The 72,089-nt window shown below is 32.7% G+C and overlaps 1 protein-coding gene and 1 long non-coding RNA gene across 3 annotated transcripts; both read left to right on the top strand.

The window, feature by feature from the left end:
* Positions 1-30,552: 30,552 nt before the first annotated feature.
* Positions 30,553-55,927, top strand: LOC114296109 (hydroxyproline O-arabinosyltransferase 3). Of its 2 annotated transcripts, none has more exons than XM_028240402.2 (9): positions 30,553-30,744; positions 32,275-32,920; positions 34,159-34,226; positions 34,306-34,507; positions 34,691-34,788; positions 34,891-34,960; positions 35,090-35,161; positions 35,304-35,417; positions 55,553-55,927. In XM_028240402.2, exons 2-9 carry the CDS (start codon positions 32,495-32,497, stop codon positions 55,613-55,615), a joined length of 1,113 nt encoding a protein of 370 aa, XP_028096203.2. In that variant the 5' UTR covers positions 30,553-30,744; positions 32,275-32,494; the 3' UTR covers positions 55,616-55,927. The 2 variants fall into 2 exon arrangements, with proteins under 2 accessions (XP_028096203.2, XP_082771659.1); XM_082915533.1 differs by lacking the exon at positions 30,553-30,744 and adding an exon at positions 30,987-31,091.
* Positions 55,928-56,072: 145 nt separating this feature from the next.
* On the top strand, positions 56,073-56,705 carry LOC145820318 (uncharacterized). The gene is made up of 2 exons (XR_014361593.1): positions 56,073-56,375; positions 56,465-56,705. It is a non-coding gene; the product is annotated as an uncharacterized LOC145820318 (long non-coding RNA).
* Positions 56,706-72,089: the final 15,384 nt, after the last annotated feature.

The following is a 72,089-nucleotide window of genomic DNA, read 5'->3' as shown; positions in this document are numbered from 1 at the left end:
TTACGGATTAATTGAAACACAGAGATCTCTGATGTTAGACCTGAGTAGTCTACATTGAATTACCTATTATAGATTATTGATTGACCTGTTGTGGTCTTATTAGATTGACCCTAGTGGTCCTATTGGCTTTGGCATATTGTTATATTGTTACTCCATTGGATGTACCACGTATAATGGCTTGATTAATTATTGTTAATGCAAATGATTGATATGATTAGATATATGAATTGTTTTGGAAATTAGAGGATATGTTTTTATGAGATGATAGACTTTGTTATAGCAAATGTATTGACATGAATGTAAAATATGATTCGTTTTGGAATTGTAAAACATGTTTTTATATTATGTTGGATTTCATTCACTAACCTCTTTATTATAGTATTACTCACTGTGCTCTAGCTCACCCCTCTCCCTTATATATATGTAGGTGAGCAACTGGAAGATCAGCATTAGAGATTGTCTTGAAGTCTATCCTTTTTGTCAAGCCACCTAAGATGTGCCTCTGTGATGAGGCTTTAGCTTTTTCTTTTGTCAAGCTCGCCAAGGTTTTTATTTTGTCAAGTCTTATATGTGTGATCTTGGGTTATATACGATCTGCCTTTGTCTGTATATATATATATATATATATGTATTAAAGTGTGTTATGAATATTTTAAATATTTCACTTTATCATGTATGCACAGCTCAATGGATCATGTGCTCCTTTTTCTCTCTCTTCTAACAAATATATATATATATATATTAATATATTTGGATATTAATCGAGATATGCATCAGGAGGACACTTGGCCAAAATTTAATGGCCACCATATCTACTACCCAAGTAATCCAATGGTGAGAATTTAAATGTGCACAACAACTCCTACAAAAGAGGCGTGAGTTGGCCAAGCATGGACAAGTGGCATCTATCCAAGACCCCCACCCACCATCCAAAGACTGAGATTTGAAGCAGGATTTGGTCAACCCTATCCTTGAGGGACAAACCAACAAATTATTGAGAAGAAAGAGAAAGTTAGGACATATGTCACTCTAGAGGGCTCTCTAGCAAACAACTTTCAAAATTTTATGGAGATTCTCTAGAGGTTGTTGCAGATTTTCAAGAGGCATACATGATTTTCAAGAGGCTCGAGCATCTATAAATACAAGAAATGAAGATGGAACCAACCTTAACCAATCAATCATTCAACTCAACATAATACAAAGCACCAGTGCTTTTTATCCTTAGTTTAGCCCTAGTTCAACTTAGGAGTTGACTTGAAGGCATCTTTGCCATAGTTTTAGCCTTAAATCACCACATCCGTGACAAATTAGTTGTTTTTTGGCCTTCATTGCCATTGTTTTGAAATTTAGATTGTGTTTACATCCATTTTGTAACTCAATTTCATGTTTTCAAACTTGTTATTGCACTTTGATAATGTTCAATCCATTTGAATTTACAAAAGCAAGCATTTTGGTGTTCATTTTCTTATATTTATCTCTCTTCTTGATTTTGCAAAATCTATGGAGATTTTAAGTCCTCTTAATTGAGGTAAAACAAAAACCAAGAGGTTTTTACCTTTTGGAATCCAACACAATCCCCTGTTTTAAAAGTTCAATTTTTTCAAAAATATTTCCACAACTTAGGCATTGTTACCTTGGCATGCCAGCACCCAAATCCTTCAAGTGTTGTTTGTTTAGCGGGATTAGAGGATGTGATAAGATTAGAGGGTGGGATAGGATCTCGTTTGTTTTTAGAGGTAGAATGGAGCGGATTCATAGTGAGGGGATTAAGTAAAATTGTGTTTGTTTTAATGATAGTTGTTAGTGTAGGAATTGTTAAATTATTTTTATATAAAATAATAAAACAAATAAAACAATATAAAAAATTAAACATTAATATTTTTTTTAAAAAATTCCAATATATAAAAAAAAAAAATTCTAATCCTCTCACTATTTTTCTAATACCATCTCCATCTCCTCCATCTCAATCCCCCTTCCAACCTCCATCTATATCACATCCTCCATCCTAATCCCCTCCCCAACTCTACAAACAAACACAACACTAAATAACCCCACCTCCATCCTAATCCCCTCCCATCTATTTAACCCCAAAACAAACGAGGCCTTACATCCGTTGTTTGGTTTTTCAATTTTGCTCTAGACTATTAGTCCCAAATGTGTTGGACTATTATGTCCTATGGGGGGGTGGGACACAAATTGAGGGATAAGGGGGGATATGGGATTAGGTGGTGAAATGACCATTTTCACCCTCTACTATTTAATTATGTATTATATTTAGTAAAATTCAATCAAATTTAAATGTCTTAATTTAAAAATAAAATAATTTTATTTAATTTTTATTGATATTTTATTTATTTAATTTTTTAAAATAATTTTTTATAGATATTTTATTGATGTTTTATTTTAAAATTTTGTTTATATTTTATTTAATTTCATTATTTAAATTTTAATAGATGTTTTATTTAATTTCATTATTTAATTATTATTATTTTTTTAAATAAATTTATTTAAAATTTTAATTAAAAAATAACATATATTTTATTGATATTTTATTTATTTATTTAATTTTAAACAAATAAATTTATTTCATTGTGTAAAAAATAAAATAAAATAAATTTTTATTTAATCTAGTTAAAAATAATTAAAATATTAAAGATATGTTTAATATTGCTATAACTTTGTAAATAATTGAAAAGGGTAAAATAGTCATTTGAACTTTTATCCTTCTCTATAATATCCCAAATAAATATAGAATTCATATCTTATCTAACTAAATAGTCATTTTCTGATATCTAATTCTATTACTAAACAAATAGGGGATACATATCCTATCCAACCAAATAGTCTCATGACTATAAATCTCAGGATTCCGATCTAATAAATTTCAATCTTCCTTTATCCAGTCCGTCTAAACAAACACACCCTCCATATTTTGGTCAAAACTTATAATTTAGTTAAAACATATAATTTTTGAATTTTTTGCACAAAGAGTGTCCAACATACTTTTTGTTTAGTTAGACCTTAATAATTAAGGATTACTGATCGATCACTGCAGCATCATCTTGGAACGGGTTAAGGTCGTGACACCTTCCCCATGCTTTGACTTGTGAAGGCATGCTTATACATGCCAACACTCAACTACCCTAGAGCCTTGGGTAGCTGTAGGATAGTAAAGGCAACCAATGAAGTTGCACGCAATTAAAACAAAAACTTTGCACCTGTTTTTGTTTTATTTTATTTCGAAATCAGCCTATATAAAGCACCACAACTCCTCCCATGCACACATAAAACACATGGCTGGTAAGGAGGAAGAAAGGAAGGGAACATGTAGGATAAAATTTTAAATTTTTTTATATTTTTAGTTTTAATAATTTTGATATATTATTTTATTAAAATTCTTGTAATCTAGTATAAATATTTTAAAATTATTAAGTTTCTTAATTTGTTTTGATATTGTTTTTCTAATTTCTTAGATTTCTTGTTTTCTAAGAATTAGATTAGTTTATTGTTTCTTAATTTAAGTTTTCTTGGTGTCCAAAAATACTTGGTCTCCAAAATTTACATTATTATAAATAGTTATGTATGGTTCATGGCAAAGACAACTTTTATTCAATTTTTTTTCAATAATATTAAGATATTTTCTCTTTCTTGTAAATTCACGATTCTATTTTAAGAGTCCATTTTGTTTACTAAAACGATATCTAGTTCTCATGTATTCCGCTGCATCAGCACTTTGCAGTTTTTTTTTTTTTTGGAAAGCTTTTGAGGTAGAATAATCTATCTCTACTCATTCTTAGTATTTATATATTTGATTTATGTCTAGATTAGTTAATGTTTTGAGGTATGAGAAAAATGAGCCGAAATAAAAAAAAAAATAACACCTTGTATGTTCACCAAGTAATTTGAAACAAGGATACATTGCATTTTAGCATCTATTTCTTCTTCGCATAGTTCTAAAGGTGTGTTGGCTACTGATTTTAGTTTCTAGACGTGTTAGATTAAATCTTTACATCCTCAACCATCTCGCATGTCGATAGAAGTATGATGACCTTTTTACTTAAACAATAGATTTCCAGCATTGTTTCAAGTCATTTTCAACTTGTAAAAGCTCTAATAAATTTGAGAAAGCTTCTTTTTTAAAATCTGGATATACTGGAGCTCTATTACTATCTATATAACATATATGAAGTTTTATAAAATCTTCAGAAAATAAATTATAACCGAAACAGCCATTTTTCCTAGCTGCCGCATGCAACAGATTCTGTCCTGTTTTATTAGAAAAAATTATTTTTCATAGTTACAGGGGGTTTTGGCCTCTGATTTCTTCTACAAAAATGTTCTTAACTCATTTATCTAACAAATGGTTTTAATCCCATCACTGTTTGGTATGGTTTGATTCCCTTTATTATTTTTAATTATAACATGAACTACCTGAACTGGAATTTATCAAAAAACTGCTCGAAACATGTTTAAGTGTTGAGTCTCGTTCCTGTGTCACACTAATTCATCATGAACACTTAACCACAATTGCTGGAAGTTATTTAAGAACTATTTCAGATGTATTTTGAGTAATGATTTTCGATGTGCGCGTGTTTCAATCTGTCGTTATTTGCTCGCCGTTATTTCCTCATAAAATTGCGAATACTTCCATTTTATATTTCATTGAAATTTCATGAATGTATGCACTATTAGGATGTGACTAATCAGGGTTGAACCGGTGGTATGCTGTATGCATAAGACATAAGACGAAGGATATGAAAGTGGCGTGTATATCATCGAATGTTCAGGGTGCACCTAGTGATGATATTGTGTGAGCTGGATGTCGAACCCTAACATGGCATGATAGGTAATCCTGGCTCCTTAACAGATTTACTTATGGTATAAGGGTGACAGTGAAGGTCTCACACATGAAGAGTATCCCTATAAGGTCGTTCCCTTGTAGAAGACCAACGATGATATAGCTTGATTATGTAATTCAAGGCGTAGGCATTCTTGGTATTTACTGATATGTTCTAATGTACCAAGGGGGAGCCCAAATAGCTCTGGGCCAATGTTTGTCATTGGGTAAGAATGGCATTCCATGGGAAACTGCTAGAATTAACTTAGGTGACTGAACACTAGAAGAACTAAAACTTACAAATTGTTATTGTCTTGATTTTTACTTCCTCTATTTATCGTTACCATGATCATCATTATGTTACTGTTGTTCATTCTAAATTTTTATAGCTATATTACTTGTATTTATGAAGTGCATGTATTATATTGGGGTGGGTAGCGTTGGGGTAGATTGTTATATTGGGCCTCACAGCTCATGGCCTTCTTTGTATTACCCTTGCGTTTTATACCAGGTACCGAGCTGAATGAAAAAGGAACTAGTGAGGATTATACAAGTGATGACTTGACTAGCAAGTCATGGTTGACCTGGAGCCATTTGAAGTCATTACTAGTTTTTTCCTTAGTTTTCAACTTCTTTCCATGAATTTAGTATGAACAAGTGTTGTAACCAGATCATTTTGATGTTTGAAATCTATTCTACGATGTATTATTTAATCCTGAATGATGATCTTTAATTATGTTCGCAGACTTATTTTCATATGAAGGCTTAATGAGAGATGGTATTATAATTTGTGGTTTATCCTTAAGCTCTTACTACTATTGGCTTATATCTTAATAATGCCCTTGAGAAATTGGAGTGTCACAACTTGGTATCAGAGCTCTAGGTTAGAATACCTAGGATAGTGAGAAGAGGTTTAACCTCAATTGATGTGTAGTGTCATAGGCTTATGTAATTTACAATTATAGTAACCATCTCACCATCATCATCTCCATCATCGCTCTCCCCTTCCTTATTCTCTTTGTTATCACCCTTATTGAAACCAAATGGAGGGGTCACCTCTCTCACTGACGTAGGAGGTGGTGGAAGAACTGCCTGGGCCCGTACAGAATGTCAGGTTCAGGGTATTAGAACAGTGAACAGTAAACAGAAACTACAGAAGGATGAAAAGAGCACAATGGCAACAAATAGAGCGAAATTAAGAGGTGCATAATTGAACAGTAAGTGTATGGGACAAAAAAGAATATCAAAGCACAAGCAGTGATCAAAGAATGAGAGACTTAGAATTTGATGTTGGAGACCATGTTTTTGTCAAAGTCACTCCAATGAAAGGACACACAAGGTTTGGGAAGAAAAGGAAATTGTCACCCCTGTACATAGGGCCATTTCAGATTTTAGAAAGATTGGGTCCGGTTGTCTGTCAGATTGTTTTACCACCGGGCATGGAGCAAGTTCACAATGTTTTCCACGTATCAATATTACGAAGCTACCTTTGGGACCCTTCTCATGTTATTGACCATCATCAGATTGTGCTAGATAATGATATGGTTTATGAGGAGAAACCTTAGATATGGTTTATGCGGAGAGCTTGCTAGAGTGAGAGGAAGGAAGAGCTAGGGTTTTGGAAGAGAATCGAAGGGCAAACCTTAGACTTGAGTTAAGGTATGATAATCTACTTATAATCTTTGTCTCTAACACATCTTTGGCATGAAATCAAGAAGGAATTGGAAATTTTGAGCTAGGATTTTGAGTTGTGTAAGGGTTTGGAATAAAATCAAGAAATCTCTTCATTTTTGTTTGGTTTGAGTTCAGTCTTGTGATTAATCCATGAAATAAACTCTAGATGGTTCATACAAACAAGATTTGTTGGAAGATCATTTATGGATATATGTATTTCGAACTTGTATATGCAAATCATGAATTTGTAAAAAGATGACCGCTTTTCAAAACCTATAAGTGCTTCTTGTAAGTATCCATTTTCAATAAATTGAGTTGTTTAAAGAACATTACATTTCAAAATAAGAATGAGGTGGTCCTACGTACCAACATTTCAAAACCCTTGAAGTATTACCCATAGCACTTTGTCCTAAGATGTTTAGAAAACATTGCTCTTCAGAACAAGGCTGCTCCATACACCGAATTCTCCAATCTTATGAGGTGCTACCCAAAGCACTACTTCCCAACTATGAGGTGTATCTATCACACCACTTTTGTGAATCTATCACACTACTTGTTGCATCTATCACATGCCTTACCATTTTATATATCTATTGCATTCACCTTTTTCACACGAAGTGTGATTTGGTTGGTTTTCGCCCTTTTTGCATTAAATGCGTTTAGGCTTGTTGGTTACAACTTCACCCTTTTCACATGAAGTGTTATTTGGCTTGTTTTCGCATTAAATGCATTTAGACTTGTTAGCCACAACTTCAACCTTTTCACACGAACTGTGATTTAGCTTGTTTCTACCATTTTCGCATTAAATGTGTTTAGGCTTGTTGGCTACAACTTCACCATTTTTCATACGAAGTATGATTTGGCTTGTCTTTGCCTTTTTCACATGAAGTGTAATTTGGTTTGTTTTCACCGTTTTTCGCATTAAATGCGTTTAGGCTTGTTGGCTACAACTTCACCATTTTCACACAAAGTGTGATTTTGCTTGTTTTCACCCTTTTCACATTAAATGCGTTTAGGCTTGTTGGTTGGCTACAACTTCACCCTTTTCACACAAAGTGTGATTTGTCTTGTTTTCACCTTTTACACACGATGTGTGTTTTGGTTTGCACCTACCCTTTTTACATGAAGTGTGATTTAGCTTGTTTTTATCTTTTACACACGATGTATGTTTAGGCTTGTATTTACCCTTTTCGCATTAAATGCATTTAAGCTTGTTAGCTTACTATTATGTCTGGACCTGCAAACAAATCCTTGAGAACTCACCACGAGTTGGTGTCCTTCTTAAAGGCCCTCTGACATAAAAGTTAGTTATCTCAAAGTAGAATTTAGAAATAGAGGAATGTAGAGAGTTGAAGATATGTATCTGGAGTGCATGTGCTTTTAGCATATATGTATAGAGAAACCTGAGTGTAAAGTAGGAGCATGTCTCTAAAGTACTTTGCTCCTTTCATGGGTTGCCATGTAGCATACCTCCCTTGGGGCATGCGCGATAGTACCTGTTTCGCAGGTTCAATCACGTCAAGTCGATTCAGATTATTACAACTTTGTTGTCACTTCACACATTCTCGCATGAAATGTGTCCATGCTTTCAATCATTTCAACACTTGTTCACCTCCTCAACGTGTGAACACACAGAGAGGTTACATTCTTTACATTCGCATCTGTTTCAGCATATTTCATATCATCTACATGAGGTTTGCCTTGCATATTGCCATTTTCATATGCTTATCATCATTGTATTACATGTCATCAACTTGCATACAATTTCAAAATCCCTGGCAATGTGGTACATGCAAGCCCAACTTTCAAACACCCGTCTCGCAAAGCTTGTAAGCCCAACTTTCAATTGATTTTCGAGCATTAGCATTCACCCCTAAACTACGCTAGTTTAATTCCTTGTAAAGGGACACGTAGGCAACCCTCGGGTTCAACCAACTGCATTTTTGCATGCCTTAATTAGCCCTCATCTCATGGCCTCGTCAAAGGCTCATCTTTAGGCTTTGACATTCACTTACGTCATGAAATGACAGACCAAGCTCTGTCAAAGAGGGGTAACTGTAGACACCCCATTTTTGATCGACCTTAAGACGCGGGTGCTCTATAAAAAGCTCCCAATAATGAAATCAGAGATCGTTCCAAGCAATAAGTCAGGGATGGAGAGTGACAAACCTTCTCCACACCCGTTTTGGCCAAAAGATTTTCTAGACCTTTAAACCTATTTTTGAAAATGTTTTTAAGGTAATTGGCACTTTTTCATTCATTTTGGCCATTCTTAGCATTGTGTTTTTCAAAAAGTGTTTGATCCAGTTTTCAAGAAAGGGAGCTTAAAAAGCTATAATGAATGAGAAGACACGGGAAACCTTCTAAGAAACTCATCCAGATAAGACCAAGTTAACTAGACAACTTGTCAAAACATACGCCGGACAACTTCTATCCGGTGGCACGCGTAAGACTCTAGCAGCACGCGACCAGACCATTTGTACTTCGCTGAACAGCTTTCTGAGGAAAAACACAAGACAACTCCCTACCTACTGGACAAGTTTTATCCGGCGTAATGTTTTTGACATCAGCCAAAATAGGTTTCTTGTGAGGTGTCCCAGGGATCTTAGAATATGCCATTTGAATTCTAGGAGATCCAAAGGCATATATTCCAAACCTCCCAAGTTATAAAGCCTCCTCTCTTTGGAGAATTAATGGTTCCAAAAATTCTAATTCCTAAGAGGTTCCCTAAATTCTAGATAGTTACTCTCTAAATTAACTAGTTAATTAGGTAATCAATTGATTAATTTAGGTGAGATTTGGACATTGGAATTCATGCACTTGGACTATCCTCTTCATCCCCCTTGCTTGGAGACTTGGAGCTAGAGATCCCAACTAGCCAGAGTGAGCTTGGATTAGAGTTTGTAACCAGCTTGGGCCTTATCTTTACTAGTTTAAGAGGTAATCCTTACTTCCATTCTTGCGTTTCTTTCAAAACTTCTATCTTCCTACTTTTCTTTTTGGATTTTCTGGAGATCTTGAGATCATTTGTTGAGTTGTTGATAGTATAGTTGAATTCTCTATAGTTAGTGGAGGCCTATATAGAGATTTTGGCCAAGCCCGAATTATTTTTTTCTGATTCATTATGGGTTAGAAACCCAGGAACAATTTTCTCTATGAGAAGTGACCGATTCTTTCCTCCCGAACCCATCTTACATGGATTTGAGTAATTCATACTCATTTCCATGAGTAGGAGAAAGAGAACTCCTCTATTCTCATCGGAATCTCCATTTTTCTATTATTTTGATTGATTTTTGTTGATATCGAAGCCCAGATAGAGTTTCTTCCATGAGAATAGACTGAATCTCCTTTCTCATCACTATTTCATGCATCTCGGTAGTTCATGCCCCTTTTCACGTATCAGAGAGCAAGATTTCCTCTGTCTTTGTTGGAGCTTTCTTTTATTGGTTTATAGATTATTGATGATGCAGAAGCCCAGGCACAACTTCCTCCTCGAGGATAGCTCGAATCTCCCCTCTCATTACTATATTTCATGAATTTGGATAGTTTATACCCATTTTTATGTGTTAGAGGGTGAGAATCTTTCTATACATGACAAAGTTTCCTTTATTTTATTGCATCCTCTTAGCTCTCATTCATTATATTTGTCGTGTGCGTTGGAATGGGTTTTTGTTCTCCCTACCCTTACTCTTTCTTTTATCCACTATATCTTGTTTTACTTAGATATAATTCTAGTTTCGGGACATTCACATGGTTAGTCTTGGATCATGCATTCGAGTTCGAACCATTATATTTTGGTAGTTACTTGGTGTGTAGCTCTTAATGATTCGTATGCCATCTTGTTAGTGTTCGAGCTCCTAGGACTCATTTTGTATGAGTTTTGCATTCTATAGATTTTTTACATCTAGGATCATGCATACTTCTAATTAATTATTTTTTGTCGCACTTGGCTGGAGTACCCGGTGAGTGTTCTTTTATTTTTTGTCACATATCATCTAGTCTTATATCTAGGATCATGCATTGAGCAAATAATCCAACAAATCTCCATCTTCGTGACATGTCCAGCTGCAATGAGCCAATCAACCAATAATCTCCACCTTGGCAAGATTTCCAACAACAACATTGAAACAAAGGCAGAACTGAAACAAACAAAACTTTACCTAGGTGAGATTCCCAATATTCCAAATCGAACTTAATAAATTATGCTGTACCAAACCAAAATACAAGTGCTGAAATCGAATCAGGCTAAGCAAAATAAAATAGCAATATCAAACAAGTGCTACATCTAAACAAATTGCAGAACAAAACAAGCTAGCTCTTCTATTTTTTTTCAATTCCAAACCAAAATAAGAGCGCTCAAATTGAATCAAGCTAAGAAAAATGAAATAGCATAATCAGACAAGTGCTTAAGACCTATCTTTCACACAGATGGTAGATTTAATTTAAAGGATTGGGTGAAGTTAAATGAATATGTGAAATTAAATAAGAAAAAAAATCTCATAAATAGGTGTGGGGACATAATTCTTGAGTTGTCCATGTGGTTTGGTGGTTAGCTTAGATGCCATGTGGATAACGAATATTGGTTGAGGTGTAATCTGGGTCACACTAGAATTCGAGATATTTGAGGAGGGACTTGAGTCCTAGATGATGATAGACTCCTTGCTTGGAGAAGTTAGGATTCATGTGAGGAAGTTTATCTCACTTCAACTAGAAAAGAAGAGTCCGGGATTAATGTTATCCTCGTTAAGGATAAGAGTCTTATTAAAGTAAGACTTCTAGGAGGAGAAAGACATATGTTATTATATAAATAGAGGCACCCTCGTGAGATGGTACGTTTTTACTTTAGAGTTGTTTGCTTGAGTTATTATCTTTGAGAGATATTGTTACTTACTTGATCGTTGGATTGCCCTCCCAGTTGGCAGCAACCAGTTTAGGTGTTCTGTTCATTGTTGTAGGTTGTGGACTTCATCTAGTGCATGTGCTCTTTAGCTTTGTTCCCTGAATCTGGGAGGAAGATTCTATTTGGTTGTATAATCAGATTTTAACACATACAAAAGGAATTAGTATTGGTCAATCATTTGATTAGGTGAAAAAGGTGCTCATACTGATGGCATTCTCTTTTTGTACCTAAACTGTTGAATTTTTTGTTATAGTGTTTAGTGGCCTAAATTAACGTAGAGTTAGGGTTTCCTAGTTTCACCTAAAAATTAGGTGGTGGCTCCAATCTTTTGTGAATTGATCTATGTTTGGCAATTTGTGGACTAAATCAGTTTGTGGGATAAAATACAATATATTGTCAATTTAAACCTCGATGACTCCTAGAATTCTTTAAGCATCACACTTAAGGTTTGATTGCATCACACAATCTATAAAAAAGCTTCAAAACTTTTGAATTTTTCTAAAATATTAACTCTATTAAATTAGAAGCACTACACAACTTTGTATAAATTTTAGAGACTTCTTTAACCAACTAGGGCTATAAAATAAGAAACTACTACACTTTTGACTTCCAAAACCAATCTAAGATCGAATAAGAAACATAAACAAAAACTAATTAAGTAACTTGATTCACAAGATAACCTATGGGCAAGCTACCCAACTCATATCTAGAAATTTTGCAAATTACAAAAATACCCTTAGCCTTAAAATTGGCACAACAACTTTATTAACTTAAAAAAAAGATAAATAAGACTCTTCAAAGACTAGAAACATAATTATAGATGGTCCCAATTGATCTCAATTGAGCCTCCGTTTGGGAAGTGGGTTGGCTTTTTGGCTTTTTTGGCTATTTTAGTCTGGGGTTAAAAAGCCTGGTTTGTGAAGAGTTTTTTGATTTTTTTGACTTTTTGGCTGTTTGGTAAGGTGTCTTCCTGTTCATTTACCAAAGTGCCCTTGTTGTTGTTGTTGTTTTTTTTTTTTTTTTTTTTTTTTTTGATTTTGGGTTTGGATTTGGCATATTTTGCTCAAATTTTTTTATTTTTTTATTTTGGGTTTTATTTTGGCGTATTTTGGTAAAATATTTCTTTTTTTATTTTTTTTATTTTGGGTTTGGATTTGCCGTATTTTGCTTTATTTTTTTATTTTTTTTAAAATTTATGTTTTTGTCATTTTTATTTTTTTATACATTAATTAGTTCTTGTTTTTTAATTTACGTTTTTTGTCTTATTTATTTTTATTGGTATACAATAACATTTTTTTATTTATGTGTTTAATTTATTTGTAAATTACGTGGCAAATGGTAATTTATGTTTTTATGTTTTTTTTTATATATTTTTGAATGAGGCGTATTTTTCTCGTTATTTTTTTTTAATTTACGTTTTTGTCATTTTTTAATTCGTACACATTAATTTGTTTTTATATTTCAAAAATGAGTTTTCATGTGTTTTATTTATTTGTAAATTACATGGCAAATGGTAATTTCTGGTTTTTTTTTTTTTATCTTTTTGGATGAGGTGTATTTTTGTCGCTCGTTTTTTTTTTCAATTTACGTTTTTGTAATTTTTTAATTCGTACTAAATATTTTTGAATGAGGCGTATTTTATTTAAAATAATTTATGTATTTTAAGTTTTTTTTTGCAAATGGTTTTTTCATGTGTTTTTTATTTTTATTTTTATTTTATTTTCATTTTCTGTGAAATGATAAAAAGTGAGGTTTATTTTATTGTCCTGTGTAATTTAAATAATTTAATTTTAATTTAATTTTAATTTATTTTAATTTTAATTTTAATTTTAATTTTATTTTTATTTTTATTTTAATTGTAATTTTATTTTAAATATTTAAATAATGTAAAGAATCTAAAAAATTTAATAAGCAAAAATTTAAAATAAATATTCAAAAAATTTAAAGCGTAAAAATTTAAATAATTTAAATATTCAAAAAATTATTTTAACAAAAAAATTTAAATAATTTAAATATTCAAAAAATTTAAATAATTTAAAATATTAATATTTTAAATTTAAAAACAACTCTACACTCAAATCGTAACCAAACACATAAAATAAAACTCAATTAATAAATTATTTTTAAAACTCATAACCAAACACATAACTTGAAACTCCATACTACTTTTAGAAGTCTACATTGAAATCATAACCAAATACATAACAAAAAAATAAAAATATTTAAAACTTTTTTTTTTTTGGATGAGCCGTATTTTTGTCATTCTTTTTTTAAAATTCTTCCCTACACACTAATTTATACAATTTGTTAATACATATTTTTTCATAAAAAATCAAAAAGTTAACCCAAATATTCATATTTTTTTTTCAATTTTGTAGTCAAAAAAGATAAAAAATATACTTATTTAGGACACCCTAAACAATCTCTTAGTATAATATTTTATTTTATTGAATTAAAAAATTTATTTTTATTCTTTTATGATTATTTTAGGGGGAAAAAAAACCCAAAATCCTTCCATGTCAAAAAATAGTGACAGTGGGTCAGTACCCCAAAAGTCACGCTGAGGGAACAATGCCAAGAATAGCTTCTTCTCTTTTCAGGGTATTTTGGTAAATTTACCCCACAAAGGATCGAACCCAACACATTGATTTCTGTTTTGTCTAGACGTGGCTAAATAAGCCTAATTTGTCTGGACGTGACTAAAATAGCTTCAATTTTGCTTCCCAAACGGTGCCTGAGTTTGGCTTGCAATCAAACAATTTCCAAACACGAATGCTTCCTTAGTTTTGGTTTTCCTTACTCTTATTGTGAACTGCATTCCCATCCACGGACAAAATGACTAGCATAGTGTGGCGGACATCATGCTTGGGTTAGAGTAGGAGTCATTGAACGACTTAGACAATCCCTTGTCGCCATCAAGGGGGTGGCCTAAGGCCTTACTGCTCACGCGACTCTCATACTCGTGGAAAGAGAAAAGTTGGCAAGGCTTGAAGATGCAAAACCCCTACAAAAGGAGAATGAGTGAGTCGTCTAGTGAGGTATGGTGTTTCATTTTAGAGAAATACAGATACACAAATATTTGAGTTCTAACTTGACCGTTTGAATGCTAATTTGGCAACAACGTTGCCTGCATTTGATGGTCTATTTATTTTGCGAGAGAGAGCCCACAATCAGGTTCTATTGCTTGGGAAAGGAGCATAAAACCTAACCTACCATGATTATAAAGAAACCTTAAGGGTATGTTTGATTGGGGTGGATTAGAGTATGGGATTGGAATTATTAATCCGTGAGTCCAATTATCTAATATTTGTTTTAACATTTTGGTTTAGTATTATTAATCCAATAAATAATTAATCCAACAAATTTGTGGGATTATTATTAATAGGGTAGGGGTGGGATTATTAATCCAATGGATATTAATCCAATTAGATAGTGAATACCACACCAATTTAATAAGATTATTAATACTTCACTATTAATCTTATGAATCAAACATGATCTAAATGTATAGATAGAATCGTAAAAAGAATCTTATGAACATTAGGAGGTGTTTATGAAAAATAAACTTTAGTAGTTATGCAATACAACTAATCAAAGCACTGTTTATTGTGTAGTACAACCAATCAAAGCGCTATTTGTTTTGACAATTTCTTTTAATTGCTTTTTGCAGTTACCAATCTATTTTTTTATTTTATAAAATTTTAAAAAACCATTGTACAACAATAAATTCACTAATTTGTAAATGATTTAATTCATATGTTATGCAGATATTGATTAGAACAACTTTTGTACGACCTAATAAAAAAATATATAATTTCATTAAAAAAAATAGTTCTAAAATTTCTTGATGTGTTCTGTTTTTAGTTTTACAACTCAAAACATTTATTTTTGTTTCGATTTATTTGGTTGGGTTTTTAACAGTGGTGGAATTAAGAAATTAAGTTAGAAGTGGCACTTATTAATTATAATTTTTTGTTTAAAAAAAAATTCATGGACAACATTAAGATAATAATAATTTTATGAGATAAATTTAAATATAAAAAATTACATATTCATTATTAATAAAAACAAATCAAAATTCTATAATAGTGTGGAATAGCTTAGTGTGGGATGATGATGTAAGTTTGCAATTTTAGCACAAAAATTATGGATCAAAATTCTTATTTTTAAAAAATAAAAACACATAATTCATAGCACAAATTATTATAAAATCTATTTAATTTTTATTTGACAGAAAAATATTAAAGAGATGACATTGTTTATAAATGATGTGTTTTGAATGTAAATTATTAAACAGTCTTAGAGTACCGTATGCCGTTGCCTATGCAATGCTCAAAGCATAAAAAATCATAAATTACACTAAGTAGTATGTTAATTACTCAAAAATAATAAGTTTATTATATCCAACCTATAATCGTTTTTGCTACACTATTAATTTAAACTACTATATAAATAATACTACATAGTATTTCTAAAGTATCAAATAATTATTTGTTATAAATAAAATAATAAATCTTTAACCAAAAATTATATTAAGAAAAAAAAGAAGAAAATATTTTATACATGGTAATAATAATAAAATAAAATAAAATTTCAAAACTGACGGGCACGTGACGCCTTACCTGCTGTCCCTCCGCCCCTGATTTTTAGCTTTGACTTTGAATGAATATTTTTTTTTTGGATTCATATTGAATGAATATGATGGCCTGTTTGATTGGGGATATGAAGATTGAGATTGGATATTAAATTTGGTGGGGTCTATATATTTTATATTTGTAATTTTTTTTTGAAAGAGATATAATATCTGGTGGGATTGTATATCCTCCAAAAGTGGAGAATATACAATACCACTCCCATTATATCATATCCCCTTGGTTGGGATATGATGTAAAAAGTCCAATTTACCTTTTTGTCTATCTAACATAATATAATTTAATATATATTTTTAGAATTTAATATAATATAATTATTGAATTTAATTTAATATTATTGAATTTAATATAATATAAATATTATTGAATTTAATATAATATAATATAATATTATTTAATTTAATTTAATTTAATTTAATTTAATACAAATTTTGAATTTAATATAATATAATATTATTGAATTTAATTTAATTTAATATAATATTATTGAATTTAATTTAATTTAATATAACATAATTATTGAATTTAATTTAATTTAATATAATTTAATATAAAATTTTGAATTTAATATAATAAATTTTGAATTTAATATAATATAATTATTGAATTTAATTTAATATAAATATTATTGAATTTAATTTAATATAACATAATTATTGAATTTAATTTAATATAAATATTATTGAATTTAATTTAATTTAATATAATATTATTTAATTTAATACAAATTTTGAATTTAATATAATATAATATTATTGAATTTAATTTAATTTAATATTATTGAATTGAATTGAATTGAATTTAATATTATTGAATTTAATTTAATTTAATATAATATAATTTAATATAAATTTTGAATTTAATATAATATAATATTATTTAATTTAATTTAATATAATATAATATTATGAGGGCAATCTTGAAAATTACTTGTTATATCCCACAATATATTTTGTAAAACAAACATGCATAACATATATCCAATCTTATATATACTATCCAATACCTATATCCTATTCATTATATATCCTGATTAAATCTCACATCATATTATATCCTCCATTTTATATCCAGTGAAACAAACGGGGCCTTAAGGTTGGGCTTGGGGTGGGGGTGAGTGGAGGCCATTTCCCTAAATAAGCCAAATTATCAATTCAATTCCCAAACTAAGCTTAGTTTTGAAAGAATTCCCAAAATAGGCTAAAACGTGGTTCACAACCACGCTTTCAACGTTTGTCCCGTGAAAATGGCAAAATTGTAAAAGCATGGTTATAAACCACACTTTTAATTAAGAAAGCGTTGTTCCTAATCACGCTTTTAAATAAAAAATTTTTTTCCAAAAAACGTGGTTTCTAACCACGCTTTTAAAAAAATCTTTTTTTTCAAAAAACATAATTTCTAACCACGTTTTTAAACAAAACTGTGTTGTAAAAAAAGCGAGATTAGAAACCACGCTTTCAACACTCACAATCCACGCACTCACTCATAGCCACACCACACACTCTCTCTCCCTCTCTCTAACACATTACTCACACACGGCTCACACTCACACACAACTCACATCAAAATAAATATAAATAAATAAATAATGTTTAAAAATAAATAAATTTTAAGAATTAAACCCTAAATCCTAAAATAAAAAAAAAAATTATCCTTAAACAGTAAAGTAACGTTTGATAACGTTTACGTTTTTAATTTATGTTTACAAAAATAATTGAAAAAAATTTAATTGGAAAACAATTTAATTGAAAAAAATATTAATATCTGGAAAAAAATATATTTCAAATAATTTTTTGTGCGACGGATTGCAAGGGCGGTTCTGCCCAAAAAGTTCAAAGCTCCATCGTTTCACTCTCTATGATGGAAAATCATACCCCACCGATCACATCTGTCACTACAAGCAAGCCATGACATTGCATGCAGACAACGAGGCCCTCATGTGCCGAATATTTCCCAGCAGTTTGGGACCATTGGCTGTCAGGTGGTATTATAAACTGGAGCCGGCTTTGATCAAAAGCTTCCATCAATTACAGAAATCCTTCAGGGCCAGATTCATCACCAACGAGGTCCAGCCGAAACAAGCCGATTCTCTCTAGGCAATGCAGATCTAGCCAGGAGAAACACTAAGAGCGTATTCGGCGCGCTATTGGGAGTGTTTTAATCTTGTCGATGACGCCCATCACCGCCTTCAAAATGGGTTTTCTAGACCTTTAAACCTATTTTTGAAAATGTTTTTAAGGTAATTGGCACTTTTTCATTCATTTTGGCCATTCTTAGCATTGTGTTTTTCAAAAAGTGTTTGATCCAGTTTTCAAGAAAGGGAGCTTGAAAAGCTATAATGAATGAGAAGACACGGGAAACCTTCCAAGAAACTTATCCAGATAAGACCAAGTTAACTAGACAACTTGTCAAAACACACGCCGGACAACTTCTATCCGGTGGCACGCGTAAGACTCTAGCAGCACGCGACCAGACCATTTGTACTTCGCCGAACAGCTTTCTGAAGAAAAACGCAAGACAACTCCCTACCTACTGGACAAGTTTTATCCGGCGTAATGTTTTTGACATCAGCCAAAATAGGTTTCTTGTGAGGTGTCCCAGGGATCTTAGAATATGCCATTTGAATTCTAGAAGATCCAAAGGCATATATTCCAAACCTCCCAAGTTATAAAGCCTCATCTCTTTGGAGAATTAATGGTTCCAAAAATTCTAATTCCTAAGAGGTTCCCTAAATTCTAGATAGTTACTCTCTAAATTAACTAGTTAATTAGGTAATCAATTGATTAATTTAGGTGAGATTTGGACATTGGAATTCATGCACTTGGACTATCCTCTTCATCCCCCTTGCTTGGAGACTTGGAGCTAGAGATCCCAACTAGCCAGAGTGAGCTTGGATTAGAATTTGTAACCAGCTTGGGCCTTATCTTTACTAGTTTAAGAGGTAATCCTTACTTCCATTCTTGCGTTTCTTTCAAAACTTCTATCTTCCTACTTTTCTTTTTGGATTTTCTGGAGATCTTGAGATCATTTGTTGAGTTGTTGATAGTATAGTTGAATTCTCTATAGTTAGTGGAGGCCTATATAGAGATTTTGGCCAAGCCCGAATTATTTTTTTCTGATTCATTATGGGTTAGAAACCCAGGCACAATTTTCTCTATGAGAAGTGACCGATTCTTTCCTCCCGAACCCATCTTACATGGATTTGAGTAATTCATACTCATTTCCATGAGTAGGAGAAAGAGAACTCCTCTCTTCTCATCAGAATCTCCATTTTTCTATTATTTTGATTGATTTTTGTTGATATCGAAGCCCAGATAGAGTTTCTTCCATGAGAATAGACTGAATCTCCTTTTTCATCACTATTTCATGCATCTGGGTAGTTCATGCCCCTTTTCATGTATCAGAGAGCAAGATTTCCTCTGTCCTCGTTGGAGCTTTCTTTTATTGGTTTTATAGATTATTGATGATGCAGAAGCCCAGGCACAACTTCCTCCTCGAGGATAGCTCGAATCTCCCCTCTTATTACTATATTTCATGAATTTGGATAGTTTATACTCATTTTTATGTGTTAGAGGGTGAGAATCTTTCTATACATGACAGAGTTTCCTTTATTTTATTGCATCCTCTTAGCTCTCATTCATTATATTTGTCGTGTGCGTTGAAATGTGTTTTTTTTCTCCTTACCCTTACTCTTTCTTTTATCCACTATATCTTGTTTTACTTAGATATAATTCTAGTTTCGGGACATTCACATGGTTAGTCTTGGATCATGCATTCGAGTTCGAACCATTATATTTTGGTAGTTACTTGGTGTGCAGTTCTTGATGATTCGTATGCCATCTTGTTAGTGTTTGAGGTCCTAGGACTCATTTTGTATGAATTTTGCATTCTATAGATTTTTTACATCTAGGATCATGCATACTTCTAATTAATTATTTTTTGTCGCACTTGGCTGGAGTACCCGGTGAGTGTTCTTTTATTTTTTGTCACATATCATCTAGTCTCATATCTAGGATCATGCATTGAACAAATAATCCAACAAATCTCCATCTTCGTGACATGTCCGGCTGTAATGAGCCAATCAACCAATAATCTCCATCTTGGCAAGATTTCCAACAACAACTTTGAAACAAAGGCAGAACTGAAACAAACAAAACTTTACCTAGGTAAGATTCCCAATATTCCAAATCGAACTTAATAAATTATGCTGTACCAAACCAAAATACAAGTGCTGAAATCGAATCAGGCTAAGCAAAATAAAATAGCAATGTCAAACAAGTGCTACATCTAAACAAATTGCAGAACAAAACAAGCTAGCTCTTCTATTTTTTTTTCAATTCCAAACCAAAATAAGAGCGCTCAAATTGAATCAAGCTAAGAAAAATGAAATAGCACAATCAGACAAGTGCTTAAGACCTATCTCTCACACAGATGGTAGATTTAATTTAAAGGATTGGGTGAAGTTAAATGAATATGTGAAATTAAATAAGAAAAAAAATCTCATAAGTAAGTAAGGGGACATAATTCTTGAGTTGTCCATGTGGTTTGGTGGTTAGCTTAGATGCCATGTGGATAACAAATATTGGTTGAGGTGTAATCTGGGTCACACTAGAATTCGAGATATTTGAGAAAGGACTTGAGTCCTAGATGATGATAGACTCCTTGTTTGGAGAAGTTAGGATTCATGTGAGGAGGTTTATCTCACTTCAACTAGAAAAGAAGAGTCCGGGATTAATGTTATCCTCGTTAAGGATAAGAGTCTTATTAAAGTAAGGCTTCTAGAAGGAGAAGGACATATGTTATTCTATAAATAAAGGCACCCTCGTGAGATGGTACGTTTTTACTTGAGAGTTGTTTGCTTGAGTTATTATCTTTGAGAGATATTGTTACTTACTTGATCGTTGGATTGCCCTCCCAGTTGGCAGCAACTAGTTTAGGTGTTCTGTTCATTGTTGTAGGTTGTGGACTTCATCTAGTGCATGTGCTTTTTAGCTTTGTTCCCTGAATCTAGGAGGAAGATTCTATTTGGTTGTGTAATCAGATTTTAACACATACAAAAGGAATTAGTATTGGTCAATCATTTGATTAGGTGAAAGAGGTGCTCATATTGATGGCATTCTCTTTTTGTACCTAAATTGTTGAATTTTTTGTTATAGTGTTTAGTGGCCTAAATTAACAGAGTTAGGGTTTCCTAGTTTCACCTAAAAATTAGGTGGTGGCACCAATCTTTTGTGAATCGATCTATGTTTGACAATTAGTGGACTACATCAGTTTGTGGGATAAAATAGAATATATTGTCAATTTAAACCTCGATGACTCCTAGAATTCTTTAAGCATCACACTTAAGGTTTGATTGCATCACACAATCTATAAAAAAGCTTCAAAACTTTTGAATTTTTCTAAAATATTAACTCTATTAAATTAGAAGCACTACACAACTTTATATAAATTTTAGAGACTTTTTTAACCAACTAGGGCTATAAAATAGGAAACTACTACACTTTTGACTTCCAAAACCAATCTAAGATTGAATAAGAAACATAAACAAAAACTAATTAAGTAACTTGATTCACAAGACAACCTATGGGCAAGCTACCCAACTCATATCTAGAAATTCTACAAATTACAAAAATACCCTTAGCCTTAAAATTGGCACAACAACTTTATTAACTTAAAATAAAGATAAATAAGACTCTTCAAAAACTAGAAACATAATTATAGATGGTCCCAATTAATCTCAATTGAGTTTGGCTTGCAATCAAACAATTTCCAAACACGAATGCTTCCTTAATTTTGGTTTTCCTTACTCTTATTGTGAACTGCATCCCTATCCAAGGACAAAATGACTAGCATAGTGTGGCGGACATCATGCTTGGGTTAGAGTAGGAGTCATTGAACGACTTAGACAATCCTTTGTCGCCATCAAGGGGGTGGCCTAAGGCCTTACTGCTCACGCGACTCTCATACTCGTGGAAAGAGAAAAGTTGGCAAGGCTTGAAGATGCAAAACCCCTACAAAAGGAGAATGAGTGAGTCGTCTAGTGAGGTATGGTGTTTCATTTTAGAGAAATACAGATACACAAATATTTGAGTTCTAATTTGACCGTTTGAATGCTAATTTGGCTAATTTGGCAACAACGTTGCCTGCATTTGATGGTCTATTTATTTTGCAAGAGAGAGCCCACAATCAGGTTCTATTGCTTGGGAAAGGAGCATAAAACCTAACCTACCATGATTATAAAGAAACCTTAAATGTATAGATAGAATCATAAAAAGAAACCTATGAACATTAGGAGGTGTTTATGAAAAATAAACTTTATTAGTAGTTATGCAACACAACTAATCAAAGCACTGTTTATTGTGTAGTACAACCAATCAAAGCGCTATTTGGTTTGACAATTTCTTTTAATTGCTTTTTGCAGTTACCAATCTATTTTTTTATTTTATAAAATTTTTAAAAACCATTGTACAACAATAAATTCACTAATTTGTAAATGATTTAATTCATATGTTATGTAGATATTGATTAGAACAACTTTTGTACGACCTGATAAAAAAATATATAATTTCATTAAAAAAAATAGTTCTAAAATTTCTTGATGTGTTCTGTTTTTAGTTTTACAACTCAAAACATTTATTTTTGTTTCGATTTATTTGGTTGGGTTTTTAATAGTGGTGGAGTTAAGAAATTAAGTTAGAAGTGGCACTTATTAATTATAATTTTTTGTTTAAAAAAAAATCATGGACAACATTAAGATAATAATAATTTTATGAGATAAATTTAAACATAAAAAATTACATATTCATTATTAATAAAAATAAATCAAAATTCTATAATAGTGTGGAATAGCTTGGTGTGGGATGATGATATAAGTTTGTAATTTTAGCACAAAAATTATGGATCAAAATTCTTATTTTTAAAAAATAAAAACACATAATTCATAGCACAAATTATTATAGAATCTATTTAATTTTTATTTGACAGAAAAATATTAAAGAAATGACATTGTTTATAAATGATGTGTTTCGAATGTAAATTATTAAACAGTCTTAGAGTACCGTATGGCGTTGCCTACGTAATGTTTAAAGCATAAAAAATCATAAATCACACTAAGTGGTATGTCAATTACTCAAAAATAATGAGTTTATTATATCCAACCTATAATCGTTTTTGCTACACTATTAATTTAAATTACTATATAAATAATACTACACAGTATTTCTAAAGTATCAAATAACTATTTATTATAAATAATATAATAAATCTTTAACCAAAAATTATATTAAGAAAAAAAAGAAGAAAATATTTTATACATGGCAATAATAATAAAATAAAATAAAATTTCAAAATTGACGGGCACGTAACGCCTTACCTGTTGTCCCTCCGCCCCTGATTTTTAGTTTTGACTTTGAATGAATTTTTTTTTTTTTGATTCATATTGAATGAACATTAGACCCCGTTTGATTGGGGATATGAAGATTGTGATTGGATATTAAGGTCAAGTTTGAAAAGATTAAATAAGTGTATTTTTTGACTTTTCTGAGGAGATGTTGATTGATGTGACCCAAAAAAGATAAAAAGATGAAATAAGTGCACTTTTTTAGTTTAGCCAAACTTGGCCTAAATCTGGTGGGGTCTACATATTTCATGTTTGTAATTTTTTTTTGAAGGAGATATAATATCCGGTAGGATTGTATATCCCCCAAAAGTGGAGGATATACAATACCCCCATTATATCATATCCCCTTGGTTGGGATATGATGTAAAAAGTTCAATTTATCCTTTTGTCTATCTAACATAATATAATTTAATATATATTTTTAGAATTTAATATAATATAATATAATATTATTTAATTTAATTTAATTTAATTTAATACAAATTTTTAATTTAATATAATATAATATTATTGAATTTAATTTAATATAATATAATTTAATATAATATAATTTAATATAAATTTTGAATTTAATATAATATAATTATTGAATTTAATTTAATATAAATATTATTGAATTTAATTTAATATAATATAATATTATTTAATTTAATTTAATTTAATATAATATAATTATTGAATTTAATTTAATATAAATATTATTGAATTTAATTTAATTTAATATAATATTATTGAATTTAATTTAATTTAATATAATATAATTTAATATAAATTTTGAATTTAATATAATATAATATTATTTAATGTAATTTAATTTAATATAATATAATATTATGAGGGCAATCTTGGAAATTACTTGTTATATCCCACAATATATTTTGTAAAACAAACATGCATAACATATATTCAATCTTATATATCAAGTCAACAAATATGACTTGGGGATATACTATCCAATACCTATATCCTATTCATTATATATCCTAATTAAATCACACATCATATTATATCCTCCATTTTATATCCAGTGAAACAAACGGGGCCTTAAGGTTGGGCTTGGGGTGGGGGAGAGTGGGGGCCATTTTCCTAAATAAGCCAAATTATTAATTCAATTACCAAACTAAGCTTAGTTTTGAAAGAATTCCCAAAATAGGCTAAAACGTGGTTCACAACCACGCATTCAACGTTTGTCCCGTGAAAATGACGAAATCGTAAAAGCGTGGTTACAAACCACGCTTTTAATTAAGAAAGCGTTGTTCCTAATCACGCTTTTAAATAAATTTTTTTTTCAAAAAACGTGATTTCTAACCATGCTTTTAAAAAAATCTTTTTTTTTCAAAAAATATAATTTCTAACCACGTTTTTAAACAAAACTGTGTTGTAAATAAAACGTGATTAGAAACCACGCTTTCAACACTCACAACCCACGCACTCACTCACAGCCACACCACACACTCTCTCTCCCTCTCTCTGACACATCACTCACACACGACTCACTCACACACAACTCACATCAAAATAAATATAAATAAATTTTAAGAAGTAAATAAATATAAATAAATAAATAATGTTTAAAAATAAATAAATTTTACGAATTAAATCCTAAATCCTAAAATAAATAAATAAAAATTTATCCCTAAACAGTAAAGTAACGTTTGATAACGTTTACGTTTTTAGTTTATATTTACAAAAATAATTGAAAAAAATTTAATTGGAAAACAATTTAATTGAAAAAAAATATTAATATCTGGAAAAAAATATATTTCAAATAATTTTTTTTCTAATATTTGAAATATATTTTTTTCCAATTACATTATTTGAAAAAAAAATTATTGTTTGAAAATAAATTATTTGAAATATATTTTTTTTCAAATATTATTTTTTGTTCAAATAATTTTTTTTTCAAATAAAATTTTTTTCAATTATTTTTTTAATTAATTTTTTTTTCAAATATTTTTTTTTCAATTAATTTTTTTTTCAAATATATAATTTTTTTTTCAATTAAAATTTGGCCTAATTTTCAAATAATAATTTTTTTCCAAATAATTTAATTGGAAAAAAATATATTTCAAATAATTGAAAAAAAAATAATTGAAAAAAAAATTATTTGAAATATATTTTTTTTCAAATATTATTTTTTTCCAATTATTTTTTTAATTAATTTTTTTTCAATTATTTTTTTTCAATTATAATATGTGTGATATTATTGTCATAAATAATAAATATAAATATTACAAGTTTGAACAAACATATTTTTTAGTTTATGTTTTTAAATTTTTTAAAATATTTTGTTCAAATTAAACGCATTTGTAATTTATGTTTTTCTAAAAATAAACAAAAATCAGTTTATAAAATTTTTGTAAACATAAACTAAAAACGTAAACGTTATCAAACGTTACTTTACTGTTTAGGGATAAAATTTATTTATTTTTATTTTAAGATTTAGGGTTTAATTCTTAAAATTTATTTATTTTTAAATATTATTTATTTATTTATATTTATTTAATTCTTAAAATTTATTTATATTTATTTTGATATGAGTTGTGTGTGAGTGAGAGTGTGAGTTGTGTGTGGGTGATGTGTCAGAGAGAGGGAGAGAGAGTGTGTGGTGTGGCTGTGAGTGAGTACGTGGGTTGTGAGTGTTGAAAGCGTGGTTTATAACTACGCTTTCTTTATAACACAGTTTTGTTTAAAAGCGTGGTTAGAAATTATATTTTTTGAATTTTTTTTTTTAAAAGCGTGGTTAGAAATTATGTTTTTTGAAAAAAAAATTTTTTGTTTAAAAACGTGATTAGAAACAACGCTTTCTTAATTAAAAGCGTGATTTGTAAGCACACTTTTACAATTTCGCAATTTTCATGGGACAAACGTTGAAAGCGTGGTTGTGCACTACGTTTTAGCGTATTTTAAAAATTCTTTCAAAACTAAACTTTTAGGGTTGGTTTGGCATCTACTATATAATCTATCTTTTTATTTTTTTATCTTTTTTCCATCACATCACCTCTCTATTTTTCTATATCTTTTTATAAAAAGACAAAAAATATATTTTTTTAAAATACTCCAAACCAACTCTTAATTTGGGAATTGAATTCATAATTTGACTTATTTAGGGAAATGGCCCGGAGAGTGGGCACAAGAAACATTATAGGCCACAGCTGTGCTCTTAAAATCTGGTCCAAGACCGGCTCTTGACTTGAAGATCCTCCATCACTCTTTTTTTTTGGCCTTTATTTATTTATTTTGTAAGGTTCCGTTTGTTTAAAGAAACGTAGGATCAAAAATGAAAATGATAAAAAATGGAGGGAAAGAAAAGAAAAAAAAGAAAAAGAATTAAAAGACAAAAGAATTAATTATTTAAAAGTCTTATTTATAAATATTATGATAGTTCAAGTTTTATTTAAAAAATCTTAAACCAATAAGTTCTATTTTGTAAAACTGGGAATATTATCAGTTTTTCTCAATTTTTAAACCTAAGAAAATTATCAATTTTGCATAGTAGTATTCTATATAATTGTTTCACTAATTGATAAAAAAACAAAGCATAACGTTTTTGCCCTTGTATTTATTGGTTTGATTCAACTATCCAATAAAAACCGAGAACATTATCAATTTTTTTCATTTTTAAAATGTTTTTTTTATTTAAGTTTTGCACATTAATGTTCCATCATCATGATCCTTTATAAATTCAAAATTTTTAGTTTTGCACAAAAAAATGGTTCAATTTTAAAAAAAAAAAATTCAAAATTTTTTTTTAAAGCTTTTTCAATTTGAAAGTTAATATTTTAAAGTTTTGAAAATCAAAATAAATGTCAAATTATCGTGTTCTTTTATTGAATAATCATAAATGATGAACAATTATTATTTGAGGGATAATTCTAACTATTAAAAATTTAATGGGACTTGAAGGTCCAAAAAATCTTAGTTAAAATTTAATGGAATATAAATTTATAAATTAAGATTTGTGTGTAAATATCTCCAAAAAAAAAAATGAACATTTATTTTCTTGCATGCAAACATAGATGAAATTTTTTATAAAAACAATGATGGTAAAAAATATAGAGGGCTGCTATTAGCACCTACATATTTACTTTGGATCCCATTCTTTCAATTTTTTTTTTTTTAATTCTAATTTTGTTCAAAGATAAAATTCTATTTCTATCCTCATCCTTAACCCTTTAACCTTAATTTTCTAAACTCTAACCCTAACCCTAACCCTAACCCTAACCCTAATTCCATCACCACCGACAACCACTATTCACCCCAACGTTGGTCGTCCACCTTCTTGTCACCTCAAACCACCACCAACATCGCAGCACTATTTTCTTATTCTTTCCACCACTACGCCGTTGCAACCACCGCCCACCATTTACCCTTGCTGCCATACTGTTGAAACCCTAATCATAGATTTCGCGCGCCCTTCTCTCAACTCACCATCACTGGCAGAAAGTGAGAGAGAGAGAGAGAGAGAGAGAGACAGAGAAAGAGAGAGTCACAATGAAGAGAGATCGCGAGTTCAACTCTAGCCACAAGTCGATCAATTGAATCCAAAAGCTATTTCTTCTTCTTTTCCATCGTCCTCGTCTCTATAGCCATCTATCTACATAAAAGACTTCGCAGACAATCTCCTCATAGATAACGATTCTCAAAACCCTAATTTCCAATCTCAACCCACTTTATTCGAATCCTCCGAAGAAATCCTCATCAGGGTTCTGAGCACAATCATCCATCTCATCAACAAAGAACAGAGCGTCGAGCTTACTTGCAGCAAGCTCACAATTGTTCATCTCCTACAAGGCGGAAACGCCGTCACCGTTCTCGCGCCACATCGACGATGAAATTCAATAACCATTAGCAAAAGACGAAGCTGCGATCAAACTCGACAAATTGCACTATTTCTTCACTTTGTGTGTTCCTTCTAAGGCTACGTTTGACGATGAAGAAGACAACGATGAAGTAAAAATAGAGTCTGAGAATTTATTGAATTATGGAGTAACAATCGTGTCGAAAGGGCAAGGTAAAGAAGACAAAAAAGAGGAAGAAAAATGGTAGGAGATGGGCTACCGGAGACAACAGAAGTGGTACTGGAGACAACAGAAGTGGTACCAGAGGTGGTGTTAGGAGTGGGGGCTAGGGTTTGGGTTTGAGTTTGGAGTTAGGGTATAGTTAGTATTAAGGTGGGTTCAAAGAGAAAATGGTAGGGACTCATTTTGCTTACTTGGGGTTCAAAGAATTAGAGGGTCCAAAGTAAAGATGTAGGTGCTAATAACGACCCTCAATATATAATCATTGCATAAAAAGAAATTGTGAAGAGAAACATGGACAAAAAGAAAAGGTATGTGGGAAAAAATAAATTCCTCTGTATATTTTGCAAGAAATTATTAGTTTAACTAATAAACTAATTTGAGTTATACAAAAAATTTTAGGTTTCGTTTAGCAAGCGAGTTGGGACTACTTTAGTCTAGTGAAAAATAAAATATTTTGAAAAGTCAATAAAATAAAATATTTCATTCAAATCATAATCATTTAATTTTTTCTTACAAAACTAAAAAAAGTCAAAAGTTATTTTCAAACAAAATTTTTTACTCAACCTAAAATAAATCGAAAAGTAAAAAAATCAAGTAAAAAAAGTTCCTTTCAAATGAAGGCTTAGTTTTCTTTAACTCTCTATCTAAGGCCAAACAAAATTCTTTTTGGTCTAGTTAAAATAATTAAAATATAAAAAATTCAGGCAAAAAAATTCTTTCCAAATGTAAACTTAGGCTCTATTTAGTTTAGATTTCAAAACATAATTTCACCACTGATTTGAGTGTGGTGTTTGGTTATAATTTTTAAATCATAATTCTACACCTATTTCTCAAAACTCATTTCAAACTATAATCATTATTTTTCAAAAACTTATTTCAAACTATAATCATTATTTTTCAAAACTCATAACCAAACACACAATTCAAAACTCTTTTCAAAACTCAAAAACAACTTAATTTTTATTTTTTATTTTATTTTATAGGAATATTTTTAATATTTTAATTTTCATAAAAATATTTAAATATTTTGATATTTTAATTGTAAATATTTTTTAGGAATATTTTTAATAGTTTGATTTTCGAAATATTTTTAATATTTTAATTTTCTAAATATTTTTAATATTTTAATATTTTTAATGTTTATACAAGCCTAAAAAATGAATTGACAGAAAAATTAATTGACATAAAATAATTGACATAGAAGTTATTTGAAAAAAAAATTACTTAAAAACAATTAATTGAAAAAAAAAATTATTTTTTTATTTGAGTATTTTAAAATAGTTTGGTTATGACTGTTGATAAAAAATACGGATATGGAGTTATGAGTTGTGTATTTGATTATCAATTATATGCTGAATTAAGTTTTGAAAACTATTTTGAAAACTCATCACCAAATAAATTTTCTTATTTTACACGTCACATCAAACATTCAAAACTCAATTCTATATACAATTCAAAACTTAATTCGACACTCTATTAAAAAATCATAACCAAACAAATTTTCTATACTTAAATTATAATTCCACAACTCATAAACTCAAAACACGACTCATACTCTTAAATTATATTTATAAAATTCTACCAAACGCAAATTTAGATTCCTTTAACCCTCTATCCAAGCAAACCCATTTATTTATTTATTTATTTTTCTTCTTACTCACTTATCTGTGTTATCTATGTAACGAAAGTTTAATATTTAAATAAAAAAAAAACTTTAATATTTAAATCCAAAATCGAGCGTTGAATATATATATATATATATATATTTTTTGTTATAAGAAAATTCTCCCACTCTTCTACAGGTCTAAGGCAGCGTCCCTTGGGGAGATGATCAGGGTGTCCTGTTGTCCGTTCCGAATAAGTGACTATAACTTGAAAGCTTGTCCCGACCTCCTAAGACAAGCTCCTCGTAAGACAAACTTCGCTTAAGGCAGGACTCGCACAGCAAGAAAGAATTAACCCACACCGAGTAACTGATAAATTATCGTTAAGGTCAACCTCCTAACCAAATGTGCTACGCCTACGAGATTGAGCCTGAGAAGAGTTGAACGCAGGACAGGACCTAGAAGCGTTGAATATCTCTCGCTCTCTAAACGCATTTCTGCATATTACATCCAGATTGTACGGCGACTTCAATTCCGCTAAAAGCTTTTTTAACCGTCACGTCATCTATATTTATTTCTTCGTCTGTTCTTACTTTGACTTTCTCTCTCTCTCTCTCTCTCTCATTTCTGGGCACCCAGGATTTGGTGATTGAGGTATGTACGCATTGAAAAATCCCAAGTTCATCGACTCCAAATTCATTATTTACAGTGAAATCCAGAATTGATTGTTATCTGTATTTCCTTTGAAATTCTTTAAATTGTTGAGTAATTAGCAGTCCTTCTGGACAATCGTCTTTATGAATTTATGTATGAATACTTTGTTCATGTTTGTCGATCTAGTTTGAAACCACACTGCCTTATTTCGATCTACTGCATCACATTGACTTTCTGTATGCTTTATGCTTTAATCTGAAGTATCGTTTGGCTTTCTGTATTCTTTCTGGAAGTTTTGGTGTCTGAAAATAGTGTCTACGATTGTCGATATGTCATTCTTCGCACCGGTGAATTGTTAAAAGTGTTTGGTTTGGTTTTTCAGAATACACTTTTCATATTTTATTGATTTTTTTTAGTATTTTATGTAAATTTTTTTTTTAATTTTTAGATGGACCTGACATAAAAATACTTAAAAGTATAACATTTGTAAAAAAAAATATTTAAAAATTTACTAAATACTAAAATACAAAAGAAAAAAACCAAAAATTCAATATATTTTCGTATTCTTGTATATTTATTGATTTTTAAAATATTTACTTTTTAGATTCATCAAAGTAAGGTACATTTAAAAAAGTAAAAAATTATTTAAAATTTTAAAAATATTTATTAAAAACAAAAAAAAATACGAAAAATAAAAAACTTAATTTCTAAAAAATTGAATCCAGAAAATTGAAATCAAACACAGGTTCTATGAGTTCAATTGATTTCAAGAGTTGTTTTGGTTATATATATGGAAAATGATATACATTTTAGACCCATTTTTTAGATGATGATTGGTTGATAATTAGAGAATATTCAATTATCAACCAATCATATTTAATTACCATTTCTAGTTGAGAATATAATTCCCTTTCGTATTGACTAATTTGAACCTCCTTTATGTTGATTTATTTTCCTTCTTTTATACATGTTTCTTGCTAGAACATGCATTTTAGTGGTATATCCCTTGAAAAACATTTGCTTGTTGCACTGTACAAATTATGTTTAGTATCACTTCTTTATGTTTTCGCCAAGTGAATCGGAGGAGTTTGGTTGTGTTTTCCATCAGAAACAAAACAGTGAATAGTTGGAAAATACTCTCAATTTTCATATCGTTTGTTCATTTTTGCAGAAAAAACAAATTTTGAAAATTTGAAAACAACTTTTTAATGTTTATTAATAAGCATTCAGATTTTTTTGGGGGGGGAACAATTTGCCAAATGAGTTTCCTGTGTTTCCCTGAAAAATGAAAACAAATAGCAGAAAACAAAAGCAAAACCAAATAGGCAGTTCTGCAGATTTAATTCATTCACTGAATTTAAGGGGTCACTTGATTTTTCTTACCTGAATTACAGGAAACTATATGCTATTCTAGTTTTAATGATTCATTTGAATATTTTTACCTGAATCACGGATATCTATTATGTAGTTTTAGATATAATTTATCTGAATTACGTTGACCTTGTCGCTTGTTTTTTGTTTTCTATGCAGGTGTTTTAAGAGCTTGAATTCTTGCCATTTTCTCCTAAAAAACTATTTCAAAGATATATCAAACAAATTCAGTGTCTACAATTGCTGCAAGAATTTGCTTGTACTGGTGGATTGGAGGAGTTTAATGGGTTTCGTATGTTTTGGTTTAGTAACTTTCTTGAATAGAAGAATTAATTTGTTTTGATTTTGGAAGAATTTGAATTCTCTGCAATAACCTATAATGATTGGGAGGAAGAACATGGGACGGGCATCACCAGTGTTTCTGATTCTTTTGGCCCTTGGCTCTTTTATTGCAACATATAATTTGCTAACTGTGATAATTGACAATAGAACAGCTGATTCAGGGAAATGGGTCCATGATGATTCAGACAGTCAATCATTGTCTGATCCTATTATTGAAATGCCTGCGAATGTGAAGAGACCAAAGAACTCTAAGCTGCCTTTCCACGTTGCCTTAACTGCAACTGATGCTCCCTATAGCAAATGGCAGTGTCGCATTATGTACTACTGGTATAAGAAGAAGAAGGACTTGCCTGAATCAGAGATGGGAGGATTCACTCGGATTCTCCATTCAGGAAGTCCTGACAACCTAATGGATGAGATTCCTACTTTCGTAGTTGACCCTCTGCCAGCGGGTCTGGATCGGGTTAGTGATCTTCTATTGTCTCCTTTTTTTTCATTTTCTTATAATTCTAGTTTTCTTCTATAGTGATACATTTGTTAGTTAGAAAGTCTTTGGCTAGCTTCTGGCAAAGGCCTTCAGTAATGTAATATATAATTGCTTTGTTTGTCATTATTGAGCCATCTTGAAAATTCACAACTTCTCCCATTTTGTCAAATTGGGGTTGAAGAAGCATTAGGCTTTATGACTAATTAAGAGTTCAGGAATTGATTTGGCAACATTTAGATAGAATTCGTGAATGAATGAATGGGGAATATCTATACAGTCACAATGCAAAGGATGTTGAAAAGAAATCATTTTTTATTTGTATATATTTATTTATTTATTACTTTTGGTGGGAGCTGCATTTTACATCTATCTATATTATCTATATCTATATCTAAAGTGAACACCCCTTATGGTGTCTTGAAGCCTTAGTTTCTTATGTTGCCACGTGTCCACTTTTTTATTTAAAAAAAAAAAATTAGATAGATGTGAGGAGGGGACTTGAACCTTGGACTTTTGTCAAATGAAGAAGACTTTTGCCACTTAACTAGCACACAATATATAATAAATATTTTATTTATTTGAATTGCACACGCATCACTTGTACCAACCGCTAGTATTTTATGGATGCATTGAACAGCGTGTCTGCAACTTGAGAACTCTATAGCTGACTGGATTTTGGGTTTTCTTAGACAGTTAAACAATGTGTCATCTAATTGAAGCTCTTCAAAGGGGTGGAAAATTTTGCTGTTTTGGCTCCTAGATATTTCAATTTAGGCAAGAAAAATAATTGGGGTAATCATGCATATTTTAACTCTTCAAATAATTTCTTAATGAATATGTGGATGGTTTTGTCTTTCTATCTGATTCCTTTGATCTATTTTCCTTTCCTAGGACTCAAATCAGTTGTTGAAATTTCATGTGATTCTGTTAAGGTTTTTCTTAAACTTCTAGGAACTCTTATGAACTAATTTCCTGATCGACTAAAGTTTAACTGCAAGTCACAGATTTACATCTTGGTTCCAGCTAGGCTGCTTATTTGCTTCCATAATGATCAGCAAAGATGTAGTTGAACATTTTTCCCACTTCATTTTCTCCCTCCCCTTTATGATCAAATATGCAGCTGTTATTAATGCCAGTCAGATTTTTAAAGCTATTTAATTAATTTATTATTTTAATTTTTTTTTTTCTAATATGTTTTTCAAATGCTGTATCAGGGTTATATTGTTTTAAATAGACCATGGGCCTTTGTACAATGGCTGGAAAAAGCTACTATTGAAGAAGAGTGAGTGTCCTTTTATTAATGATTGAGTTACATTTTACATTCGGTAAACTCTAAATCTGTTTGTTTGCTACTGCCATAGATACATATTGATGGCAGAGCCTGATCACATATTTGTAAATCCACTTCCGAATTTGGCACATGGGGGGCTTCCTGCTGGCTTTCCTTTTTTCTACATCAAGCCCAAAGAACATGAGAAGATTGTAAGGAAGTTTTTTGCCAAGGAGAATGGCCCTGTAACAAATATTGATCCAATAGGCAATTCCCCTGTTATTATCAAGAAGGTAAAATCCATTCTCACTATTTACCTCCTAATAATTGGTTTGACTCAGTTTCCTATCACATGACAGTAACTTCTGAAATACATCTTAATTCATGTTAAGTCTTAAACTATTTTGAGTTTACGGTTGCTTGTTGATTTTGGCTTCTATTGTTATTCTTTTTGTGTCTTTTTCATAAATGTCCAGGATACTCTGGAGAAGATTGCACCGACATGGATGAATATTTCTTTGAGAATGAAAGATGACCCAGAGACAGATAAAACATTTGGATGGGTGCTAGAAATGTGAGTAGAATAGAGAAAATAAGTCACTTATATTGCAGTTGAGTCAAAATTTAGGAATGATGAATTTTTTTTTACATTTATATCTTCCTTTTTTGAACTAAGGTATGCTTATGCTGTGGCCTCGGCTTTGCATGGTGTGCAGCATATACTTCGAAAAGACTTTATGATACAGGTTTTGAACCCTGCACTGTTAATCTCTTCTTAGGTTTTTCAATTGTAGTGGATTGATGAATCACAGATACCAAATTATTATGTGCACATCAAAGCTTTCTTAAAAGTTCTTGCTATGTTGATTTTTCAGCCACCATGGGATTTGGAAACTGGGAAAAATTTTATCATCCATTACACTTATGGATGTGACTACAACATGACGGTAAAGTTTATTATTCCATTAATATTCATTTAGTTATGGAAATGTCTAGCTACTTTCTTTCTATTGTTTATTTATCTTTTGGACAGGCTTGTAGCCCATTTTATGTGGTAAACTTGAACTAAAAAAATCCTTTAGTGCACAGGGCGAGCTTACATATGGAAAAATTGGAGAGTGGAGATTTGACAAGAGATCATATCTCCGTGGACCTCCGCCAAGAAATCTCCCTTTGCCCCCTCCAGGGGTTCCTGAAAGTGTGGTATGTGTACAGCAATGGCCCCATATAAGGATTTGTCATTTGGAAAGGCATTTTTAGTATGAGTGCAGTTTTTTGTCTTATTACACTTTTTGTGGGCTTAGCTCACAAGATATAAATTCCATTGAGCATCTGAATTCTTTACATCTTCTACGCAAATATGCTTTTGTCTTTTTGACATGGTTTGCCAGTATTAACTGTACTTATGGTTTCTTATGTTACATTTTGTGTGTGTTCCTCATTTTTGTCCTCCCAATTCCATTGAGAAGTTTGTTGTCACGAGTCTTTTAAATGTTAATTATGTTGAAAACAATGAAGAAAATTTACTCTCTCCTGGACTTGTGTTTGCTGGAATGTGCCATGTATATTTCCAACTTTTTACTCTTTCGTGTTGCCCCTACAGAGTTTGACAGTGAGGCTTAAATAATTTGGTAGATTAGAATATATAATTTAAAATTCATAATAAAAGTCAATGAAGAGGAAGAAGTGATACTTATAGCGTGGATGCTTCTGGTATGTACAGGAGTGGTAAGCAGCCCCCTGCCCATGCACAGATCTTGTACAACGAGTGTAGTATAGCTTATAGAGATTGATTAATTGAAAGTCAGGATATAATGGGGTAGTCTAAATGCAAAACCATCTTTCAGCTTATTCAAAGTACCTTTTTAAAATGACTAGTTTTTCAATTCATTTTGGGAGGCGTTATATACAAAATATACTTGAATTAACAAGGCAGACCACAAACCTCCTCCTGGAAGGAGAGTGATAGCACCTTTTTTGAGTGGGAGAGTACCTAAAAAAAGATGCATCGAAGAGCTCTAGGGTCCAATTTGCTTCTCTCAAAATTTGGAATTTGAACATAAAAAACACAACTAAACACATGAGGAACAAGAAAGGAAGAAGATGAGGTACAGACATAGGTAATACCTCAACAGGTGACTTGAAATTCAAAACTCTGGAAATGATGCGGTAAGAAGAGCATCACCTCAATATGCTTTGGGAAGATTCTTGAAAAATAATTAGGCCCTAGCAAACTTTAGAAGGTGGCAGTTCTTTCTCTCGACCACACCATAATGTTGAGGTGTACCACCACAAGAAGTTTGGTGTGCAATGCTATAATCACACAGATAAGGTCGAGGTCTACTTTTGATATTATCTGAGTGAAAAACCTTAATAGATTTATCAAATTGTGCCTGAACCATTTGATGAAAGTTCTTAAAATAAGGAAAGAAAAAAAAAATCACTCTTTTGCTTCAATAGATATAGATGTATGGTGTTTGAGAATGGTCATGTATGAAAGCAACAAATCAAAGATAACCAGGTAAAGAAGCAGCATGAGCATCCTAAACGTTAGTGTGTTAGAGTAGATTCCCAATAGAATGGAGACACAAAGAAGAGGGAGAGAGAGAGAGAAGAGAACACTCAGTATGCAGCTAATGATAGAGACCCATTTAGAATTAGGGTTCTTCACTTAGAAACTTGTATTTATATTAGGAAGATCCGAACTACATGAATACCCCTCAGTCTAAAATAAAACATTACACTCAACATAACCTATAACGCCCTGATATTTTAACTCATTTTATAATTTCCAATCCTTAATTAATTTCCCAATTTCATGATATAGACATGATTTAATGAAATTCAAATGAAGCATATTAATTCATAATACCAAAATACATCTCTTTCTCATTGAACTTCCCAAAAGTGTTACATCATGTTCTTTCCAAAAATATAAACAAGAATACATTAGTAGTTCAAAGAGCTAGAGAAATACAAATTAAAAATGCCCTAATGGCTTACAACTTTCAAGACACTTTGATTACACAAAAGGTGGAACTTTATGCCAAACATAGAAGCTCAGTAGCTGTAGCACATATATCATCAAAACGAGTTTTCGTGCTCCATCCAAAAAATCTCCACAAGTCCTCATTGGGGTGGAGGTACATCACCAGGTTCTGTAATGTTTGTTATGGTATGAATGAGCAAGAATGCCCAGTAGAAATACATTTAACAGAGTATATAAATGTTTGATATAAATATGATCATACCAATGCAATGTCATGCCAAAATCTACCTCTTTCTATTTTGAAAACATGATGCTCAATGTATGTTGTTAAAATCAAATTTCAACATTAACAACGGAGCAGTAAATACGCACTAGAATCCCAAGTAAGAGCCATGATACATATATATAGATTTTTTTATTATCTTAAAATAGTCTCACATTTACCGGCCTCGGCACGAAAGGGCAGTTAGGCACTTAAAAACAACAATTTTTTCACATTTACCGACCTCAGCACGGAAGGGCAATTAGACACCTTGAAATCATTTTAGACACCTTGAAATCATTTTCCCACATTTATCGGGCCACAACACATGATAGGGCAATTGGCGCCTTGACTCCCCGCTCGGGTACCAATACAATGCACAACTCATTTCCCAAAACCGACTCTACAACTTGGATTACTAAGCTATTTACCCTCTTTCAAGGTTCAACATTTCCAAAATGGTAAGTTGTTCCAATTTAAAAAAATAAACAAAAAACAAAACAATGCAAATGTGGATGTAATGCATGAGTTTGCAAATGTTTCAATTTGCCTAAGGTTCAATTTAATACTATAGCATTAAACAACGTAATCCATAGACACAAGAATCTCCATCTGATGTAGGACGAGTAAGGATTACTTTCCTACAAGTAGTGAGCCGGGGTTAAGTATACTAGCAGCAACAACAGTAGACCTGTAGGGTTAGATTTGGTGGGATTTTATGACTGCAGAAGTATTTAAAAATTAGGAGTTTAAGGGTTTTTAAAAGGGTAGGATTTTGGGAATGAAAACACAAGTGTTTAGGGGTAGTTAGGTAATTGGGTGGTTGTTCTAAACACTGTAAATAGTGACGTGCATAGTAACCATGCTGGATAGAAGAAGAAGAAGAAGAAGAAGAAGAGAGAGAGAGAGAGAGAGAGAGAGAGAGAGGTGCTTCACCCTCGCAAGGGATAGGCCAATCACACAAACACAATCTCAAATTTTTATAATATTAACTCTGCTATCGAATCATTGAGATTACATATATATTTATAGGCTAAAGACTTTCCTAATTCTATAAGGACTATTTCTCCAAATTTAGAAATAGAAACTAAAACTATTTAGCAACTACTAATACCAACTATGACGTCCAATTTTATTTCAATCATAATAGGAAACTTTAATGACATCTAATTCTACTTCAATATCAAAATAGGAAACTTGGACTTTTGACCACTAAGATTATTTTAGACATAATAAAACCCATTTATAATAATCATTTAATAACTTGATCCAAAATAAAACCATAGGTGACCCCTACAACCCATGTCTAACAATCATTGGAATTACCATTATACCCTTAATTACTAAAACCTACTATAATGACGTGAAGACTCAAAATCATTCCAAATATTTAATTCTTGATGTCCTAAATGTGCTTCATATGAAATTCCAGATTTGCTTTTTTTCTTTTTTCGATGATCTTCATCATTCTCCCTTCCATTCAAAAAAACTCGACCTCGAGTTTTATAATGTTGAAGTATAAGGATTATGAACTCTTGCACCTGCAAACATTCAACTTAATTGTTTGGAACGAGCGATGAGAATATCAAAAAGTTCAATGTTGTCATCACTTCATTGACCACATCGAATTTTTTAGGAATGATAAACTCAATGTGAATATCATTTTTCTTGTAAAGAGTAGAAAGTTTAGTTGCATTCTCATCATTCTCTTTTTCTTCCTTGGCTTTTGAACATTGATCATGATGATCTTTCATGCTTTCTTTAGTACGCAAATTAATTTTTGCCTTCCTTTCTTTAATATCCTCAATATTAGCAGCATGTTCATCTTGTTTTTTCATAGTTTCTTCAAAATCTTTAACACTATCATCCTTTGCTCTTGGATATTAGTCTTCTCTAAAACAGCAGCCAACAATCTTTTCATGGAAGCTTTCAATCCATTCAAAGTTGTTTTGATAGTATGCACATCACTCTTTATTATTGCAACATCCTTCTTGGTAGCTTCATAATCTTTTGAGAAGGCTTCGAACTTGGAATTCAATTCCGCATTTGTCACCATGGTATTTAATAAAACAACTTTGTCAAAAGAAAAAAAAAAAAAAAAAGGAAAAGCCAAAAACGGTGGAGAATAAAAGTAGGATCTTGAAGCTCTGATACCAAACTAATGTAGGATGAGTAGGGATTACTTTCCTACAAGCAGTGAGCCGAGGTTAAGTATACTGGCAGCAGCAACAGTAGACTTATAGGGCTAGATTTGGTGGGATTGTAGGAGTGCAGGAGTATTTAAAAAATAGGAGTTTAAGGGTTTGTAAAAGGGTAGGGTTTTGGGAATGAAAACACAAATGTTTAGGGGCAGTTAGATAGTTGGGTGGTTGTTTTAAACACTATGACTAGTGACGTGAACAGTAACCTTGCTGGATAGAAGGAGAGAGAGAGAGAAGTGCTTCACCCTCGCAAGGGATAGGTCAATCACACAAACACAATCTCAAATTTTTATAATATCAACTCTACTATAGAATCATTGAGATTACATATATATTTATAGGCTAAAGACTCTCTTAATTCTATAAGGACTATTTCTCCAAATTTAGAAACTAAAAATATTTAGCAATTACTAATATTCTAGACCAATTATGACTTCAAATTCTATTTCAATCATAATAGGAAACTTTAATGACTTCTAATTCTACTTTAATATCAAAATAGGAAACTTGGACTTTTGATTACTAAGATTATTTTAGACATAATAAAACCCATATATAATAACCCATTTAATAACTTGCCCAAAATAAAATCCATAGGTGACCCTTACAACCCATGTTTAACAATCATTGGAATTACTATTATACCTTTAATTACTAAAACCTACTATAATGACATGAAGACTCAAAATTATTCCAAATATTTAATTCTTGATGCCCTAAATGTGCTTCATGGGAAATTCCAGATTTGTTCTTTTTCTTCTTTCCATGAACTTCATCACCATCTCTAGGTTCAACAATTTCCATAACTATCAACTATTGTAACCACATCTCAAGATTTATACCAAATCAACTATTGCTTGTGTATCAAGCTCAAATTGACTTCAATTTCATGATAGAACATCAATTTGTTACAAAACCCTTTTTAAAATCAACATTTCAATTCTAGGGTTTCAAAGAAATTGGGGTTTTCCTCATTTCCTCCACAAAATGTTCAATTCATCAACCAACATTTATCAACATGCCAAAACATTTCAAATATTTGAGTGAAAATCCCATTTTTAAACATTTACCTCTGTTAATCAAAATCTCAAACTCATACATCATTATAACTAAGAAAATACCACATATTCATATCAAAATATAGATATACAAGGTTAAAAGTATTCCTACCTCAAGGATGAGAGTGAATGGGTGAAGACCCAAACTTTGACGGTGACGAAAACTTGATCTAATCAGCCCAAGATGTTGCTCTTGACTTGCTCTAACTTTTACCCTCAAAACTGTAGATTTTGAGTAAAAATAGATGAAATCCAAGCTTGAAGAGCTTGGTGGCTCAACAATGGTGGAGAGAGAGAGAGAGAGATCTGATCAAAAAGGTGACTTAAACACGCAGATCTCGAACAGATCGCTCCAGTGCTCATTCTTGAGTTCGGACAGTGAGAACAAATTGAATGGACTGCTCGAGCGCTCATTCTTGAGCTTGAGCGGTAAATTCATGCTCCCAGTATCTCAGGCTTGGAGTTCCATAACTGAATGGTTCACAAGACCACTCGAGCGCTCATTTCCGCGCTCAAGCAAACTAAGCAAATTCAGCTCAGGTGCTAATTTGTCAAATGGACATTACTCTCTCGTCTGAACTCCCTTTTTGGGCGACTCAAGAGTCTAAAATGAAGCCCCAACAACAAGCTATCCAATGGTTCTATTCTTACACCTAGATTCAAAAGGTGGAGAGAGAAGCAGTCAAAAGAATGGAGATTCAACAAGAAATGAACATCCGAATCAAAGTCTAGATTCAAGTTTTACTTAGCCGCCATGATGATACACCAACCAAAAAGATTTGAATGAAAAAAATAATGATAGTACAAGTGTTACATAACTTGAAGGAACCTGTCAAAACTAAGCTCTAAGAGAATGTTTGAACCCATAAAGAGACTCCTTCAATCTACTAATCTTTCCAAAAGTGGACTGAGGTGAGAATCTTTGTGGCACATTTATATATACTTACTCCAAAGCATTATAAAGGAATGCAATCTTCATATCTAGCTATTGTAAAGGTCAATCTAGAATAGGAGCACAGGAAAGAAAAGAACGAATTTAATTCATCTTCGTTGTAGGGGCAAAGGTATCTTGATTAATCCTTGGCAACTAGTCTTGCTTTGCACCTCTCAATTGTTCCATTAGCTTTTTGCTTAATGGTGAAGACCAACTTATAGCCTACTAGTTTCTGTCTCCTAGGAAGAGAAACTAACTCCCAAGTATTATTCTTGTTTAAAGTATTCATCTCTTCTATCATAGCCCTTTTTACTTGGAATCATTGATAGCTTCCTTCCAAACCATGTGGAATGCACACAAAGAATAATGACGAAACAAAGGCATGATATATAGGAGACAATGAATCATGGAATACAAATTTAGATATATAATGCTGAGTACAAGTCTCGAATCCTTTTCTATGAGTAGAGCAATAGCAAGATCTGAATAATCAACAAATTGACTATCACTAACATGAGTAATAAGTGGAGATTTATTACTTGAAGAATCAGTAAAAGAAGGATCTAAAATTGGTACTAAGGATGACTATTGACTTGGTGACATAAGCGATGTCTGTTCTTTTTGACACTGTAAATAGGTTTTAAGATAAACTCTATCCAATTGCCCCACCAATGTCAGGATCCCCTTCAACAAATTTGTCCTGCTTCCCCTCACCACAAACTAAGTAGCACAGACGTGGACATGCGACATGACCAAAGATGTGTCGACACATTGACTTTGAAAAATTGTAGGACTTTAAAAATCTATATATATATATATATATTTAGGGTAAATTAAAAATACACCCCCTGAGTTTGCTTAAAAATACGAATTGCCCCCTGTGGTTTGGAAAATTACAAATACCTCCCTGTCAGAATTTTTTATTTAATAGAATTAATTGAAAAAGTGTGATTTCTAACTGTTCACCTATACAATAATAAAATTATCTGAATTATTAATTGAAATAAAATTTTAACATTATTAAAAACTGTTAATTAACTTGATAATTTATTAATAAAATGACCTATTTGTTATGAAATTAGAAACCTTAGGGAGCATAATGTAATTTCTAAAACCACAGGGGATAATTTGTAATTTAAGTACACCTCAGGGGGTGTGTTTGTAATTTACCCATATTTTTATAAGTTTACCATATGCCAAATATATGTATAGTTTATTCAAAGCTAACGAAAAAAGGAAAAAAAAAAAAAAGTAACATAATACTAATTAAAATCAAAGAGTCATATTCAATACATGTAACAATTGCAATATAAAGAATGCAAAATAGTTATAGAACATTGAAATACAACTGATGTATTCATCTTATAAATGTTTCAAAACATATTTGTAGTGAATAAGTTGCATTTTGAAGAATACAAAACAATAGGTCGTGTTTAGAGGGTTCAATAAGTGTCTGAGAAGTGTTTGAAATTCAATACTATTTTAATTGAGACATGTTGAAGAAGTGTTGGACATGCTTTTTAGAATTGTCCATAGAGGGTCATGCCTAACACAGGTGTCCGACATGACATGACTCCTTCATAAAAGTGTTTGTGCTTTATAGGCCACAAATAATAGCCCTTAAGTGGGGAGGAAAAAAGATAACTCGTAGAAGTCATCTCTTCCTCAATATTTATCTCCCCTTGAAGAGATGTTTGAGATGAAAAGATTCAAAAAAGGTGACATCCATACCAACATACACCTTGCAGGATTGAGGATTATAACATTTATATCCCATCCAAGAAGTAGAATAACCAATAGAGACACAACACAAAGCCTTAGGATCTAGCTTCCCACAAATTTAAGAAGCTGCAGGAAGAAATTCTAGAGGAATTTTAACCGGGGATATATAATTAATAAGATAGGCATCAGTTGCATCACCCCAAAAAGATCTAGGAACATTCATGGTATATATAATAGAATGAACAACTTCAAGATGATGGCAATTTTTGAGCGTAGTGACTTCATTTTGTTTTGGAGTATTTATACAACTAGTTTGATAAATTATCCTGAAGGCATGCCTCAAAAGTTTCCATCAATTTATTCAGTCCCATTGTCACATTAAATTTTTTTATTTTTTATTTTTGCATGAAATTGATTAGTATAAGGGTGTAAATGGGTCAGTTTGGTGGGGATTCGGAGAACTTTTCACATTGAACCGACTATGTCAATTTTGTGTTTCTGCAGATTGAAACAGACAGACAATACTAGTTAGCTGAACCAAACTACTATGCAATTTGTTGGTTCGGTTCAGTTGTTAATATGTAGGAAAGTGAACTGAAAAAAGAAGTTCAGAATTTTAGTGAATGTGATCAAAATCAAGGAAGCAAAATGAAGATGACAGATGTAAAATGCTCTATTTTTGTCCCAGATATCAACAGCCAGAGACCAAATTTATGAACACAATCTTTGTTGAGAAGAAATAGAGAGGTTTTTTAATTCCAAATGCTTCAACCATGAAAGAAAGCTCATAAATTTCAAAACATACAGCCTACTGCCTGTTGCCCTCATTCTAATAGCAGATTCCCAATTTCAATTATCAACTCAACAATTAAAAAAGCCCTGATTTTGTAAATTAAACGTACCTTATGCATCTTTTTCTACTCTTAGAACCACCACAAAAGTAGAGACAATCATCAAGTAATTGGATGGGACTCCTTTTTTGTGAGGGAAAGGGCAATCCATTTAGATGTGGGGAAAAAAACCCAACAACTGACTGTGGGAAAGAAGTCTCGAAGAAGGTGGAAGGAGTGTTGGGTAGACAGATGGAGTAGACAAAGAGAGATCTAGAGAGATGGAATATTTAGTTGAGAGATAAGAGATTAGAGTGAAAGAGGTCGACTGGGTGAGGAGAGAGGTGGTAATGGGGAATCGGGAGAGACAGATTCTAGAAGATTTTAGAATAATATATTACATAACAGTCTTTACATAAGAGTGCACATGTATAATAAGAATGTAGAAACATTTTGGTCTTCAGTTTTTACAAACGGACGCCAAATAGAACACCGAATTTTTAACAAGGCTAAAACCATATAGACAGTGGCTAGTAAGATAACTGTTCAAAATGGGTTGGTTTGGTGGGTATTTTCCAGTAAAATCAGTTTAGGCGGTTTTTCTTTCAGCCCTAGATTAGTCACTATCTTATGAAAGTTTTAAAACAAGAGAACATCTCATTTTTAGTACAAAGTAAATAAATCCATGTAACACGGAAATAACAATCAAAGAATGTGACAAACCACCAATAACTAGAAAGAGAAACAATAGGAGAAGGGCCTTACACATTAATATGAATAAGCATAAAGGAAAAAGGACTTCTTTTATTAACTGAAGGATCACGAGAATGTTTATGCACTTGGCTAGCTCACCAACATCACAAAAAAAATTATTCAAAATCTTTCATTAATCGAAAAAAACTTTTGTAGAATGCCAAAAGAGGGGTGACCCAAACGTCGAAGCCATTGATGTAAGAGATGCAATTTGTAAACACAATCCAGTATTAGACTAAAGGGCCTGACTGGAGGACAACAAAGGCAAAGGTAAAGGAGATGTGACATCCACAAAGTACATACTACCATGTGTGCTATCATTGCAAATCATTCTCCCTGTGCTCAGCTCCTGAAAGACACAATATGTAGGGAAAAAATTCACTGAATAGCTAAAGTAGCAAGACTACTAACAGAAAGTAAGTTTGTTGAAAATTTAGGAACATGAAGAACAAATGAGAGAGAAATCAATAAAGGACAGTGAGAATGGAATCCTTTCCAGATATAGAGGATGAGGAGCCATCAACAACTCTTACCTTATCTTTACTAGAATATGGGGAGTAAGAATAGAAAAGACTGGAAGAACCTATAATATGTTCGGTGGCTCTAAAATCTACAATCCAAGTGGTTAAAGGAGAAGCACTATGTGCACTAGCAAGAATACCCGTGTGAGCAAAGTTAGAAGAGGAAGTAGAGGAAGAAGATGTTATGGTTGTCAAGGTATCAAGGCGAGCCACCAGCAGTTTGCATCTCGTCTTGAGAAAGAGCACCAATGTTGCTAGAAGTTCTAGTATAGACTTCTAACACATGCGCTTGAGAATGCATTGTACCACCACGGCCACCACCACGCCCCCAAGTGGTAGGACCATTCAATTTCCAACAATGCTTCGTATTTTGCCACTCTTTCCCACAATAATCACACTTCAATAGGTCACGATCAACACTGCTACCCTTATGCACGAACTTGGGCTGACCTAGTTTGTCATCTGTGGGGTAAGAGTAACAACCAAAGCAAAATGATCTTTCCTAGAGGATTGCAACCTATGAAGCACAAATACTTCATAAAAGGTCCCATACAAGTATTGGATATGTGTTGGATATGGATACATGTTTGATACGTATTAGATATGCTAAGTAAGTCTCCAAATTATTTATTTTTATTTTTGCTAATTTCAGATATGGGTTTGATACATGAGGAATACGCCAAATAAGTATCAAATTTAATTATTTTTTTAATTTTAATTTTAACGGTTAGTGCTCTCTCTCACTCTCTCTTTCTCCTTCTGTCTCCCTTTATTTCTATCTCTCTATATATTTTGTTGGGCATACTTTGACTTTGATTTATTCCCTTGTGATAGACCTATTTCTATTGTGTGAGCCTTACTATAAGGGCTACTCACCCATATATTCATTTGGAAAAATAAATTCGTTGTTCACTGTTTTTACCTTTTAATCTGTTCCTATTGTTATTTTATTTTATTTTATTTTTTAATTTTGGATATTGTGAGTTAGGGCTATTGTTATTGTTAAAACTATGTAATTTTTTGTGTTATCCACAATTTCATCATCTTCTTGCATCAATTGCAAGTTGCAACAACATTACATTTTATGTTACTTCTTTCATAAACCACACTGCATAATTTTGTTATCCTTCTTGTTGTTCTTTAAATTTCATTGAATATTTGGTGGAATCTTCTATTGAATGCTCTTTGATGAACATAAAATTCTCTTTTTAATATTAAGGAATTTAGTACTAGATGTTTTATGATTGTACTCTTGCTTTTGTGGTATCCTAGACATATCATACCAGCATCATATTTTTTTATGTTTTGTGGTATCGTTGTATCCGTATTATATTGTATTTGTATCCCGTATCCATATCTTATATATGTATCTAAATCTTTGCTTCCTAGATTGCACCATAGCACTATACCGACTCTCTTCCTATTGAACAATGGCATAAGCTTCTCTCAAAATGGGAAAAGGAGCTTGACCCAACACTTGAACCTGAATCTGATCATATTCCAAATTATGTCCAGCGAGAAAGTCATCAATTTGTTCTTCCGCTATTTGCTAAAATAGGGTTGCATCATTGGAACAAACAACTTGAAAGCTCTTGTAATAATCAAGTTCTTGCCACAAGTTATTGAACTTAACATAGTACTCAGCAAGAGACAGATCTTTCTGATCCAACCCCTGAATCTTCTTTCTCAATTCACAAGCCTATGCATCATTACCCTTCTGAGAGTACGTTTATACTGTTATCCAAATCTTATGAGCAGTATCCACTCCTAAAAAAGTTTGACAGGCTATAATCAATCAAATTATAAGCAAAGCATTCTCTTAAAACCATTGATTATGTTCATGCCCATCTTCAGGAGGTTCCTTGAGTGCTGTGGTGATATAACCAGTCAAGCAATGCACAACGATAGGTAGACCACAAACGTGACCAAATCAAGTAGTTAGAGCCATTCAACTTAATAGGGCTAATTTGAAGAGATAGGCTATCCCCAAGAGTCCCACATGACTCAACCCACTCTTATCGCTACTCTTGGGATCCTTATTGCCTTCTGCCATGTTTACAGAGGGAATAGCACAAAAACACTACCACTCAATTGATTTAATGGCTCACAATTCCAACAACTCAAGGAAGCCCCAATAGCATAAAATACTTAACCAAATAAGGTTGAAAGCATTAAAAATCTGAAATATATGGAAACAGATCAGTAATTGGACCTTATAGGATGTGTTCCAAGCAGTGATTCATCAAACTCAAGCCTCGTCGAACATCTAAAAAAAATAGACCCAAGACAAAAAATCAAACAAAATTTTAAAATTTGGGAAAAACATATTTGATTATCTCAAAAAAAAAGAAAAGAAAAAGAGTAATACCACACCCCCTTATCATAGCCCCATCCACCCCAAAGAGTAGTTACTGGCTAGTAGCCATAGACTACCAAAGGCCTAAGTAAAAAATCATGTAGTATTTTTTTGAAATTTGGGGTAAAGCTGTTTCAAATAGCAGAAGCCTTTAAATTCTTTAATATGTTTATCCCACAACATCCATTCAGAGCAAGCACATAAATAAATGAAATAAAAACAAAACACTTCATTATTTGTTGTTATAACATTCTTAGTCACAAAGGAGTACAACTCAAGTAGAAAGAAAAGTACATCTCATCTATCAAACCAACTATATACGATGATTTTGGCACCAGATTCCTCTCCTGGGAAGACTAAGCATACAAATCTTCATGTCATATATACATATATACGATGTTGGGCACGAAGCCTTAACTATGATACAAGCCTAAGTTTTGAAAGAAAAAAATAAAAATAGATGAGATTTGGTTCTATCGGATCCAAACAATTTTGTTTTTCTTGGATTTTCATTTTCCAAAGGAAAATTTTGTAAGTTTCAGTACAAATAATGATATGGACCGTGAATCATTCAAATGAAGGAATTTGTTCATAGAATGCTTTTTGATTGCAGTACATTTTGAAAACAACCATAAGGGATGGACCAGGAGAGGAGATGGTATCAAAGGAGACCTGTTTTACCAATCGTTTGGTTGGGTGTGTCCTTAGTTGCCATCTTTTTCACCTATGTACACATAGGAGTGAGCGGTGAGCCAAAGCTCAATTAATAAATCAAAGCTATAAAAGAATAGATATCTTCACTATTATGTTAATAACATTGGTAAACAAGGAACTCAGTCAACTTTAAAAGAATAACATTATCATGTGCATTTTATTTATGAAAGCATGATAATGTACATCCAACATTGCGAACAAAAAAATAATCGGGCCGACTACTAGTTAAACAAATCCACAAGCATGTGGAAAAGGAGATCTCAACAATACGCTACTAGCACACTTGCTGTCCCCTAGTAATTGGAACTAACCGACGATGCCATTTTTATATTTCTAACATAGATAGCTTAGGACATATCCATTTCTATCTAACATTTCAATATAGTTCATAATAACATAGTTTGAGTTCCAAAATAGAATTTCAAAACTTAACTTTGATTAAATAATACTCACCTCAAACTCTTTAAAGTAGGCTAGTCCACAAAGTTTGTTGGCCAATGCTTATTGGTACATGTTTTAATCACATAAGCATTTCAAGTGACAAGCTTAATTAAAGAATCCCGTTGTTAATTCAAGTCATTCTAAGTAGAGTAAGATCTTAGTTGCACGAAGTGGGGCAGAGGTGGGAGCGGAGGAGCAAGGGCATATAGAAGTTTCTTAGGTTAGGAGTGCCTATGGGAGCGTGTATATATTTATTTATTAAATATATAAAAATATTCTAACAAATATTTTTTATTGCTTAGTTGTAATATATGTATTGAAATTAAAATACAAATAAATATTAGAGATTCATGTCAACTTCAAATTGTCTTTATTAAGTATAAATAAATATTATACAAATAGAAACCACTAAATTAAGTTTGAGTTGTTTTTCTTTTGTTTTTATGAGGTTTATATGTTTGAGAGGTTTCTATCTTAGTTAGGAGCGAGTTTCTATCTCGATCGGAGCGAGTTTCTTACAAGTTTCTTACTTGGGAGCGCGGAATCACGTTTCTTAGTAAGAAACGCCACTTGAGTCGAAAGTTCCTGCAACTAAGGTTAAAACTTTAAATTACTGTTTAGAGCTCTTTTTATGCTTTAAAACAAGTTCCAAAGGTTGGAAAACTTGTTTTATTCAAATTTTCTTCTAAAATGCATTTCAAGACAAATTGAAACGATTAATGGATCATAAGCAAATGTAAGAGCATGAATTTTACCTTTAATCAAGCAAGAGATAGGCCTAGGTCAAGCAATTGAGCTTTCCCCATTTATTTTCTTGCTCGCTCTCTTTCTTGTTTCTCCAACAAGTTCTCTCTCTCTCTCTCTCTCTCTCTCTCTCTCTCTCTCATTTTATTATGTTTTTTTATTTTTTTTATATTTATTTTAGAGAGAAACACTTTCCTCTATTTTGTATATCTCTATCCTCTAAGGAGGAGGTGGCATGATTATAATTGAGGTGTATGCCTATTTGATGCGGAATGTGACATGGAAATTTTACTTATTTTTGTAATTTTATATTGGGTAAATTAGAATGACCTCCCCTAAGGTTTGGAAAAAATACAAGTAGCCCAATAGTTTGGGCATAATTACACTAACTTCCCTTTTAGTAAGGTTAAAGGGTTGAAAGTAATTCAAATAGTGTAAAGATACAAGGATAAATAAGGAAAAATATATATTAACTGTGAAACATATGATAACATCATTTTTCCATCCATATGAGTAATGAATTATTGATGAAAATGTGGCTAATTGTTACGTGAATTAAAACCTTAAGGGAGTCTAATATGATTATACTAAAACTATAGAGCTCACTGTGTTTTCTCAAAACCTCAACTGAGGCCAGTGTAATTTACCCTTTTATATTTATGTTTATTAATTGTTTTATTGATAGTTTAATTAGGATCATAGTATATTTTTGGTTACTTATTTTATTAGAGATTAAGTTTTCAATAATGTTATGATTTAGTTTCCCTAATACGAATTAGGGTTTGTAGCCTATAAATATTAGGTTTTGATTTGTAATAGTTAGCTTTGAAATATTGACAATTGAGTATACGGTTGTGGCTGTAAGATTAGGATTAGGACCCTTGTGTTTTTCTCTATTCTTACTCTTAGAACTTTTGATATTTCCTTTTAGATTAATTCTTCATATATTCTCATTTTGGGATCAATTAGATAGTTGAACAGATTTCTTAATAACCATTTTGTATCACTACTTCATACCAACTAATCATGTATTTAGCCTATTAAATAATAAATTAGGTTAAGTCTCGAATTGTTCTTAAGTTAACAAATTATCATAATGCTTAATTAACACATTTACCACTAATCCCAATTAAGTTTTTCAAAAAAAAATATGAAATTGTCTGTCACATTATTTGAAAGTAAATATTAGCATAGTATGTTGAAAAGAAAACTTGTAAATCTTGTACCTCTAAATTTTAATTTATTTCATATCAAAGAAGCACATATACAACAATTCAAGACTTTGGTCATTTCATATCAAGGCGTATAGGTGTATCTTTCCCTCTGCAGTATAATGTCTCTAAACCATGTTTTAAGGATTCCCAAAAGCATATTTTAAAGCATTTCACATATCAGCTTAATGCATTCTAACATAAATTAAAAACATGCATATGTTATACAATAACACAAAGGATGTAAACTCCAAGTCACTCATGCTGGTATTTTTATATATGTAATTTATTTATTTATTTTTACAGCTACATAAAATACTGAAAAAATGATAAAGAGTGCAATACTAGTAACCGAGTCTTCAAGGACGAAGATTATGCTATGATCCCATGTTAGATTCACAATAGAAGGAAGAAATAGAGTAGAAGAAGAAGAGTGAGAAGAGAACACTAAGTATACGGTTAATGATAAATACCCATTTAGAATTAGGGTTCTCCACTAAGTAAGATCCAAAGTACATGAATACCACTTGGACTAAATATAAAACATAACATACAAAACACATAATGTTGATATGAGAAATGCGTTGAATTAAATAAAAAGAGGATGTCCCAAACGTCGGTGCTGTAGCCAAAGATGCTCTTCAAACAAATCACTACTCCCAGAATGATGAAGTCATCCCTGTCATTATAGGGGTGAATCCAGAAAGTGAAGACCATCTTTCATCATTGCCAAGCATCTTCCTTGTGACACGAATCACGATGATAAGGAAAGAAGGTTACATTACAATTCAAATCTGGAGTGATACCACTGATGGAGAGCAGGTTAGTTGAAAAATTAGAAAAGCATAAAATACAAAAAAGGGAAATGGATAGAGTAATAGAAACATGACCTTTCCCTGAGATTAGTGGACAGAGCTATCAATAACTATTTCTTTGCTAGAATGAGTGTGATAAGAAGAAAAGAAGGAATCAGAACAACTAGTCATACGATCTGGTGCTTTAGAATCAATGATCCATGGGGTTTGGAAAGTATTACTAGACGAACCAAAGGAAGCAACAAAGTTTACTGAGTGAGAATTTTAGAGGTGGAAGCAGTAGTGGATGTACCCAGTTGATTCATAAGACATCCCAAAGTCTCAATCTCAACCTTAGTGAGAGCCTTCCCTTTTGGAACTGACGTACTGGGTGTAACTTTGTTACTACCAGTAGGTCCAACTGCAGTAGAATTGAAGGGCATGAGAACAAGGATTATTACATGTGCAGCCGTCTTTTCCCCTAGATGGATCATGACCTGTGAGTTTCCAACAATTCTCTCTAGTATGGTGAGGCTTGTTGCAAAAAAAAAAAAAAAAAAAAAAAAAAAAAATGAAAAACACAGAATAGTTTGTCCTTGTCGTCGGAGGATGAATCCAGAGTCTGGCCACCATCATGGCTTTTCTGACCCCGCCATTATCTCACTGAGAAGTTGTAGCCGATCTCTTTCGGATAGCAGGATGCACGATCAAACTTTTCACCCTGAACGCAAACATACACAACCATAAGAAAAGGAAGTGGCTCCTTACCTAAGATCTGAACACAGAGGTTATCATACTTGGAATTAAGACCAGTCAGAAACTCAAAACCGCCTAACGAAACTTTGAAGCATCTATTGAACATACAGCTTAGAAATTTTGATAGAGATCCAACTCTTGACAGTCTCTGAAGAGTAGGAAAGTAGGTGGAAGAGACATATCACCCTGAGTGGTGTATTATGACTCTGACGGCTTACATCATAAATTTGTGCTATTTTCCACTTTTGTGCAAGTCTTTGTTACTGCATCCCAAGTCTCCTTGGATGTCTTCAGAAACGTGTAAACACTGTTGATTTCTCATTGTGTTGAATGCAGCAGCCAACACATAACTATGATAGTGTCTTCATTCCACTGGCCAAATGAAAGATCATCCCCTAGTGCTGCTTTAAACTTCCCATTTAAATGACCCATCATTCCTTTAGTGTTCTTAATAAAAACATTGCAGACTGAGACCAAGCTAGGTAGTTGTGTCCATCCAGTTTCACAGTTGTGACCCCACTTGCTTCCGATATCTTGAAATACAGTCAAACACACCTCAAACTATTCCAAAACACAACTAGTAAAGGGAAAAAAATACAACTAAGGCAAAGCCCCAGCACAGGACAAAAGAAAGAAACAAGTTGCTGGAAAAAATGTCAGTGGCATTCAAACCATTTTAGGCATGAATTACGCCGTAGAAAAAAACCCAAAAGCCAAAACAAGTGTCACACTATGTTTAGATATCTAGAAGAGAGAAGGAAAGAAACAAAAAAAAGATTGTTGAGTTAGGAGAAAAAAGAAGAGAAAAGATTGTGATTTCTCTCCCTCTTGTTTGGTTGAGCTGGAGAGAAAAGAAAAGAAAATATAGCAATTTCTCTCAAATCTTGTTTAGATAGACCATATAAAATAAAATAAAAATAAAAAAGAAACTCTTACCTGTTACATTACCAAAATAACCTTTCATGTTTTTATTTTTTTAGTATCTAGATTGACAAGTTTGGTATTATATAAAATTGGTAGTCTTTCAATTTTTTCTCCCTCAATCTCTCCAAATTGCAGAGAGATATTCAGAAAGTGGGTTATAAGAGAAATCAATCTCTCCCTTTTTTTTCATTTCTCCTCATTTCTGTCATCTTTAGTAATCCAAGTCATCTTTAGTAATCCAAACAAGTTATTAGGACCAAGAGAAATCGTTTTCTTTACTTCTCTCTTTAAACCACTCAATTCAAACGGATTGTTAATTCTGTCAGCAAAGCTTCTATTTTACTGCAAAAAATGGCAGACACCTCTGTTTTGCCCAGCCAAGTCACTATTTTGTGCCAAAACTGTTCAAAACTTGTTGTAAGTCGTTGGGTAGCCTACTAATCATCTGGTTGGCACCCTATAGTCCTTTTTCATATGTAATCAAAACCCTAGATTACCTGGGGCTCTTGTTTCCAAGAAAATAGGGTACTTTCCAAAAATAAAGAAAAATAGGAAATCAGACTAAATTATTTTAGAAAAGTTTGAGAAATAATAGAGAGAAATAGAAGGATCAGTTGATCATAGTGGATTTATTTATTTATTTATTATTTATTTGAACCAGTGAGCAACTCTGTTCTACAAGCATGAGAGTTCAGAATGCAACATGGTTATGATACGAAGTTGAATTTTGTGCATGAACAAAAATGAGGGACGAGAAAGAGAAGGAAAGAAACAAGAGGAGAGATAAGCTGGAAAGAGGAGGAGGAGAGTAATTAGGGTTCTCTCTCTTTTATTAGTTGATTATTAAGATTGTAGTGGAAGCATACCTCATAACCTGTGCGTGAGGGTCTGTTTATCACATCAGAGCAAGAGCATAGGCAGATTCTCATTCCCAAAGTGCATATCATAACCAAAGTTGCATAGAATATTACATTCACATGTCCGTGTACAGTCATCCAAAAGAGAGACAAAATAAGTCTCATGCGTGTGTTACACTAACTCTCCATCTTTCAAACACAAAAGCCTTCATTCAAATGCATAAAAAGTACCTTCTTCCTAACCATGCCTCTCACCTGAAAACATTAAGAATTATAGTGAGCTCACAAGCACAGTGGCTGGAGCAGTTTTATTTACCAAGGACATAACCAGTAACTGGAAAAAATTAATGGATACTGAGTTTAACATAAACGGATCAGAGCTTTCACTCCTTGTATCATTTCAAATATGGTATATCTTATGTAGTCAATAAACTTCTTATATCTGAACAAAACATATAAATAATAATCATAATATGCTCATCACATTGGCTAAACAAAGGGGAATCTGCCTCTATTCGAACTCCAGACATATAACAGAGGGTCACATGTGACAAGAACATGCAGTCATGTCCACAACCCACTACCTAACTCCCCTATCTGTAACACTCAACAACCCACACTGCTAGAAAAAAAAAAAAATATTGTATATATATGAATGCATGTAATCTGTAATATACATTTCTAATAATTGGGTTTGAATTGTGTAATACATGTATGAGTCTTAAACATTACTTTCCTAAGTTAATATCACACACTTGGAATATATTGGTAGGCCTTATTCTGTTGTATCACTTGTGAACACGTAATCCTTTTCAAAGTTAAATATTCCCTCGTGCTTTTCTCTGTGTGTATGTATGTGACAACTATATTTTTTCCTACTTGGTGGATAATATTAAGCTTTCTTTTCCCAGTCAAGCATTAGTTTTTTTTTTTTTAATATTCATTGTGACAGTTAAAAATTCCAGTGGACAAATGACAGCTGTCCTTTTTTTACTGAAGCTCTAGTATTTTTAGCCTTCATAGCTTTGTTGTTAACACTATAACCACCTCTGTCAGAATAAGAATGAAGGAATTTTACAATAACTAACAAAAGGTTGATTCTTGATTGTATTTCTGACTAATATTTATACTTCATTGGATCATAATGGTCTTCTCTCTAGCTGTTTAAATCTCTGTTTGCATGCTTTCTAATAAATGGATTTTCATTTGAAAGTACTTGTTTTCTCTCTTTCAATTTATCTTAGTATTCCGTTAACTCGTCATATTGGCAGGTTACACTTGTAAAGATGGTCAATGAAGCTACTGCTAACATTTCGGGATGGGACACAGAATAACTTCCTATGGTCGAAAAGCATAACCTCATGCATCCCTAGTTCTGGGAGATAGATTGAAGCATACAAACCTCAGGTTTGATGCTTGTACTTGCAGAAAGAATACATAAATTGAAAGAATGTGTTTTTGTCCTAAACAAGTGTACTAAAGACATAATTCAGGAAAGGAAAAAAATGAGGTCAACTTCTTTTTATTTTATTTTATTTTATTTTTAATTTTTAAATTAGTTGAAGTCTTGATATAGAATGTTTTAATAGAATATTTTGTTTGACTTGTATTTATTCTTGATAATGAGATGATTGAGCTTCAGGTCAGCATATTTCTATGTAGAGTAGATTCTTACATGGCATTTTTTAAAAGAGCAAGAATCTTTTAATGTGTGACTGTTAATCCAACAGCTTCCTTTGAATGCATCTAGAAGATCCCATTTTACGGTGAGAAGTTGTTACTTCTTTATGACTGGGCAGCTCAATGTCCCTCTGGGGTTTGGAATGGGTCAGATGTGCGCAGTCTTACCCCCTGCATGCCCACCGAGGGATTGTTTATGTGTTTCAACTGCACGATGCCGGGTCACAATCTGGATATTGTGGGAAACTGCATGTTCAAGATTAGAAAGGCAGCTTGACTAATTATGTGGAAAGCAAAGTAAGTAGTAATATAGCGCCATTATCAATCTAATTTGAAGTTGTGATGCTTGAAACAGTGGCTTAGGAGCCTCATTCCACAAAATTTTCCACAATGGAATGCAGCAACCTTATATAGGTATATCCCTAAAACAGTTAGACCAGCTATTGTTCAATGGCATTATGACAAAACCAGCTGCAATGTACATTTTTGCTTGAATATTGCAGCCAACATGACTATGACTTGTTTGCAAATGAAGAAAAATGACTTCTTGTTGGGAAGACGAAATGGGCATTTATTCTATTACTTTGCCTTCATCAAGAGTCAAGAAGCTCTGGACCTCCTTGCAGTACACAGTTAGCTGCATGGTGTGCTGGTATTTGCCAATTGAGTTTATTTATTTATTTACTTTTGGCCCAGGCTGAAGATTGAATACAATCACTATTTTATGCCAATTGAATTCAGTCACTCCAATTTGGTCATGTTTATTTATTTATTTATCTTCAAAAACAAAAACAATTAAACGTTCAAAAATCGTTTTCATTTCGTGTGAATTTTTTTTTCTTCCAAAATTCAAAAATAGTTTTCCAAATTTGCTATCTGCAATAAAACAGCTAAAAAAAACATGTAGGTAACGGGTGAGCACTAGCTGATGATGTCAGACTGACAAGTGATTATTGGGTGGTCATAGGAATTTTTTTTTTTGAACACTAAAAAAAAAATTGTATGTTTTAATATGTCATCACTAAATTCGTGGCTCAGATCTTGAGATAGCCGGTTGTTAACCTGATTTAACTCAGCCCAATACACCACATACAAACCCATGCTTCAAGGGAAGTACAGGTAAGGTTTCAAAAGAGAGCCAGTTGCAAAGCAGCAGAATTCGACTCTCTCAAAAATTGAACTTGGATCACGCCTGTGAAGAGTGATGCCTTCTCTATTAAGTCACCACCCCCGGTGGTGGTTATAGAATATTGTTATATACTATTCAGGATAAACTATCAATATGTTCTAATAGTTGGATTTAATTCCCATCATGTCCTATTGAAAATAAGTTCTAGTAAAATTATCGTTAAAAATAATTTTTTGTGACGATTTTTAGCATATGTTAAAAATTAACAATTAATGACTCTTTGTTTCAATTTTTATAAATTGTTGCCAAAGTTTACAATCAGTGACATTTTTTTTTAAATTGTCACTAAAAATTGAAAATTAGCGTTTTTTTGTGACGATTGTTTTAAAACAGTCATTAAAACTTATAATTAGTGATATTTTTTATTATAATTTTTAAATTATTACTGAAAATTAATAATTGGTAACATTTTCAATAATATTTGATGAAAAATATTATTAATTATCATATAATCTATTAAATATTAAGTTGACACATTAAGAAATCTCATTACTATTTATTACTTGATACTTATCAATTTTATTTTTTTAATTTTAATTAAAAAAAAATTGAATTTGACAATTTTAGATCTTATTTGTCATAATTTAAAAAAATTAAAAGATCAAAAAATCACTATTTTATTTAAGTAATATCATTTTATTTAAATCTCTCTATCACATTATTTTAAACTTAATCCATACCTAACACATTTTATAAAAAAAATTAAAAAATACACTTATTTAAAATATTTCCAACCAACTCTTACCTAATAAATACGAAATAGAGGCGTCATGTGAATTTGCCGACAGACCACCACAACAACTGTGTCAGAGATGACTGATGCGCTTGATAGCACGCTGTCGCTATGTTGTCCATACATGACCTGCGTTGTTGTGTATGTACGAAATGCTAATGGGAAGCAACTATAAAGTTACCCACTCCAAAAAGAAGCTGTAAAGTTAATCTGCTTTTTTCCTACTTTTATATCCTTTTTAGGTAACTTACACGGGTCACGAAATTTTTTTTTAAAAAAATATAATAAATTTTATAAATTTAAAATAATTATATTAAATTTTTTTAAACTTTAATTTATATATCATTTATTTATTTTTCATCAAAAATTTATTAATCATATATAAAAAAAATAATAATAATATCATATTTATGATACTAAAATGTATAGAATTATTTTTTGTGTCTTCTAAATATTAAAATTACTAGTAATTCTACTTACACCATTAGTTTATCTATTTACACCTTCCATCTCATTACACCATTAAAAAAAAATGACTCTCATTACATCTATTATACTATTAAAACTAATTATAAACTAAAACTTTTCAAAATCCTTTCAGTTTTGTCTTTTTTTATACCAATAACTTTTGATAATACAATGATAAAAAATTTAAACTATTCCAGTACCGTATTACTAGACAAATTAATTTTTTTTCAATCATTTGTTGCCGTTTGATTGAATGATTTTATTTTACTTTAACAATAAATTAATTGGAGCGCATTTGTGAAGTCCTTGTTCAGTGATATATTGCTATACAAATTAGATTACTCCAATATCATGTTGTCGAACTAAAATAAATTTGTCCAGCCATTTGTCGCTTTATGTGCATTGAAGATTGTCTTCATTATTGTCGCATTAAAGATATCTCTCCGTTTTAATATAATCAATATCTCTTTTGGCCGCATCATACTTTTTAACATATCAATCAAAAATAATGTTTTCTCCTCAGATAATCTACCAGTAAATAAATGCCCTTCAAGATGTTCAGCAGCAAGACGATTGCACTTGCACTGCTGCAATAAAGAGAAGTATAATTCTTCCAAGCAAAATAAATAAATAAATAAATAAATGTATATATATATATATATATATAATGAAACTAAAACATGAGTAACCGAATAAATTAAAAATGTTCGGCCTTGAGATGCCGAAAATGTATTTTTTATTGGCAGTGGGTTACTGGGCATATATTTTTTGTTCGACAATGTGATTTCGGACTATTTTATTTTGTTTGATTTTGACACACTAAACAAACATCGAAGAACTCTCTCAAAAAACAAAATGAAAACTTACCAAACAAATAAAAAAAACTCGACATTTCATTGTGTGTGTGTGTGTGTGTGTTTTTTTTTTTGTTTTTTGTTTTTTTTTTTTTATGGATCTTTACCATTGTTTTTTCATCCATTGCTTTCTTTTATGATCAAAACACTATTGATCCTTACTTTTAGAAAAGAGATATGTCGTAGAGAAAAAAAAAAAGAGAATGGAAGGAGAGCAAGAGCAATGAGTGTAAAGAGATAATAAAATACATTTAATTTTAGTCTTTTGTCCTTAAAAGCAATTTCACACATGGGTAAACTGGGGGAGGGGGGGGGAATCTTATATGAAGGGTGTGAAAAGGTAAAATAGTGATATATGTAGAATCACTCAAAACTACCCACATAAAGTTTCAAGCAAATGGAATTAACGGTCCTAAATTGCCCATCATTGTCCCCTTTCATATATAGGGGGTGCAACTTGGGCGAGTTTGGTTGGATCATGAGGTTGTCCAAATTTAATTCAAGTTGTGCTGAGATCTGCCCAAGCCCGAATTATAACCCGAGACTTCCTTTGCCTGACCTTAAATCTAAATTACCCGAGTTACCCGAAGTGCATAAATTTCAGTTTTGTGTGTGTGTGCAGCTAAAATATTAATTTATTAAAATTAGACTCTATTTACAATTTTTTTTAGAAAATCATTAATAACATCGAAATAAATAATTTATATAATGTAAGAGAGATGACGCTATGGTAGTCTTTATAATTTATAAGTAAGAATAAAAAAAAAGGGTAAGATTTTGTTTGTGTATATAATATATAGGACACCCGGTCCATAAATCCAAATTTAAATTTTTGTTCAAAAATCCATACGCTGAAATATTTTGTCTATAAGGGCATACTTAGACCAAATGACAAAACTACCCATGCTATATATACATACCTATTGGTTCTCTCCTAAACTCTAATTTCCCCACACCTACACACACACACTCTCTCTCTCTCTTAGGGTTTTGCACCATTGACCACCACCATCTCTTCACCTTCTCCGACCTCTTTACTATCACCTATGTCGCCGCCGATTTGAAGATGGCCTTCACTACCGCCAACAACGACGATGACATTGAGATCTCAAGATCTACTCTAGCAAAAATGAGATCAAACAGTCTTTTGCAATTTAAGAACTATGATCCAAGCTCATCAATGGTGTTTCATATCTGTAACCTTGAAACTCAGATCCGTCGCTTTGGTGTGCAAATCGTGGACCTATGAACCTTGACCTTGTCCTCGATATGCTCGATCTTCTTCTCTTGGCCCTTCGATCTTCTTTATAGGTTTACCAAAAAAAAAAAAAAATGAAAACATTGATCTGCCAAACATGGCCTTTTCAAGGCTTTTCCAAACCCATATCCCCGACTCATTGTTACCAAAATCCATCAAGATTTCAAGCTGCAAGATAGTGTACATAGCCTGGGATCCTAAGGACGTGTTTGTGTTGTTGTGGCACTTCATGAACACCAAGAGATCACTCGAGCATGCTCATTTCCATTCGATGAAGGCTTTAAGACCTTCTATAATGGAGTCTATGCCTTTGGCCCTTCCATGAACATGTCCTTCAATACTGGAAAATGATTGAAGTTGTCATGCCTCGACTTTTATTACCCGAATAACATTACCAATTCCATTACTTTTATCCAATTCATAAAGAAACATGCAGAAGCTATAATCATAACATCAATAAATAATAAAAATTCCCTCTCATTCATACGTACAGTGAAAAATGAATTACAATTAAATAAAATGCTCTTAGGCTTACACCAATATATAAAGAAAATGGCTTAGCCCTTAATACATTAATGGCATTCCACCTACAAGAATTAGGCTCCTTGGCCAACAAATAAAGGAGATCCTTTGATCGTGAACTACTTCTAAACTTTGTACTTGAAAAAGTTATCAACAAAGTGGAATGAACATATAGTCTAGTAGGAATCTCAATTGCTCTAAACAATAACAACATATAGATAACTATGATCATGAATGATTCACATTATAAATATATAAGTAATGCGACTTTTCAAATCCAAAATACACATACATAATTATATCCTTTCTCAAGAAAACCTTCTTCGTCATTCAAGAAAACCCATTTTGTTATCTTTGTTATTCATCATTCTTTTCCCATTCAAGATGTTAAGATAATTGCATAGCGAGAGAGAGAGAGAGAGAGAGAGAGAGAGAGAGAGAGAGAGAGAGAGAGAGAGAGATAGAATCTCTGTATATTGAACAATGTTGTATAATATTGTGTATTGAACTATTACAAGAGGTGGCCTATATGTAGGCAAAATAAGAGTGGGCAACAAGAAACCTATGCGAATAAGGAAACCTCTAGAAATATGAAAACCTAATAAATATGGAAAATAATATATTCTAGATATTCTTTAACAACACCCTTCAAACTCGAGTAGGTTTACTAAGTTGAGTTTGGAAGAACAAAACAAAAAATAAATGAGAGTTTGTTGCTAAGGCAAATGAAAGAGCCTACTAGAGGCGAATGAGAAGAGTTTACTGCTAAGGCAAACGATGCGATTGAGAAAATTCTGCTGCTAGGGCAAATGATAAAGGTCTACTAGGGGCGATTGAAAAGAGTCTACTGCCAGGGAAAATGATAAGGGCTTGTTACAGGCGATTGAGAAGAGTCTACTGTTAAGGGAAACGAAAAGGGCCTGTTAGGGGTGATGTTGAACGTCATGTTCATCGTAAGAGGAGCCTAGTAGGGGCAACTAATATGATGGGCCTTAGGTGGCACTTGAACAAGAAGAGATGTTGAACCAGCAAACGTGGCACACACGTAACTTATGACATGGTGTTGAACAGTGATAACAACAGATGAAAGAGTGCGCCATGAGGTAGCTTATGACAGGGTGCGCCAAGGAGCGGCTTAGGTGGTGCGGCAAGGGACGACTTGGATGGTTCACATGGTGTATTACCATACTCACCATGATATAGGTATATTATCCCCTCCTCAAGCTGAAATAGGTTTTAAGATATAAACCTATTTGAGGTTGAAAGAGACAGAACTGATAGAGAGAACTTATGACATGGTGTTGAACTGAGAGAACTGAGAGATAGGTTGGATCTTATAGCTCTGATACCATGTTAACTAAATTATATAAAGAGAGAGAACGGAAAAAAAAATCCATATATTGAACAATGTTGTATAATATTGTGTATTAAACTATTACAAGAGGTGGTCTATATATAGGCAGAGTAAGAGTGGGCAACATGAAACCTGTGAAAATAAGAAAACTTACAGAAATATGGAAACCTAACAAATGTAGAAAATAATATATTCTAGATATTCTTTAATACAAGAGATCCCCAAAACTTAAATCATATTCCATAACATAATCTCAACTATAATCTTATCTACCATGTTTTATGGCCTAAAGCACAAGGGCAAATGGAACACCCACTATAATATAGATCAATAGGAAATAACAATAATATAAACACATACTCCCATGTTTTATTGGCCACAAGCACGGAAGGCAAATGGTGCACCCTTCATGTCACAATAAATATACGAAAAGAATTTAAACAAGACAATCACACAAAAACAACCGGCTTCGTCAAGTCATAATCACAACGACACGCTTTACTGGGCGCGAGTTGGAAGGGAGTGAAATCTTTCTCAAAGTGCCATGCTTTATTGATGGCTAGCTGGAATGGAACGGAACCTTCATATAGCCTAATAGTAACCACCCGCTTTACTAGGTGCAAACCGGAAGGGAACGAAACCTATTTTAATGCACCACTCTGTATTGAACCTAAGCCGGAAGGAAACAAACCCTCAATTCACACTTCAATCATCCAACTCATCACAAATTAATATAACCCTTGTAAGGAATTAAGCTCAACAACAACAACAATAATCTACCTTGGGTTAATTAACACAAAAGGTAGGGATTTCTAAGCTCAACAACAGGGATTTCTAAGCTCAAAAACAACAACAATAATTAATCCCTGCCTTTTAAAGCGAAGAGAAGGAGGAGAGAAAATCCAAAAATTCAACGGATGAAAATACGATTCGCTTAGATTAAACGAAGTCCCCGGCACGCTCAACAATCCATCTCAAAAGAACAATGGAGGGCATTACTTGATGTGACTAGATCTGCGGATTTGCATGAAAAAACAAGAGTTTAGAGAAAAAAGTGGGTCATAGTGAGAGAGAGGAGAGAGAGAGAGAGAGAGAGAGAGAGAGAGAGAGAGAAAGAGAGAAAGAGAGAGAGAGAGAGAGAGAGAGAGAGAGAGAGAGAGAGAGAAAAGTGAGAAAAAAAAATAGAGGGTGGAGGGTCTATTTATAGTCCTAGGGAAAAAGTAGAATATTAGCCCCAAATTCAACTAAATGAATAAGTCAAAAATCCCAAAAAGTAGGCCCCAAAAATGCACAAGGAAAACATAATTGTTGACACTAAGAAACATTGGTGTTCTACTGTGATAACCCCATCACGTAGTATAACTTTATCTATTTAATTTTGAATATTAATTATGTGTTTCATGTGTAATTTGTATGCATATCTGTTCATTGATGAGTTATCTATTGTGATTTCTGCTTTAAATATGAAATTGAAGGCCTTAATGATTTCAGAAAACAAAATTTACAAGTTTAATTAGGATGACATAATTTTTAGAACTTTTTGGGAAGTTTGATTAAAAATTAATTTTGTAAGAAAATTAAGTTTTGTTCAATTATCTTAAGTTGAAATTACTTAGCTTAATTCTTAATTAGCACCATAATCTAATCCACATGTATATATATGATAATGAGAGACACTTAATCACTTTGGAACTCAAAAATCTACTAGAGGAGAGCATTTAGAGAGAGAGAGAGAGAGAGAGAGAGAGAGAGAGTAGAGAGCTTGAAGAACTTGCTAGGAGATTGAAGATTTGAGAAGAGAAACTCAAGATTTTGCTAGAATAAGTGTAATTGAAGACTCTAGATAAGTGTTTGATTCTTAATTCATAAATTTAAATCATCTAGCTTACGAATTCAAGAATATTATGAGATTAAACACAAGAATTGAGCTAAAGATGATGAATTTGAAAGCTAGGCATGCATGCATGCACGATTTTGAGAAGTTCCATCATTTTAAAGCATGATTTTGTTAACTATGTTTGAATTGAGAGTTGAATCTTACATACATCCATAATTCATAGAATTGTAAAGATGAATTTCATGTTTTGGAAATTTGGAATAGAGTTTAAAGCTAATTTATACATGCATAAGGATTTGAATTCCAATTATGAAGAATTTATGAAGTTTTGAGCATAGGGTTTAAAATTAGTTTTGTATTCATGTTTTGGAGGTGTATTCATGGTTTAGAACATGTCATGCAAGAGTTTTTGGCTTTGAAATCAAGTTTGGAGCATTTTTCTTCATGTGTTGAAAACCCTGAATGTGGCCTCATCGCTCAAGCAATGAAGTCATTACTTAAGCGCACAATGAAGGCTTTCTACATTTTTGCAGAGCATTGCATATTGCTCAAGCGACCAAGAGTCCGCTCGAGCAACCTCAACTTTCATTGAACTTGGCTCGAGCGACTATCGAGCCTAGAATTTGAGTATTCAATACTTTTGCAGACTATGTAGACCGCTTGAGTGATCAAAGGACTGCTTGAGCGAACTGTCTTGTTTCAGTATATTTTGAAAACTTACATTCTGTTCATATCTTCATGCTCACTTCCTCGTGAGCATTCTTAGGCATGAAATAAACCTTATGATTGACTTAATAAGTAAGAATTTGACATAAAGAAATTGATTAAGAAATGAATGATTTGATTAGACAATATGCTTCAATATGTGTATATGTTTGTGTGTTATGTAGATTGATTTACAGAGACATGACAACAAATTAGTTGTTATTAGTAATATCTTAGTAAAGATATTTTCACATATGTTATTTTCTAAATGTTTCCAATGTGGAAAGCTTTTTTGAACATATGATTTTGTGATATGAATGAGTTTCTATCTGTTTGAACAACATGATATCCGTTAATGGAAATGAATAAGTATGAATATGTGAAATGGACCCAAGGTCGTTCTGTGTGTCTAATAAGATGGACCCAAGGTTGTTCTGATTATCTAATAAGTCTAAAATATCTATTATGTGTTGACCAAATGGTCATTATACAGCTGTAATTGATTGGACCCAAGGTCATTCTACTAAGTGTGATCTGCTATGTTTTGTACTTCTGTATACGTTGAACCAAAGGTCGTTCTATCGAGTTTTTGACCTAAGGTCATTCTGCTATGACAAGAATTTGAGTGTGAGAATAATTATATTAAATATCAGAACTTATTCATGTAACATCTTTACTCTGATGTTATTCATTAGGCTTTAGCTCACTCCGTTGTATATATATATATATATATGTAGGTGAGCAGCGATATGTCCAGCCTTAGAGAAGTCCTGTGATTACCTAGGTTTTGTGATGTTAGCCATGGAACGCCTCGTGGAAGAGGCTTTTATCTTTTTGTTTTTTATGGTCATGTTTGATCTTGCTTTGTATTTATCCTTTTAGGTTTTGTAAGACAATGACTTGTACTTGTGAATCGCTTCTGGATATATGTAATATCTATATGGACATATTTGGATATGAGTTATTAACATATAAATGTTTTTGCTTGTTCCATATATGCATAGCTCTTTAGACAGTTTTCTATCATCTACTTCTGCTTTTGGTCCCATATACTTAATTATGATTTGAATTTTGTCAGAGGCCATATGAAATCTCGTGATTACTGGCCGGTTATGATCCAAACCTTTAAGGGCAGGTTCTGGTCGTGACAGAGTGGTATCAGAGTACGAGATAATAACTCACACACTTGTCCAATTGAGCATTAAGGTATCTAGAAAAGAGTTAAGAATGCATTCATTTGATAAGTATATGCTCGTATGCATTAAGACTATGCAAATATGTAAATATGTGAACTATGAATTGTTGTGTCTATGTGTATATGTTTTGCGTCTATTATAATATGAGTTCATATAGATCATGGTGAGAATGAGGGATGATGAAATAGAAGAGTCTTCTACTGCTCGTTTATATAGAATGGAAAGAATGATTCAGGACATGGCCGAAACACTAAGGCAACAACAGCAACTATCGCTCCCATCTCCACTAATGCTAATATTGCCTTTGGTACAAGAACATCAAGTGGATAGCTACACTATTTGCTTAACTGAAGAGTTCAAAAAGATGAAACCGCCATTGTTCTGGGGAGGAGTTGACCCTCTGAAAGCCGAGGCTTGGATTCTAGGCATTGAAAAGCTATTTGAGGTATTTTCGTGCATTAAGCATAGAAAGTTTTGCTAGTAGCCTTTACATTGGAAGGTGAAGCCCATAGATGGTGGATGTTAATCAAGGATGAAAATATAGGAATCAGTTGGGCATGATTTATTGAGATCTTCTACAATAAATACTTCCCTCAATGCATCTGAGATCGGAAAGTATTTGAGTTTGAAAGATTGAGGCAAGGTAATCAAGCAGTGGCCGAATATGTGGCACAATTCACCGAGTTGGCCAGATTTTCACCACACATGGTCAACACTAATTATAAGAAGGTAAGAAAATTTGAAGACGACCTTCGAGGTGAAATTCAAGAAAAAGTGAACATTCTGAAGTTATCAAAGTATGTAGATATGTTCGACAAGGCTTTGATGTATGAATCAAACTTAGCTTCACATAACCGACCGTTTGAATGGAAAGGGAAGAGACAAGGCTCCTATTCGAATAACGGATCGGCATCCGCAAAATTTGGGGACATCAAGTGCTTCCAACTCTACGAGAGATTCTGCACCAACATGTAATGAACGTGGTAAGAGACATCAGGGAGTTTGCTACCGTACTTCTGGGGCATGCTTTAGATGTGGTAAGACAAGGCACATGGTCAGAGATTATCCTCAAAATGAGCCAAGAAGTGGAAGACCAGTTGCTAGTTTAACTGGATCTGTTTCGATGCCAGAAAATACCACAAGGCCTGCTGCTACAAGAGATACATTCCACCAAGGGAGAGTTTTTGCACTCGTCCTAGGGGATACATAGAATACCAAAGCCGTTGTCTTAGGTAGTCTTCGTATTTGCAATCAAGATACTTATGTGTTAATTGACTCAGGATCAACACATTCCTTTGTTTCTACTATGTTTGCTCATATACTGAATAGACCTATGGAATCACTTCCTTATGTGTTATATGTATCTGCTCCGTCTAGGGAATCTGTTTTGTGTTCATCTACATATCCTGCATGTGAAATTCTTGTTGGGAATTCTACATTATATGTGGATTTATTTCCTCTTGACATGAGACATTTTGATGTAATTTTAGGAATGGGCTGGTTGTTTAAATATTGCGCTATTATTGATTGTGTGACAAAATGAGTTTTATTTAGTCCTCTGGGACAATAAGAATTTTTGTTTTAGGGCAATGGTGTAGCACATCCACCCTATTTAATTTCGACAATGAAAGCATGTACACTACTTAGTAGTTTGACTGTTCAATCCATGAATACTATGTTAGATGATATTCTAGTAGTTAAAGAATTTCCAGATATGTTTTCGAATTGTCAGGGAAATTGGTTAATCAAGAAATTGAATTTACTATTGAAGTTATAGTGGCTACTTAACCTATCTGAAAGGCCCCGTATCGAATGTCAACAGCTGAAATGAAAGAATTGAAGGTTCAGTTGCAAGATTTGCTTGATAAGAGATTTATCCGACCTAGTACTTCATCGTGGGGTGTGCCGGTTCTATTTGTGAAAAAAAAGGATGGAACACTGCGCTCGTGTATTGATTACCGAGAGTTGAATAAGGTAACAATTAAGAACAAATATCTTTTACCCCGAATTGATAACTTGTTTGACCAATTACAGGGTTCGCAAGTATTTTCAAAGATTGATTTGAGATTCAGGTACCATTAATTGAAGGTGAAAGCTGAAGACATTAAGAAAACCACGTTTTGAACAAGGTATGAACACTATGAATTCTTAGTTATACCGTTTGGAGTAACAAATGCACCCGTAACTTTAATGGACCTTATGAACTGAATTTTCAAATATTATCTTGATGAGTTTGTAGTTGTGTTTATTGATGATATTCTGATTTATTCGGAAAGTAGAGAAGAACATGAACTATACCTGAGAATCATTCTACAAACACTTAGAGAAAAGAAACTGTATGTAAAACTAAAAAAATATGAATTCTGGTTGGATTAGGTTGTGTTTTTAGGGCATGTGATTAACAAGAATGGAGTTTTAGTGGATCCACAAAGATTGAGGCAATTGTGAATTGGCCTACACCAACAAATGTGACAGAAGTCCAGAGTTTCATGGGATTAGCAAGGTATTATAGAAGGTTTGTGAAAGACTTCTCAAAGATAGTCGGACCACTTACCCAACTTACTCAAAAAGAAAAACCATTTGAATGGACTAATGAAAGGGAGTCCGCATTTCAAGGATTGAAAATGAGACTAACTGCAGCATAATCTTAACATTGCCATCAGGTACATAAGGTTTTGTGATTTATAGTGATGCTTCATATAAAGGTTTGGGTTGTGTGCTCATGAAGAATGAGAAAGTGATAGCTTATGCATCTTGACAATTAAAGCCACATGAAAAGAACTATTCAACCCATGACTTGGAGTTAACCGCTGTTATGTTTGCTTTGAAGATTTGGTGCCACTACCTCTATAGAGCGACATGTGAAGTCTACACAGACCACAAAAGTTTGAAGTACTTTTTCATGCAAAAGGAGTTAAACATGCGTCAAAGGAGATGGTTATAACTAATTAAAGACTATGACCTTCAGATTCAATATCATCCAGGCAAAACCAATACCGTAGCTGATGCTCTTAGTATGAAGTCAACGGCTTGGCATGTTTGCTTACCGAACAAAAAGAACTGTTGAAAGACCTGGAAAGATCCAAGATAGAAGTGGTGCTTCATGAACAAAGCGGGATGTTGGCTGTAATTTCAGCTCAGCTAGCATTTATTGAAGAAATCAAGCAAAAGCAAATGAAGGATGAATTCCTCAATAAAGTGTTTAATGAGATAGAATCAAATCCAAGACCTGGATTCAGTATTGATAATCAAGTGTTGAAATTTCAAGGGAGATTGTGTGCTCCAAATGTATTCAACCTTAAGCGAAGAATCATGGAAGAAGCTCACAAATCAAAGTTCGCTATGCATCCAAGCAACACCAAAATGTATCAAGATCTGAAGCAAACCAATTGGTGGCCTAATATGAAAAGAAAAATTGCTAAATTTGTGTCTAGATGTCTATAGTGTCAATAGGTCAAAGCTAAACAAAGACTGGTAGGGTTGCTTCAATCTCTCCCTATTCCGGAATGGAATTGGAAGCACGTGACTACGGATTTCATTGTGGGACTACCTCGAACACCCAAAGGAATGAAATCCATTTGGGTTATTGTGGATAGATTGACTAAGTCTGCTCATTTCCTTCTTGTGAGATCTTTCTATAATGCTTATAGACTTGCGACCTGTAGACGTCCCCGAACGCCCCGGGAGGGTTAAGTCCCGTTCTGTTCATATGGGGTCACTACAGCTCAGACTCTTAAAATGTCACGGTTCCTAATCTGAACCAAAGAGTCCAAATCCGGCAAATCGTTTTGAGAAACTGATTTTTTAAAAAGTAGTGCCAAATATGGACTGCTTTGCCAGATACAGAGTCGCCACCTAAATATTTTATTTTGGGAAATTTAGGAAACCCTGACTCGGTGCCAAAAGGCCACGTGTCCGTCATCACCAAAGTTGCCTCGGCTCGGGAACTTGGGTACGATTGGGGAAGGTCACTTCGTGAGCACCCCCGCTCGCCCGGTCATAGACCGGCCTCTACTAACCATGATATCAATTTTTGAAAACATTGTGAGTTCTTATTCCGGTTTATTAGCCTAGGTTACTATGTGATGCGCACAGCATATAAATATAGACCGGGTCGCCTGAATTGGAATGAAACATTTCATGTTTGTTTTTGAAAATGGTTTGCTACCCGCAGGTAGGCTTTAAAACATTTGATGATTTATTCCAATTTAAGTAACCCAACCTTCACCCACAGGCATTCAGGCAGTTATATCAGATAAGCATATAGCCTCATGGTAAGCATGCTATCATGGCATTCACTCACACGCATGCAAGGATGCTAAAGCATAAAACTTACCGGGTACTCCAAGCCAAAATAGAAACTACATTAGAAATCATGCATGATCCTAACTATACAGAAATGCCTAATGCAATACATGCAAAATGCAATTATAGCAGGCTCGGCTATTCTAAGATGGTATATGAAATGCTACAACTATCATGTGTTCAGTTTGGAATTGAAAATACAATGCAGTTAGTATGATGCGCCGAGCCCGGTGCATGCAATACAGATGAATGATGCAAACATGCTGTCATACTGTATGCTAATTTAAATATGCCATAATCTAACCATCATAAGCGGATAAATAAAAGGGAGAAAGACGTGGGGTTGGAAGACATACATCACACTCACGCACACTTATTACAGTTATGCCCTCGCACGGAGGGTCCAAATAGATAATACAGTCCCGAATAAAAGAATATTACAGTCCAAAATATTACAAAATCCTGATTAATTAATGAATTAACTAAGAAAGCAAATAAAACTGGCATGCAAGCCAGGGACTGCCTTGCTTCTGATGGATGATGCATGTCCGGATTGTCTTGCGCGGAAATCCACCGGAATGCCCCAATTAGCCTCTGCTTACACCTGTTCTTGAAATGCGTGCCGAGCCCCAAAAAGTTACTGATTCTTCGTTTTGCTGCAACAGAGAGCAGGAAAGGGGCATAGCAATGTATTTGCACAGATATATGCATGTCTCGATCCTCGTGCCACCAATCACGCATACCGAGGCATGATGGCCGAGGAGTCGAAATGCACAACTCAATATAGGATGAATGCACATGAAACTACAGCTAAAACCTAACTCCATCATGGATAATCCGGAGTGTCGGTGACTAGGGAATTGAGACACATTCCGTCACTCGGAGTACGAAATGTACCTCGTTTCCTGTGCCCGGGCTAACTCCTATTCCGAACACGATGCAATATGCATGAAATGCAACTAAGATATAATCCTAACATACTCAATGTTATGGAAATGAAATGCCTTAAAATGCGTGCACGCAGGCACGCAAACCGAGAAAATAGCAGAATACGATGAAAATGAGATGCCTCGAAATGCGTGCACACGGGCACGCAAACCGAGGCAATGACGGAATACTATGAAAATGAGGTGTCTCAAAATGCGTGCACACGGGCACGCAAACCGAGGAAAATGACAGAATGCTACGAAAATGAGGTGTCTCGAAATGCGTGCACACGGGCACGCAAACCGAGACAAATGACAGAATGCTACGAAATGACATGGAAACATGATATGGGCTTATACCAACATGAGTGAGCCTCAGCCACACTCACATAGGATGCCGGCGGATAAAAATGAAGTGCCTCGAAATGCGTGCACACGGGCACGCAAACCGAGGCAATGACGGAATGCGATGAAATGACATGGAAACATGATATGGGCTTATACCAACATGAGTGAGCCTCAGCCACACTCACATAGGATGCCGGCGGATAAAAAATGAAGTGCCTCGAAATGCGTGCACACGGGCACGCAAACCGAGGCAATGACGGAATGCGATGAAATGACATGGAAAATGCATGCAATCATTCTAATGGAATTTCAGCACTAAAATATGGGGGAAAACAGTCCCGAAATGAGGCGAAATGACATGAAATGCATGGAATTGTCCCGAAATGTGAATTTAGGCACCCGAAATGACCTATAGCTATGCCAAACATGCACA

This window comes from Camellia sinensis, chromosome 2 (assembly GCF_055761805.1).
Source record: "Camellia sinensis isolate YWXY chromosome 2, ASM5576180v1, whole genome shotgun sequence".
NCBI lineage: Eukaryota > Viridiplantae > Streptophyta > Magnoliopsida > Ericales > Theaceae > Camellia > Camellia sinensis.
This window is presented reverse-complemented; position numbering and strand designations above follow the sequence as displayed.

Bases quoted from the DNA above. Each gene is read 5' to 3' on its own strand.
- LOC114296109 (XM_028240402.2), top strand. From the start codon at position 32,495: ATGATTGGGAGGAAGAACATGGGACGGGCATCACCAGTGTTTCTGATT. The intron at 34,508-34,690 runs GTAAAATCCATT...ATAAATGTCCAG, and splicing joins CCCCTGTTATTATCAAGAAG to GATACTCTGGAGAAGATTGC. The intron at 34,789-34,890 runs GTGAGTAGAATA...TTTTGAACTAAG, and splicing joins TTTGGATGGGTGCTAGAAAT to GTATGCTTATGCTGTGGCCT.